Source organism: Medicago sativa, chromosome 2 (genome assembly GCF_051527215.1).
Source record: "Medicago sativa cultivar Bolivia chromosome 2, Bolivia_mono, whole genome shotgun sequence".
Lineage (NCBI taxonomy): Eukaryota > Viridiplantae > Streptophyta > Magnoliopsida > Fabales > Fabaceae > Medicago > Medicago sativa.
In genome coordinates, this window is record NC_140750.1 from 14057543 (window position 1) to 14129631 (window position 72089).

General features: G+C 31.8%; 3 protein-coding genes, 2 long non-coding RNA genes and 3 pseudogenes across 26 annotated transcripts; 3 read left to right on the plus strand and 5 right to left on the minus strand.

Moving 5' to 3' along the window:
- Positions 1-5442: 5442 nt before the first annotated feature.
- Positions 5443-9168, plus strand: MAP70-5 (microtubule-associated proteins 70-5). The gene is made up of 10 exons (XM_085743127.1): positions 5443-5858; positions 6444-6529; positions 6680-6745; positions 6813-6983; positions 7092-7262; positions 7356-7511; positions 7627-7845; positions 7929-8468; positions 8697-8845; positions 8933-9168. Exons 1-10 carry the CDS (start codon positions 5777-5779, stop codon positions 8949-8951), a joined length of 1659 nt encoding a protein of 552 aa, XP_085599253.1. The 5' UTR covers positions 5443-5776; the 3' UTR covers positions 8952-9168.
- Positions 9169-11509: 2341 nt separating this feature from the next.
- Positions 11510-14844, minus strand: LOC146944784 (pentatricopeptide repeat-containing protein At4g16390, chloroplastic pseudogene; annotated as a pseudogene). Its single transcript, XR_015026064.1, has one exon. The product of XR_015026064.1 is annotated as a pentatricopeptide repeat-containing protein At4g16390, chloroplastic pseudogene (transcript).
- Positions 14845-16255: 1411 nt separating this feature from the next.
- On the minus strand, positions 16256-18658 carry LOC146944785 (pentatricopeptide repeat-containing protein At4g16390, chloroplastic pseudogene; annotated as a pseudogene). The gene has a single exon (XR_015026065.1). The product of XR_015026065.1 is annotated as a pentatricopeptide repeat-containing protein At4g16390, chloroplastic pseudogene (transcript).
- Positions 18659-23003: 4345 nt separating this feature from the next.
- Positions 23004-25411, minus strand: LOC146944786 (pentatricopeptide repeat-containing protein At4g16390, chloroplastic pseudogene; annotated as a pseudogene). Its single transcript, XR_015026066.1, has one exon. The product of XR_015026066.1 is annotated as a pentatricopeptide repeat-containing protein At4g16390, chloroplastic pseudogene (transcript).
- Positions 25412-29522: 4111 nt separating this feature from the next.
- Positions 29523-31048, plus strand: LOC146944787 (uncharacterized). The gene is made up of 3 exons (XR_015028148.1): positions 29523-30153; positions 30309-30426; positions 30604-31048. It is a non-coding gene; the product is annotated as an uncharacterized LOC146944787 (long non-coding RNA).
- Positions 31049-45211: 14163 nt separating this feature from the next.
- LOC146944788 (uncharacterized) lies at positions 45212-46924 on the minus strand. Its single transcript, XM_085743128.1, has 3 exons — positions 46578-46924; positions 46275-46356; positions 45212-46085 (listed from the first exon to the last, which is right to left on the minus strand). The coding sequence occupies exons 1-3, from the start codon at positions 46587-46589 to the stop codon at positions 45424-45426; spliced, it is 756 nt and encodes a 251-aa protein (XP_085599254.1). The 5' UTR covers positions 46590-46924; the 3' UTR covers positions 45212-45423.
- Positions 46925-48514: 1590 nt separating this feature from the next.
- LOC146944789 (uncharacterized) lies at positions 48515-53943 on the minus strand. Of its 18 annotated transcripts, none has more exons than XR_015026075.1 (7): positions 53612-53941; positions 53092-53224; positions 51997-52044; positions 51740-51892; positions 50449-51621; positions 49900-49959; positions 48515-49558 (listed from the first exon to the last, which is right to left on the minus strand). It is a non-coding gene; the product is annotated as an uncharacterized LOC146944789 (long non-coding RNA). The 18 variants fall into 18 exon arrangements; XR_015026081.1 differs by having other exon boundaries at positions 48515-49959; positions 50449-50479; positions 50675-51621; positions 53612-53940; XR_015026082.1 differs by having other exon boundaries at positions 48515-49959; positions 50449-50495; positions 50675-51621; positions 53612-53940.
- A 12216-nt stretch (positions 53944-66159) lies between these two features.
- On the plus strand, positions 66160-70594 carry LOC146944790 (heavy metal-associated isoprenylated plant protein 7-like). 2 transcript variants are annotated; one of them, XM_085743130.1, is made up of 5 exons: positions 66160-66257; positions 66382-66550; positions 67375-67577; positions 69122-69212; positions 69946-70594. In XM_085743130.1, exons 1-5 carry the CDS (start codon positions 66249-66251, stop codon positions 70287-70289), a joined length of 816 nt encoding a protein of 271 aa, XP_085599256.1. In that variant the 5' UTR covers positions 66160-66248; the 3' UTR covers positions 70290-70594. The 2 variants fall into 2 exon arrangements, with proteins under 2 accessions (XP_085599256.1, XP_085599257.1); XM_085743131.1 differs by having other exon boundaries at positions 66385-66550.
- The last annotated feature ends 1495 nt before the right edge of the window (positions 70595-72089 follow it).

Below are 72089 nucleotides of genomic sequence, written 5' to 3' on the forward strand. Positions count from 1 at the left end.
TTTTATCCCAAAATATAAGAAAAAATAAACAAATTTAACCAATAACATGGTGTTTCAAAAATACCCTTAAACATTTATGGAGCATGAATATTGCATCTACAAATAACTAAGCATGAAGTATTGGAATTGGAATGTCAACATTTAAGTACTACAATATGCAATACGACACGGTGGATTTATACAAAGAATAATACAAGGATTTATTTTTTTAGGGAAAAGGATAATACAAGGATTGTTTTGATTTTCCTTCAAAAAAAAAAGGATTATTTTGATTTGGTGGTGGGGAATAACTATAACTATTTTCATTAAGACGAGTGGGATAGACACTATGGAATATTACAAAGATGTGTTTAATGTGCTGGCAATATTAAATTGTTTTGGGTTTCAACATGTGCAAGAATAAGTTAGGAACATTATAATTTTATTTGATGAAGGTTAGAGGAATAAATGAAGAATGATTGATTTTTTTATTAAGTGTGTTTTTTCTTTTCTTTTTTCTTATATTTTAGGATGGAGGTAGTACGTTATTTCGAATTAAATTGTATCCCGTAATTTCTATTTTTTTGGGTTGTATACAAATTATTTTAAATAAATCTAACCTATACTCCAAATTTTCAAATCCTAAAACTCTTCTTAGAAATAAACGATCTATATTAAAAGGAATGTTTTTTTTTTTGTTAAAACAGGAAAATTATTAACCTTAACTCTTCAGGGACAAATTCATTTAATTTTATTTAACCTGTAAAAAAATTCTATACTTGGAAAATTCAACCTACAAATAGTTCATTGTTCGTTATGAGGGAGATATAAAATAGTGCAAAAAACAAACCTAATTTTTTGGAAGGAGAATAACTTGTTTGTTATGTTTGAACAAAAAAAAAATTCATTTGGTGGACTAAAATTAGGATATAATTGAAAGAAAGAAAAAAATAAAAAAAATTCCACTTCAATTTCAAAAAAACACTTAAAGAGAAAATGATGGAGTATATTATGTTTTAATAATTAAAAAAATCAATGTCAACTATCCAAATTTAACAAACAACAATCTTTTATTAATTCATTAGCCCATATATTTCCGTATCCTAAAAAAAATTCTGGTCCCTCAAAGATTTCAACATATACGGCATTGTAAAGGCTACCAAAAGGAAATAGTTCAGTACATCCAAGACTATCTAAATATGGTTCTTCAACTTCTTGGACGGGTTCTCATTATTCGATCTCATGCGTTCAAATATTTTACCATGTTAATTTTACCATGTTAATTTTTCCATCCTATGGTATTTTCGCACGTTCTATCTTTTTTCTCCAAAATACTATATGTTTGGACTATATAATTTGAAACAGGTTGTTGTATATTCTATCACTTTTTCATCGACCAACTTAATTGGAAGAGTGCAGTTCAGTCGGATGAAGCCCAGGAAAGACGACGATGTGAGAACCATTCAAGTTGGACGCTTATTTGGTGAGATCTGTTGAAGAAATTCAAAAAAGATTGATCTAGCCTAGAAACTTCGAAGAGATCAGGGCCCTGTTGAAGGAATCAAACGAAGAAATTAGTTTAGTTGATTCATGATCTGTTATGTTTTATTTTATTACGTATTTTAGGTTGTTGAATTATGTGTTTGATGTATTTGAAATTGTTATAATTAATGTGCGTCACTGAAATTAAATTCCCTATGTTAAAACTCTTGTTTTGTAGGGTGCACGTGAGGTTCATATTATATAATCCGAACTGGTTGAGCACAAGTTTTTTATGTAGTCCACATTGCACGAACATTTTATGTGGTCCACGACGCACAAAAAATTTCTACTAATTAGTGTGCTCAATTCATTTGTTGTAGAACACAGCAAAAATTATGAAAAATTATCCGAAAAATATGAACACTAAGAGGTTGCTATAAGCTAAATCTTGTTGTATTGGCAATAGAAATATGTCAATTGGCAAGGCAACATGATCTAACTCAAAACAATCCTCTTAAAACACATTGTCTTTCATCATTATGCTGCAGATCTGATTACTAAGAGGTTGTTGTGAACTTGATCCAGTTGACATGCTGATCGAAATATGTTAGTTGGCATGCCAGCTAGATCAAGTACAAAAGCACCTCTTCGAACACCTTTTCAGAAATTTCATTACTTATGTTATTATGTTGTTTTACGCCGTTGAATTATGTTTTGTACCTTTTTCTTTTTCCTATGTGATCCACCATGAAAATACTCCAAAAATCAATCTTAAATACAATATGAGACTGTTCAGATTATTCAATCTAAAAAGTTTTAGACAATTTTAGATTATATAATTCGAACCTTTCCAGTCTATGTAGAATGTGGCGTTACACCCAAGGTTTGAACGGTTTGTGGTGTGTTTAATGCATTTTTGGTCGGTTTATGCATTGTAAATGTTTCCTTTGACTATAGTTACAGTCTACGATATGTTTATGGCTATAAATAGTCTTGCATGCTTCAACATATTCATTCATTCTTCATTTTTCATTTTTATTATTTTTCCTTCTTTTTAATTTAGTTAAGAGTGTTGATGATATTGTGGTCACTGTTGATCGCTGATACAATCCCTAAAATTACTTTGCAGTTTATGCGGAGATTGTACGATGATCGACATAGATCTTTGATATCAATTACGACACGCTTTCTATCTATTTTGTTATGTTTCAGATTATACAATATCCAAAAATACTTAAAAATCTGTCTCAGATTATATAATCAAAGCATGAGATATTTTAGGAAGAAAAAAAAATAGAGCGCATAAGAAATTTATAGCATGAAAAAAGTAATAGTCATATTTTACCAATAAATCAATGGGATAAATTAAATGGGTCCAAGTTGGAGCCAAAGTTTTAAGGGTTAAATAAGTAAATGATCCCCCTAAATATACCAACATTTGATTTTAGTCCCTCTAAAATATTCTTTAGGCTTTTGGTCCCTCTAAAATTTTTCATCTATGAAATTAGTCCCTGCTCTACATTGAGTATTACACTAGAGCATGGATTAATTTCATAAATGAAAAATTTTAGAGGGACCAAAAATCTAAAGAATATTTTAAGGGGACTAAAATCAACTGTTGGTATATTTAGGGGAACTATTTGCTATTTTAACCCAAATTTTAATGGTGCAAATTAAAAGAAACCATGAATAGAAGCTTAATATTATCCCTCATTCATCATATCACTATCAAACTATACAGAGTAATGCTGCTACTATTTTTATGGTATTTAATTTTCAGAGTTTTCATGTGTCTAAATAATTGGTTGTTTGCTCAAAAAAAAAATAATTGGTTGTTGGTAAAGCCTTCCTTTTGCTGCAACTTTCCAAAACAAAGTAGAACAAGATAAATCAATAAATAGTAAATAAATAACACCTTATATTTGGCTTTGACTTTGTGTTCAGAAACCGTAAGTTTTAATTTTTTTTCTTCTTCTTTTTACTATATTGAATTATTATTATACTTTTAAGCAAAGATGACAAGTATTCACAATATTAATCCAAATTTTATTGATTCTTTGAAGCCACTTTTGTTGGTCGTTTTCTAATTGAAGTCACATGAGTAGTCTTTTTTGAATGAGTTTCACAAAGAAAAATAAGAGAATTAAATGATATCAAACGTTTTTAGCGCTTAAGCAATTCAATAGTCCTAAGTGATATCCTTCCATTGATAATGATAGAGTGTGACAAGTTAAGAGAGTTAAATTTGATATAAAAAATTGTACATCAAGCCAATAAACTAATATGATAATGCCAATAATAGAGATTTTATTTGAGATTGAAGCAAAATGTGTCAGCAGAAATAAATATTGGAGGAAAAAATGCCACCAACTAATGCACTATAATTTGTTACTATGCTCTTGAAACATGAACTTAGCTGATAGAAATGGAAGTATTATCTCACAAGCCAAAGTAATTAGAAGTGACTAGAAACTAAAAGAGTTAACTATTCAGGAGTGGAGCAAGACGTTCACCCCTATAAAAAAAAAGTTAGCTATTTGCAAAGTTATTAGATATTTAAAGGTAATTAAGAGCATCAACGATGGTAGATGTTTTTTTCTATTTAGCATTAAGGTAAATTAGACACCCAATTGTGGAGTAAAATTTGTTGGTGCTTATAGAAAAAAAACTGTTTATAGAAGGACCGTCTATCTATTTGTGTTGGAGATTTCTTTTAATAAATAGTATTAAAATAAGTAAATGCTGTTAAAATCTAATGATATAAAATTATTGAAGCGACATGTAATATTTTTTTTTTGATGTGTTTGATCAATTGGAGATATTTGGTGGTTATTATGTCATAAGAATAACAAATTATAAAATGGGGATGTGTACATGGATCCACTTATACACCTAAAAAGGGTAGATGGATGCTCTAAGTTATAAACATTTCTTTAAAAAATCATTAAGTCTACTAGATTCTATCATAAAATGAGTTTCATTTATTGAAGTATCATTGTTAATAGTAGTTAGTGGAATGAAGATGTGAATTGACATACAATTAAAAATGGTATATTAGTGAAAATATAATACACGGTTTGTCAATATAGGACAAATAATATGGAACTAGGATTGCCGCTGGTTGGAAATTTAACGCATTCTACAATTAGCATATCAAACATGCAGGGAGTACTTACAAATAATATAAAACTAAGATTGCCTCTGGTTGAAAATTTAACGCAGTTATTGGATCGAGATCAGACAATCTAAAATACAGCGATCATACATGCATTAACTGCGCCAAATAGTCAAATTTCTAGCCACAAGCAATCCGATTTCAATAGTATGAGGCGATCAAATATTTCAAATGTGACACATAATATCAAACATGCATTGGAGTACTTATTTATAAATTATTTTTCAATAATTGAAGGTGAACAATGATTAAGCTATTTTCATATAAGTTAGTTCATAAACAATCTTAGAGAATTTATTGAAAGAAACTGAATATTAACTTATGATAATAAGTCGTAAGCAATATTTATAGTTCATCCAAATATTTAGGCAACTATTTATGATAGAAAATAAGCTTACATAACTTACCACTATATTGGTGAGAAAATGTTTGGTTGTTGTATCATTTTGATATAAATGTGAAAGAAGCCTTAAACCTTATGATATGAGTAAAAGTCTATGAAGTAAAAAATAAATTAGGAGTAAAAATGGAAAGTAAGTAGAAGTTAATGTCACCGTTAGAATTAATCAACAAAATTAACTAGACATTTCATGCATATGTTAAGTTTGCTTCACTGCTGGGAAATGTTTCCCTATCTTTAAGGTCAATTCCTTATATGAATGAACTTTCTTATTTTCTTCCATAAACCTCTCTTTCATCATCATATATATACATATATATATATATATATATATATATATATATATATATATATATATATATATATATATATATATATATATATTGCATTATGACTTGTAAAAGCCATCATTTGTTGTTGGTGCTTTTGTACTTAGCCTCAACAGTACACTTACCATCACCAAAATTGGATACCAAAGGACAAACACTATAGTATTTATTAGTTAGCATACTCCATTTGTTGTTGGTATTTTTGTCCTTAGCCTCAACAGTACACTTACGATAACCAAAATAGAAGACCAAAGGAAAAATACTTTATATAGTAGTGATCATTAGTATTTTTGTACTTAGCCTCAATAGTGCACTTTCCATCACAAAAGTAGAACACCTATGGAATAATACTATATATACCAGTGATCATACTTCATTTGTTGTTGAGAAAATTTACCAAGAAAGAAGAAAATGGTTGTCAATGAAGAGGTTCCTCTTGTCAAACCAGATGTTGTTGTGTTGGAGATTGATCATTTGCAAAACAAACTCATAGGTAGTTCATATAATATATGTTACATTATTTTATTTACTTCATCATTTCATTAGGTTCATGCACCAATGGAAAATGGAAAATTAGATGGACTCATTGTGTCAAGGATCAAGATTTTCAAACTATTTTTACTCCTTATTTTTGGTCTTGTGTTGGTATTAATTTCAGTGGTAAGGAAACTGAAAAAAATGCATGCTCTTTTTTTTTTGTATCATAAGGTATGAATAATTTTAAGTGAACTCTTTTCCAAGGTAACAAAAGGTATTTAAAAAAAATAAAGGATATTAATTTGTTTCTCCACAATTGTTAATGTGCAAAAGAAATTTTTTTTTAGCTTGTTATTAAATTTGTTTCATAACATCATGACTAAAAAGTGATAGTGGAAACTAGTGACAATTTATTCATGGAAATAAAAAAAAATTAAACTTATAACTAAGTTAAAAAAATCAATAGATCAAGGGAGGCAAAAATTACTCATAGATTTTCATTTTGAGTAAATCACAGTTTTCTTTGAATATGGATACTCTCATATGTTACTAGCAAAAATGTCACAAAAAATAATTATGAACAAGTTTTAATCTGTTGCAGAAAAGGTTAATGAACTTGCTACATGCCATGGTGAAATCAAGGCCATAAGGGCAACTGAAGCTAAGAAAGATAAGGCCATAGAAGAGGTATTTGTTTTTTTCAAACATAAAATGTGAACTATTTCATATTAGCTTTGTTTTACCAAAGTTAGAACATTATTTGTTTGTAAATAATAACAAGATATATAAATTTCTCAGTTGTTAACAATAGCAATAACTATCTTTCTCTAATTTCAGCTGAGAAATGAAGTCAGTAAGATGGATGCGAGACTAAGACTTAAAGAGGATCATCTTAAAAACAAGGTACTATTGTATCCAAAACAATGATAAATTCTATGATGAATGTTATTCAAAATATTTTCATTTGCAGAACCTAGAAATCAAGAAACTGACAGACGAAAAGAAAGATGCGTTGGCCGCACAATATGCTGCAGAATCAGCACTTAGAAGATTACACACAGATCAAAAGGAAGAAGATTTTTATCCATTTGAAAGTGTCATCACGCCTCTTGAAGACGAGATTAAGATGTATAGAACTGAGGTAATGATACTCCAATTTCCATTAATGATGCGTTTACAATGAAATCATAAAATATAAATATGTTTAGTCCTTTAAAGATGATAACACTAACATCAATTCCATCTACAGATTACAGCACTTCAGGAAGATAAGAAAGCTTTGGAACGGCTCACAAAGTCGAAAGAGTTGGCATTGCTTGAAGCAGAGAGGATTTTACGAAGTGCACTAGAGAGAGCTTTGATAGTCGAAGAAGTTCAGAATGAAAACTTTGACCTGAAGAGACGGATCGAGATCTGCCAGGCATATATCTTCTTATGTTTCCATTTTCGTGTATAGTTTCTATATCGAACGGCAATCAGTTTCAGCAAAATTTATACAACTTTTCATGAACAGGAGGAGAACAAAATCTTGGAGAAAAGCCACCGGCAAAAGATTGTGGAAGTTGAGAAACTTAGCCAAACAATTCATGAACTTGAGGAGCTCATCTTATCAAATGGAGCCACCGCTAATCTCATTCGTGATTATAAGCGACAGATTTCTGAGTTGCAAGTAGGCATATGTTAATAATGTTATGACGACTTGCATTTTGGACTAACTTTTGCATAGGAATTTTGTATCTACTGGTTTATCTATACAGTAACATGGTTTTAGCATAAAATTTCAGGAGGAGAAGAGGACACTAGAGAGGGAATTAGCAAGGGTAAAAGTTTCTGCCAACAGAATTGCAACTGTTGCGGCTAATGAATGGAAAGATGAAAGTGATAAGGTCATGCCTGTTAGGCAATGGTTAGAAGAAAGAAAGATTATGCAGGCAGAGATGCAAAGGTTGAAAGAAAAGCTTGCCATATCAGAGAGAACAGCAAAAGCAGAATCACAATTGAAGGTAATTTATTTTTTTCTATGTAGGCATATAATAAGTCGATTTTTTAGTAATAAATAATTTTATACGGTATTTATTTTTCGCAGGATAAACTGAAGCTGAGGCTAAAAACGCTTGAAGAAGGCTTAAAGCAATTCTCGGTCAATTCCAATGCATTTTCAGTATCTCCAAAAGCTGATAAATCGAATATCTTAAGTTTCGTAACGAACAATGGTGGATTGAGAAACAGGTCTACATCACAACCAAGAGGATCTACCGTTGGAAACACTTTGTTCCAAAAGCCAAACATAAAAGGCAACATAGACAGTGTGGCTGGGAACCGAAAACCGGGTAGCATAACCAAAATGAAATATGGTTCTACCGAAAATGTGTTGAAAAAAGGTTTATGGGCGTCAAGAAACAAATTTTCTGATGGTGGTGAAAAAGAAAATGAGATACAGGTGAACACAGGCAGTGTTAAAACCAATGCTGATGAAGACTCTAAAAGTAATAGCAGCAATGATTTAGAAAGCACTGATGTGGTCTCTGGATTTTTATATGATAAGCTTCAAAAAGAAGTCATCAATTTGAGGAAGACTTGTGAAACAAAAGACAATACTCTGCACACCAAAGATGAAGAAATTAAGGTACTGGTAACAACTATCCTCATATCAGAGTTGTCAATCGTAGAAAATAGTGGTTTGTTCATATTTTTCAATGCAATAGTGCAATATCACTGCTATAACCGTTATCTGACTTCTTTTTTTACTAAATAGTGTATCGCAAAGCAATAGCGATTTGTTGAAATCTTAACATTGTTTCGTCATATCTCCCTTTTGTTACATAGAACTAAAGATAAGAGATATTCTTTTCAGATGCTCACAAAGAAAGTTGATGCATTGACAAAGGCTATGGAAGTAGAATGGAAAAAAATGAAAAGAGAAATAGCTGCAAGAGAGAAAGAAGTTGCATCAATAAAATCCGATGATAGGAGGAAAAGCAGAAGTTCAAACTTCTCTAAAAGGTTATCTTCTGTCACTTTTTCTTTTGAAAGATTGATACCTTTTACTTCTATAGTTAACCTGAACAATGCTATAAAAAATTACTGCAGGGTGATGAAAGAACATTGAAGATTCTTTATGAAGAGAAAATTGGAGGCAATTTATGCATTAATGCATCTTATGATTTTTCTTTGTATACACAACATAATTCAGTGTGCAGTTTGTTTAAATAAAGTTCCACTAACTTACAGAGTCTGAGATCCAACTCTGTACATACAGAGAAGTATTGCATGTTTTTCTCTATATTTATTTTAATGATATCTTTCATATTCTGTGATTGTGAGAATTACACACCGGCTAAGTTTGTCTAATGCGTTATGCAACATGAGAAAGATTGATTATAAAGGAATAACACATAAAAAACAATTGAATCACAGAGAAGGAATTTTGAGAAGATCTCGGGTTCAAACCTAGAAAACTTACTTACCAATCAAATCACTAACTTACTAACATTTGCCTAAAAAAAAATTGTTGACCAATTGAATCACAAGTTAGATAGAACTATTGTTACTTCAAGTCACAATAGTTCTGAATCTTAGTGCTATGATGACTGTAAGTTCACTTATAATTAAGCATTGAGGATATCTATCTACCTGTAATGAGTTATGGAATACTACAAGCTTTTGAAGAATATAATCATACGTCGAAAAATAATTCATGGCAGAAGAAATTTCATAGAACTATCTCACAGTAGACAAATATCATATGCTCATTGTTCAATTAAAATTATGAACAAAAGCCAGCATTCACTACTCCTACAGTATGAAAAAAACTCTTGAGCCTAAAGAAAACAAAAGAGGATGGATGTACACATTAAGCTTTGATTTTCTCTTTTTAGAATCTTTCAGAAATCTTAGTAAGCTATAGATAAATTTCCTGCACCATTCAAAAGTTCTGCACCTCTTGAATAGTTGGTAAAGAAGGAAGCCATTTTGTACACCTTCTCAACACAGAACTTTTCCTAACAGGAGTAACTCTGCTTTTGATTTGAAATTTCATTGATCCACTTAACAGCATTTCCAACTGTTCCATAGTCACCACAATTTTCACAATCCTTTTCTTCATCTTTCCATCATCAGTTGTCATACAAGGCTTACCAGATTGCCTTATAAATGGTGCAAGATGGTAAGCCTCTCCGTGCTGCACTTTCCTACGAACCGCGATATATTGTTTACTAGAAGCAGTGTTCATCTTTTCAACTGGCACCGAGGCATTATTAACCTCTATTTCTCTTCCTTCAGTTGGAGCAAATCTAGTTTTATTCTTTGGTTGAGAATGACAGGCCACACAATTTCCCATTTTGCTTGATCAAAAGAAAAAAGACTCTCACCATTATATAGAGAGAGGTCTGTTTGGTTGGGTCAATTCCATGTTTTGGAGGATATTTTATTATCCAAACGTGCAAGCCATGAAACTGATCATAGAACTTTGGTTCTGATTTTGACTTCTTTAATAAAATATACAGAAAACACTCAAAAAAAGACAAATTAGGCGGTAGTAGTGGCATGAAGGTGCTCATCTCTTTTAAAATATTGCTCCTAACAAAAGTCAGAATCACTTTCTTCTTTCATTTTACCAATCACTATAAATAATCAATAAAACTATAAACTTTAAGTCAACCCCAGATAATAAAAGTGACTAAATAAGATCAACCATTATGCTCAGCATGCAAGTCAACCTTAACAGTACCGGCACTTTTTTTAGAGTTTTTTGGAATAAATAAAAGAAAATAAAAAGCAGATGAATCAGTTGACTTTTTCTCAGTTGTTTACATGCCCTGGGCAATTGGAACAGTTAAAAAGGAATATGACAATTTACAACAACAACCAAGCCTTATCTCATTAAATGGGGTCGGCTGTATGAATCAAACGATGTCATAATGTTCCATCATATACTATTTTCATCAAACTCATTAATCTCTAAATCTTTAGTACTCCGTTTCTCTTTTAGTTTTTATAGGTATTCATCTACCTCTAGTGGTTTTGACTACCCTCCATCTGACCTACTCTTCATACTAGAGAATCTACAGGTCTTCTTTCTACATGTCCAAACCACCTAAAGCTAAGTTTCCACCATCTTTTCTATTATAGGTGCTACCCCAACTCTCTCTATAATGTTGACATTTCTAATCTTATTACATTTAGTCTTACCACACATCCAACGCAACATCCTCATCTCTGCTACATTTAATTTATTTGTGTTGGTTCTTGACACTTTAATTGTTATTTTTCATTATAACATGAGGGTAACAAGACCTGCTGGTATTCAATCTTTGCCTCTATATGCCTATATCAGATATTTGTATAAAACACATCAAATAAATCTAAAGACCAATATCAGACAAAACCAAATAAGTAAGAGTATCATTTGTATACAAGTTAACAGTGGATTATTAGTATTGTAGGCAACCACTCTTTAAGATAAAAGGTTATGTTTGATTATTTTAATTAAATAGATTACTCAGGCCTGCAATCAAAATATAAGACATCCACACAATATATATATATATATATATATATATATATATATATATATATATATATATATATATATATTCTCGAGTCAACTTATATCAAAATTTCCTCATACGGTAAAGGAAAATGGAACACTATCAATGAGAAAGAGCCTGATACGAACCAAAATGAATAAAACAGTAAAGAAGCAAATAGAGAGGAAAGTTTTGTGTTATTGATTCAGACTATCATCTGTTACAGATGAACCTCTAGACTGCAGCCACAACTTGACAGCTCCATTCGTTGTCGAAAACCAGCCAGCCATATCAGCATCCTTTTGGAATGGAGCATTATGTTCTTTCATATATGATTCAACTACTCTAGGTGCAGACTTGTTTTTTTGAGTCCCGGTGTAAATTCCAAGTACTGGTGGAAGCTCCTTCCCTGATTCCAAAGCCGTAGTTAAATCATTTACCCAAACATGTAAGGCTGTTAGAGCAGCTCCAGTTGAGAGACTCTTTAAATTCAAAGACCACTTAGTTTGAGATCTGTTTTGTATATCTGTATATATCTCAAGACTAAGTCCCAAGTCAAGAAGGTCGTGAGCTCTATCCTGAACTTCCATATTGACACAAAGATCAATTAGGCTGTTGCACAAAGACTTCTTTATAACATAGTCATCAATTGAATTCAAAAGTTCTAATGCCTCCTTCCTAAAATCTGCACCTTCCCTCTTTTCCATCAAATATCTTACCACAAAACCAAGCTTTGGATTAGCCTTCTCAATGCAATCTGTTATTTTACCAAGTTCTTGTTTTGGTATTCGTGTCATTACATGCAGAAGACGACCGCACAAGCGATCATCAGAACTAATGCCTAAATCCAAAAGTTTATCAAATATCCTCACAACATCATCAGTTCGTTTGGCATTTCCATAGCAACCAATGAGAGGTATCAGAATGGAAATATTAGGCTCAAATCCACCACCAATCATTTCATTCAACATGTCTTCTGCCTCAGAAAAGTTTCCAGTGCAGGAGTACATGTTAACCATTGATGAGTATGTAAAACTGTCTGGATGGCAAGTTTCAGAATGTTTCATATCTTTAAATATTTCAACAGCTTCATCTACATAACCAACATCAACACACATTTTAAGAAGCATATTATACAGAACTCTATCGATATCCTTTCCCTTTTCTTTCATTTCCTTATACACTCTCAAAGCATCATCTTTATACCTTCCTCTACAATATGCTTGCAAGACAGCTCTGTAGGTTGACTGATTTGGTGAAATTCCATTGTTTAACATCTCCTCATATATAGCCTTAGCTTTCCATGCCCTCTTAGCTTTTCCATACAACATATTATTGTATGCTGCCAAGCTTGCCTTAACACCTAAAACCCTAGAGTTCAAAGCGTCGTCTGTTACAGATAAACCTCTAGACTGCAGCCACGACTTGACTGCTCCGTTTGTTGTCAAAAACCAGCCAGCCATATCAGCATCCTTTTGGAATGGAGCATTATGTTCTTTCATATATGATTCAACTACTCTAGGTGCAGACTTGTTTTTTTGAGTCCCGGTGTAAATTCCAAGTACTGGTGGAAGCTCCTTCCCTGATTCCAAAGCCTTAGTTAAATCATTTACCCAAACATGTAAGGCTGTTAGAGCAGCTCCAGTTGAGAGACTCTTTAAATGCAAAGACCACTTAGTTTGAGATCTGTTTTGTATATCTGTATATATCTCAAGACTAAGTCCCAAGTCAAAAAGGTCGTGAGCTCTATCCTGAACTTCCATATTGACACAAAGATCAATTAGGTTGTTGCACAAAGACTTCTTTATAACATAGTCATCAATTGAATTAAAAAGTTCTAATGCCTCCTTCCTAAAATCTGCACCCTCCCTCTCTTCCATCAACTTTCTAACCACAAAACCAAGCTTTGGATTAGCCTTCTCAATGCAATCTGTTATTTTACCATGTTCTTGTTTTGCTATTCCTGTCATTACATGCAGAAAACAACCACACAAGCGATCATCAAAACTAATGCCTAAATCCAATAGTTTATCAAATATCCTCACAACATCATCAGTTCCTTTGGCATTTCCATAGCAACCAATGAGAGATGTCAGAATGGAAATATTAGGCTCAAATCCACCACCAATCATTTCATTCAACATGTCTTCTGCCTCAGAAAAGTTTCCGGTGCAGGAGTACATGTTAACCATTGATGAATATGTAAAACTGTCTGGATGGCAAGTTTCAGAATGTTTCATATCTTTAAATATTTCAACAGCTTCATCTACATAACCAACATCAACACACATTTTAAGAAGCATATTATACAGAAATCTATCGATATCCTTTCCCTTTTCTTTCATTTCCTTATACACTCTCAAAGCATCATCTTTATACCTTCCTGTACAATACGCTTCCAAGACAGCTCTGTAGGTTGACCCGTCTGGTGAAAATCCATTGTTTAACATCTCCTCATATATAGCCTTAGCTTTCCATGCCCTCTTAGCTTTTCCCATGGCATACAACATATTATTGTATGTTGTGAAGTTTGCCTTAACACCAAGAACCTTCATATCATTGTAAATACTCTCGCATCCATCATAATTCCCCAAATTCCCATACATCTTAATCAACGCCATGAACACTCTCTTATCAACTTTACATTTCTCCTTCTTTGCACGATCATACAATCTCAAAGCTGTATCAACATCACCAACGCATGCATAAGAACCAATTATAGAGGCTGACAGATCATCACTCGGTTCACATTCAAACGAGCCCATCATCTCAAACCACTCCACAGCCTTATGATGCATCGAACACAGCGCAGCACAAATAATCATCGTCGAAAACGTAATAACATTAGGCTTCACCCCTCTTTGAAGCATTTCATCAAACAGTTTCTCTGCATTTTCAAAATTCTTAATTTCCCGAAACTTTTTCATCATCACAGTATAAAGAACGACACACTTATCAGATTCAATCTTGTCTACAAAATATCTAAAAACAAACACAGCATTATCAAGTTTCATCATGTTATTAAGAATAAACCCGGCAGTGCGTTCGGTTACATTACCCTCAAAACCATTCAAGATTTCATACACTTGTTGCTCATCACATGAGTCAAGAGATTTGGCAAGTTTCAAAAACAATGAAGTGTCAGTATAATCAGAATTCTTCAAAATTGATTTGATTTTGGGGTTTTTGGGATTGACCCAGATGTGGGATTTTGATGAAGGTGAAGAAGACTTTGCATCTGGGTTTTGAATGGAGAAGAGTTTGCGATTGGGGTGTAAAGTAGAGAAGGGTGTGAGGGTGGAAGGAAAGGGAGAGCAAAGAGTGTGAGTGTGAAGCATTTTCCTCTGTGAAACAGTGACAGTGAGTGAGAAAAGAAAAGAGGGTTAGTGGTTAATTATCAGTAACCAACTTATGGTGAGTGCGATCTAAATGGTTTGAATAAATGGAAAGAGAAGCTACTCTGACCGTCTCCGTGAACATAAGTTATTTGGTAGAGATATTGCATTACATATGTATGACCGATGTTCGAACCTGCAACACATAGGTAGGAATATTGCATGACATATCTGAAGGTCGATGTTTGAACCCCAAACATCCACTTATTATTCATTAAGAGTTGCATTTTTAGCCACTAAACTATTTTAACTAATAATCTTAGTTTAAAAGAAAAATATATTATTTCCCTGGAGACATGATCAAACTACTATGGGTATGTTTGGAATCACGCTAGATTCTACAACACCATTGCTTTGTTGAAGTTTTAAAGTGTAAACTTTTAAAAAATAACACTAATTGTTTGAAATGATAGTGAAACCATGCATTACATGCTAGTTTTTTTTTTTTTTTATAATATGTTTATTTTAGATTTTAAAAGACTAAATTTTTAGTTTCAATTGGTATGGACATTGTCTCCGTGATCTTAGCTCAGTTGGCAAGTACAAATGCATAATATATGCAAGGTCCGCGGTTCGAACGCTGGACACCACAAAAAAAATTGGTATGGACATTACTTTATATATGTAAGATTGCGGTTCGAACTTCAGACATCACACTTATCAATTTAAAAAAGTGAATTTTTAGTCATTAGACTACTTGACAAATTAAAAAGTGAATTTTTAGTCATTAGACTACTTGACAAAAATAATTAGTTTAAATAATAGTACCTTGAATTGTTTTTGGTTAGCAATGTTATAAAAGCGAATCAAAGATTGCACATATAACTAAATATTTTTTGTATTTTGACTATGCTGATTTCTTTTTTTTACACCACACCCTAATATAGTAATATCCCACCAAAACCTACCCATTTCCATATACCCTACCAGGGACGGGATCGCATGCAATGGTGATTCCACACAATTTCACGTTGTAAATAATCTCAATTGTTAATTTTAGAATAGATGACTCAAATTATACAGTAACAAACTATGTTGTAAAAGATTTCGGCCATTCATTTGAGATTTAAAAGTTGAGATGCAAAAATGTGTAGCAATAAATGCATCAAATCCAATTCTTCAAACATTATTCATTGTCATCCGTTCCTACATACAGCTCAAGGAAAAAGAAAGTTGTACACACAAACTACTCTTTATAAAATAAAATAAAAACTTGAGGCTCCATTTATTCTATTCTTCTCACAGAAGCTCAACTTTATTGTGTAAAAAAAAGAAAGTCCTATTTTTTAAACTATTTTCATATAAAACATGTAAATACTATCAGTAATGAGAAAACATGGAGTCTATTCTTTCTGTCTAAGAAAGGTATGGAGTTTGTTGTAGGTTACACAAATGTTTCTGTAGTTTACTCTAGTTATCAATGTGACAAATACTCCTTAATATAAAAGAATAACCCCTTTAAAAAAATTATAAAAGAATATAAGATAATGTTTAATGGAATATACCAGCATCAGGCTTTCATTCACAGTTCACGACATCCAAAATACACAAATATTATCTTTTGAATCTAATACCAAAATTTCCTTACAAGGTCAAGAAAAATGGATAGAAACTACAAGGCACATGGCTAAACCTATAACAATAATATCAATGGGGAAGAGCCTCAGCAGGAACATCTAAAACCGTGTTGTTCAAAGAAGCAACTGTTTCAGTTGAACCTCTAGACTGCAGCCATGACTTGGCTTCTTGGCTTGTAGTAAAAAACCAGCCAGACATATTCGTAGCCTTATGGAAAGGAGAATTAAGCTCCTTCAAATATGATTCAAATACACTAGCCAAGTCTTTATCCGAACGCTTGTGTCTCCAAGGGACGGTAGAAATTCCAAGTACTTGTGGAAGTTCTTCATCTGATTCAAAAGCTTTGGACAAGTCATCTATCCAAACATGAAAGGCAGTCATCGCAGCTCCAACTGAGATTTTTTTCAGGTTCAAACACCACTGAGTTTCGGATCTCAATTGTATATCGCTGTATATCTCAAGCGTCAATCCCAAGTCAAGAAGGTTGCGAGCTTTCTGTTGCAAGCCAAACTTGACACAAAGATCAATTAGACTATTGCATAAGGACTTCTTCACATCATCATCAGCTGAACTTAAAAGTTCTGATGTTTCCTTCATAAAATCTCGATCATCATCACCCTCACTCTCTTCCATCAAATATGTCACAATATAACCAAGCCTTGGGTTAGCTTTCTGAATGCAATATGTTATCTTACCATGTTCTTCTTTCGGTATTTGGGTCATGACATACAAAAGACAATCACACAAACGATCGTCAGGGGTGATTCCAGTATCCATAAATTGATTAAATATATTCACAACATCATTAGTTCGTTTGGCTTTTCCATAGCAATGTACAAACATTGTGAGAACCAAAATATTAGGCTCTAATCCACAACTGATCATTTCCTTCAACATTGCTTCCGCCTCCGGAATTTTTCCATTGCACGAATACATGTTAATCAAGGACGTGTATATGCAATTGTCAGGCTGGCAAGTCACGGAACGCTTCATATCTTCAAATATTTCAACAGCTTCATCTACAAACCCAACATCAGCACACATGTCAAGAAGCATACTATAAAGAACTTTATTCATACTCATTCCCTTTTCCTTCATTTCCTTATACACACTCAACGCTTCTTTACTCAACCGTCCTCTCGAATAAGCTTCCAAAAGAGCTGCATACGTTCCCCAGTTCGGTACAAATCCATTCTTTTTCATCTCCTGGTACACACCCTTAGCATCCCTAGCCCTCTTAGCTCTCCCCATAGCATACAACAAAGCATTATACAAAACCATATTCGGCCTAACACCAAGAACTTTCATATCATTATAAACACTTAAACACCCATCATAATTCCCCAATATCCCATACATCTTAATCAAAGCCGAAAACGCAACTGGCCTAATAACCCATTTCTCATTTTTCGCACTATCATACAATTTCAAAGCCATATCAACATTACCTGTTCTCGCATAAACATAAATCATCGAAGACGACACATTAAAATCCGGTTCACACCCAAAAGCCGGCATCCTCTCAAACAACTCCACAGCCTTATGTGGCAAAGAACAAACAGCAGCACATCTAATCAAAGTCGAAAACGTAACTACATCAGGCTTCACTCCTATTTGAAGCATTTCATCAAACAGTTTCTCTGCTTGTTCAAAATCCTTAATTTCCCTAAACAACTTAAACAACACGTTATACAAAACAACATGTCTTTCAAATTTAATCTTCTGCTTGAAGAATTCAAGCACAAAAATTGCAGTTTCAGGGTCTGCAATGTTATGCAGAATGTGTTCGGCGTCGCGTTCCGTAACATTGTCTCCTAAACCATTCAAGATTTCAGAAACTTGTTGCTCGTTAAGATTTTTGGGTAATTTGGCCAAAGATGAAACGGTTTTGTCGGATTTGTTCCAAATGCGTTTGGGTTTGGGGGTTTTAGGATTGACCCAGATTCTGGTTTTGGATAAAGATGCGGAATTTGAATCTGGGTTGTTGGATAAAGAGAAGAAGGTTTTGAATTTATAGGGAAGTTTGAAAGAATAAGGGGATGAAATTGAAACACGAGTTGTTAAATCATGAAAGGTTGATGAAGAAGGGGAAGAACAGAGAGGGTAAGCTTGAGCCATTTTCACAAGATTGAATTGAATTGTATGTTTTGGAAGAAGAGAAGAAGATGGAAAATTGATGGGTCAAGTACATTTCAGTTTGAGTCTTCTATATGTTATGTGTGAAATTTGGATAACATTTGGTATTGAGGTGTGAGAGAGAGACTGATCTAATGGGAGGCAGAAAAACTTAGTGGAAGAAGTGCTTATTATTAACTTTGAATCAATCCAAAATAATTAACTTTCTCTTATAATAAATACCAAAGAAAAATCGTCATGAGCTTAGCTCAGTTGGTAGAGATATTGCATATTATATGCAGGGGCCGGGGTTCGAACCCCGGACACTTCACTTCTCCACAATTAAATTGTGTGAGCTCTAGCCATTAGGCTACTTGACAAAAAAAAAAAAAACCAAAAAAACGACTTACCAAAAAAAAAACCTAGATAAAATACAATTTTTCAATTTTTATAGCTTTTTTTTCTTTCCCTTTTATTGGTTAGACATTACACACGTTTGAATTGTATTTTGTAAGGTATTATCGAATAAGAAGTTAGATTTTTGTGTCTAAATAACACTTTTTTTTTTGTCAAGTAGTCTAGTGGTTCAAAATTCACTTTTAAGGTGTATGAGTATTAGGGCTGGCAATGAACCGAACCAACTCGAAAATAGTTCGAAACTCGATTCGACAATTAACTCGTTGAACTTGGTTCATGAACCAAATGAGCTGAACTTGAGTTCAAAATGAAGTTCGTTAACTAAACGAGCTGAACTTGAACTATATATAGTTCGACTCGTTTGGTTCATGAGCTGACTCGATAATATATATCCTTTTTTTTTTTTAGGAAATATATATCCTCTTAAATATACATATATATTGGAAGTAGAAAAGTATTTTGAGAATATTCTCATTGCTTATTTATGTTGATTTTATTTGTGCTAGTTCTTGTGTAGTTTTAAGTTTCTCCAATATCCTTATTTTCCTTACTCATAACATCCTTAATTAAAACCAATTTTGCATGAGAATTGATATAAATTTGGTAATAGGATGAGCCAAATTAGTTTGGCGATGGATTAATGATTTTATATTCACATCATAATTATGTTTTCTTTTTACTATTCCAATAACTTTGTTATAAAAAATCATATTCCTGCAAAACAATTAAAAAACTAAACTGAAAGTAAAAGGAACTGAATATAGTCTAGTCTTCACTATGAGGTTTGCAAATGTAATATACATAACTGATGTCCCACATCGAAAGTTTAGTAAGTAAAGGAATGAATATTGGCTATAAATAAAAGCAAAAGAAGAGAGTGCAGCGCATTGGTAGAGTATTTGGTCTTATAATGACCAACTTCCCACAATCAAATGCAGTTAATATTTTTTTTGGGATTTGTAGTAAATTATGTTACTATTTGGCCTTTAAATTGTGAGGCTCTATGTTAAAAGGCTTTTAAATTTAAATGAACCTAACGAGCCGAGCCGAGTTGTTCGTGAACTACAAACGAGTCGAACTCGAGCTAAAAAAAAGGTTCGTTTTGAACTCGAGTCGAGTTTTGAGCTGAACCAATTCTTAGGCTCTATGTTAAAAGGCTTTTAAATTTAAATGAACCTAACGAGCCGAGACGAGTTGTTCGTGAACTACAAACGAGTCGAACTCGAGCTAAAAAAAAGGTTCGTTTTGAACTCGAGTCGAGTTTTGAGCTGAACCAATTCTTATCGAGTCGAGTCGAGCTCAGATGAGTTCGGTTCGACTCGACTCATTTCCAGCCCTAATGAGTATCAAGCCTCAGTCCTGCATATATTATACATTGTCTATATCAAAGCTAAGCTCACGGTGAAATATAACACTTTTATTATTAAACACCAAAATAACAACACTAAATGTTTTTTTTTTAAAGAAGAAGAAGCTAAATTAGCTTATTCAAATTTGCATTGGGACGGACTAAATGTTGTGATATTTGATGACTTGTCTATTAAAAATACGATTAGATGTTCTAGTTAGACGTCTGGATAAGTAAAGTGGTCTTTGTCTTTTTAAGACATTCTCAAATTAGTAATTGAGATAATAAAAATTAAAAAGACTAAATGTTGTGTTAGTTGATAACTTGTCCGTTAAATATATTATTGGATGTTTTAGTTAGATGTCTTGGTAACTAGAATGGTCTTTGACATCGTAAGATATTCTTAAATAAGTAATTGAGATTATGTAAATTTAAAAGAAAAACTCCTTAAATATGTAAAAAATTTACTCAATTTATTCCTTTTGCAAAGATCTATCTCAGTCGTTGATATGACATGAAAGTGTAAATAATGCTTACATACACCTAATCAGAATGACTAAAATGAATGTCAAACACTAAAAGTAAAATCCTTAATTTTTGTGTATAAAGATCATCTCTTCTCATGTCTCATCTTCTTCCATGAACGTCCACATGGAGTCCAATTAGATGTTTAACGGTCATGTTATCCCTTGGGAAGGCCTTAACTCATGAAACTTAAGTAACATTTTAAAAACTTAGTGTTTTTTCTTTTCAATTGATTGAGATTATTTTTTTAATTTTCATAATCTGAACGACTAATTTGAGGCTGGCTTAAGTAACATTTTACAAATTTTGTGGTTTGTTTCTTTTGTATTCTTTTCTAATGACTGACTTCCAACTAAAACTTGAATGGTACATGATCAATAGACTCGTCATCATGTAACACAATGTTTTTTAGTCACGGACATTTGCAGAAGACTGAGAATGAGGAATATTTTACATTGTCATGGACCAATTTAAAATTTGAAACATTGATAGTCTTTTAAACTAAATTGAGAGCGCATCAGAAAGTCAAAGACTATTTTAATAGTTTACTCGTATCATATATATATAATAACATTCACTTTTTTTTTCAACTTCAGTGTCTAGTAGGGTTCAAGAGATCACTTAGGGAGGACCTTGAGCTAGATAAAATGGTACACCATAAATAGCAAACAAACCACCTACAAAGAATTACTCATGCCACTACAACACAGACCACACCAATTAGGCTAACTCATAGCAACCAAGCTAAGATTAATAATCAAGGTTCTCCTCATATATACATACTCAAAAGGTTAACGGGTACCAAATTAGTATTCTCACATTGATACTCACGGAGACATGGCTCTAGTATTATCTACTGTGGTGGCCTAAGTTTATGAGTAAAACACTACAAAATGTCTCTACTAAATGGCATTGCGGTAAACATTAAAAAAAGTACATTATTTATCTTGAAGAGACCAACATGCTACATGCGACTCTCTCTTTTTTTTAGAGGAAAATATAAGTGGTTTTTTCTCTACCTTTTGTCTTCCCCCTTCTTTGGGGTGTCCTCCTATTTTTTAAACACTTACACATCACAGATGTCTAAAGAAGCTATGTGCAATGGATATACATTGTCTCCTCCAAAATGTGTGCAAGCTAAACTGGACAAATAGGTCAAAAGGCAGTTCCAATTGTTTGTCACAGAAGTAATATCTACCCTTATTAACCAGAAAATTCAGCTTCTAATGATTTTTTTTTTTTTTTTTTTTATAGATAGTACTTCATTAATTCACACAACATCATTAGAACACACTCTCCCCACCTTCTAGGAAGAGTTTGAGAGGTAACCCAGTCATGTGCCACCGCTACATGAATAAAAAATATACACCAAAGTTCCTCATGGTACAAAGAGAAAGATCTCTACTTTTATCAAAATAAATAAATAAAGAGCTCTACTTACAAGCCAGTAGACCACTATGCCATGAATATGCCTAATAAGATTACAAAGTCATGATCAATATACACCTGATCAACATACACCTCTATCATTTCCTCTATCTAGACCAAACCAGGACCATATTCTGGTAGTGTTAGCAGGCAACATAAGTCACATAAAAGCTACAGAGACCATCTAATTTGAGCATCCATTTGGCATGCATCCCTTTGCTAGATTTCTGGTTTAAGGTTCCTGATGCAATTTCAACACGAAAGTAATTTAGCATCACTTGCCCAAAGCAGAGGTAACATCATCTCGAATAACATCTGCCCTACACAAGGTTATATGCAAATTTTGGACCTAAGGACTAGTTTTATCTATTGGAACTATATGCTTAAGATTAAGTTTAGATCGACTATCAGATAGCAAGACCTTTTGTTTTAGCAACAAAATCAGAATTAACTTTTTGCTGCTTCTGTTTATCTTCAATCTTCTTATGGTGTTTTCAATTCCTTTTCTTCAATCCTAGTTCTCTTGGCTTGGATTGCATTGTAAGAGAGAGGAGTAGATGCATCAAGACTAGTACTATTGGCTTTGGTTCAGAACTCTCAAAATCACCAATCGATAGGAACAATTCCTATTAAATGATTGTCAATAAAAAAGGAGTATTGGCCTACATAACTAGAATATTAGTCTTAATAGCTTCGTTTCTATAAAAACAGTGAAAATTGAGCTTCAATGTAAACAAGAGATAGAGAGGAGGGAATGTGATTCCTCCAAACTTACTAAAGCATGAATAATTTAATTATTTTTTCATCAAATCCTCTCTGTTTGGGTATAAGGGAAACCAAAAATGCATAAAAATTGAATATTTGAAATTTTAATTGCAATGCGGATACCTCACAAGTTATTAATCTTCTCAAGGTTTTCTTCCTTCCTCTGATGGAGCAAAATTTTGGAGTCAGAAGCAGAACTCAATAACACTGTGTAAGAACACCTTATACACAATTTAAAGTATGAAAATGCATGAAAGAAATACAACAAAATCATTCCCTCGGACATTTTCAATAGGTAAGGGTCATTGATGGAGCACTTAAAACCAGAGAATCCAAAGTAGCAATGGATTTGGTTGAACCCCTCGACTCCAGCCATGATTTGGCTGCTTCTTTTGTAACCAAAAACCAGCCAACCTCATTTTGAGCTTCACAGAACGGAGCATTGAGTTCCTTCAAATGTGATTGAAGTGCACTACCTAAACCCTTGCTTGAATTCTTTAGTTTTCCTCGACCGGTATTAATTCCAAGTAGTGGTGGAAACTTCTCCCCTGATTCCAAAGCCTTAGACAAGTCATTTATCCAAATATGTAATGCAGTCATAGCAGCGCCAATCGAGAGGTTCTTTAAATGTAGAGACCACTTTGTTTGAGATCTTGATTGTATATTCCTATATATTCCGTGCTTCAACCCGATCCCGAGAAGGTCATGCGCTTTGTCAGGTAGATTCAGATTGACACAAAGATCAATCAGACAGTTACATATTGGCCTCTTTGCTTCAGTATCAATTGAATTTAAAAGTTCTGATGCTTCCTTTTTGAAATCTACATCACCATCCTGCTCTTCCACCAAATATCTTACCACAAAACCAAGCTTTTTATTAGCCTTCTCAAGACAACCTATTAGTTTACCAAGCTCTTCATTTGCTGTTTGTGTCATAACATTCAGCAGACAACCGCAGAATCGATCATCTGGAACGATGCCCAGATTCAAGAATCGATTAAATACCTTCACAACATCATCAATTCGCTTAGCTTTTCCATAGCACTGGACAAGCGATACCATAACAAAAATATTAGGCTCGAATCCAGATTTGATCATTTCATCCAACATTGCTTCGGCCTCGAAAACTTTCCCAGTGTTGGAATATACATTAATCAAGGCTGAAAATGTCCAACTGTCAGGTGTGCAAGTCCGCGAATTTTTTATGTCTTGAAAAATCTCAAGAGCTTCATCATTGCATCCAACGTCAGCACACATAGCTAAAAGTACATTATAGAGATCTATACTCACATTCATTCCTTTCCCCTTCATTTCCTTATAAACACTAATAGCATCTTGACCAAATTGCGCTCTAGTATAGATTCTCAAAAGAGTTGAATACGTTGTAAAATCCGGCAAAACTCCATTACTTTTCATCTCTTGATATATAGTTTTAGCTTGCCAATGCCTCTTGCCTCTCAACATAGCAACCAACAAAATATTATACGTTTCCACATTAGCCTTCACACCAAGAGCCTTCATTTCTAAGTGCATATTCAAGCACCCATCATAGTTTCCATTCAAATCATACATCTTAATCAATGCCGAGAATGTCACTACATCAACCGGCCATTTCTCTATTTTCGCACGATCATACAATCTCAAAGCCATATCAACATGATTAGTACGCGCATAAGCACACACCATAGCCGAGCAAGTAATAGCATCCGGCTCACACCCAAAACCCGGCATCTTCTCATACCACTCAACCGCCTTATCCGGCAAAGCTGACATCCTCGCACAATTAATCATAGTAGTAAAAGTAATATTATCCGGCTTAACCCCTCTTTGAAGCATTTCATCAAACACCTTCTGTGCACCATCAAAATCATTACATTTTCTAAAAACTTTCAATGTCACATTGTAAAGAACAACCCCATTATCTCTAACATGTTCAATCCTATCCCTAATGCATCCCATCACAATGTGGGCAGTTTTGGGATTTGTCATCTTATCAAGAATAAACACAGCATCACGTTCCGAAACGCCGTCGCTTATGAAAGCATTAAGAATTGCATTAACTTGTTGGTTAGTGGGATCACATGAATCTAGAGAATCAACAAGTTTAAGGAGAAAACGGTTACGAGAATTCGAAGGTTTGCTTTTGTTATTGTTTTTGTTTTGGAGAGGTTTGGATTTGGAGTTATTGGGATTGACCCAAATTTTGGGTTTGGATAAAGATGAAGAATTTGTAACTGGGTTGTGAGAATGTGGTTGGTTTACGTGGGAAAAGGTTTTGAATTTGAAATTGGGGTTGCAAGAAAATGAAAGAAAAAGAGGGATATTTGAGAGTGAAGCCATGTTAATTAGGTTCTTTGTATTTGTATTGGCATCTCAATGAAATTGTAGAGATCAAACAAATTGAAGTAAAACGATACAAGGACACAGTATATCTTGATAGTTGGAAGCTTCTTTCATCTACTCCCTCCGATCTCAAAGGTAAAAAACAAAAAAAATAAAAGTGTTGGTCTAAAATATAAGAAAAAGTACAGTAAAATGAACCTATTAAATATCACAATTCTAAGTTTACCCTTATTAAACTCACCTCATTAATGTCTTTACTACTCCAAGACAATGGTAAAATTAGAAAAATATCACTTTTTATAATGACTTAAATGTGGTCAATCGACTTTCTTAACATGTGTGCATTTTTTTTCTTCTTACATTTGAGATCGGAGGGAGTACTTATTTTCATTCAACACCATTTACTCGTTCTTCTGATTTTGAAGTTAGAACTTTATCTTTATTTTTAATTTTTTTTTTAATAAAGATATTTATTGTTTAAATTGATAAAGTATATCAAACACTATCAAGTATTCAACATCACTAAAATCGTTCAGGACGAAATTAACTCACATCACCTAAGTTAATAGCATTTAACGGTAAAATACATGTAAATAATATGATAGAATCAAAATGATGCATAAATCATTGATTGAATCTGTAATTGACTGAAATCGATCTTTCAATAAGAACAAAACAAACACTGCAATGAGAAGATAAATCTAACAATATTGAACAAGACGACGAACAACACAATGATGTATTTGGATGACAAAATCATGAGAAATAACCTAAATATATGTGAAAATCACTTATTTATATTAAGAGAGATGTAAATTAGTGCCACGATACACTAGTTAAGAAAGTTAAAAATAAAAAAAATAGAAAGAAAAAGATCTTAACAGATGCACTAGTTAGCATAACCCTTATATTAACATCTATTCTATATATAAAAGTTGCCCCAAGCAATAATTGTCGCCTTAATTTCACTGTTGCCCTAATGATGATAATTACTAATTTACCCTAACTAAAACTTTAATTATTAAATTATTAAAAACAATAAAGAAAAATAATCGTTTGCATCTATTTGAGTTGTTTCCGCTAAACCGTTTCCCTCTGTTTCCGCTACCAAATAAGTTGTTTCCCCGAAACCCTAACAAGAAAAATAAGTTGTTGCTAAACCGTTTCCCTCTGTTTCCGCTACCAAATAAGATGTTTCCCCCAAACCCTAACAAGAAAAATAAGTTGTTTCCCCGAAACCCTAACAAGAATATGCCGCACAGATAAACATGACAACAAAAAAAAACGCAAAAATCTCAAATTGTTGTTTTTGCTCAAAGTTGTTTCCTAATTTATTTCCAAACAACAACAACCTAACTATCTGCTACTATCACAAATAAAAACGCAGATCAAAAGAAAAGAGTTGCTGACAAAATTCTTTCCAACCCAAAAATCCTTTTTCCTTTTCTTGACTTATGGCTGGAACAAACATGGAAACTCTCCTCTCCTATCACTGCCTAACTGGTAATTACCTCACAACACATATTTTTGTAATTGTTTTTTGCTGATGTTTGTATTATTTTTGTTTCCTTGCAGTTTATCATAACCAACATTCCACTTACCTTCATTCACAGGTCCTCTATTAACAAACCCAGTTTCAGAGTACGACAAGGCAATCAACAAGCTACAACTCAAATTCAGAACATACATCGTTGACTATGACGTCGAAACTGTGAGTATCCTTTCCTTTTCGTTCAGCTATCCTTTTCCTTGAATTGTATGACATTCTTTCATTATAACCTGTTGCACTTCTATATTTTTGGTCTCTTATTTAATTTTTGGTGTGCACTTCTATATAATGATAATTTGTGTGCACTGTCCCTGTTGCTTATATAATATACTTTGACATATCGTTTTGCTTTTCTGTGAGTATTTCCTTGCATATAATCTTCCAAGAGATAGGGCTAACAAGGCAATCAACAAGGCAATCAACAAGCTACAACTCAAATAAAGAACATACATCGTCGACTATGACCTCGAAACTGTGAGACTGCTTTCCTTTTCGTTCAGCTATCCTTTTCCTTGAATTGTATAATATTCTTTGCTTATAACCTATTGCACTTCTATATTTTTGGTCTCTTATTTAATTTTTGGTGTGCACTTCTATATAATGATAATTTGTGTGCACTATCCCTGTTGCTTATATAATGTACTTTGACATATCCTTTTCCTTTTCTGTGAGTATTTGCTTGCATATAATCTTCCTTGAGTTTTGGTGAATATACTCCAAGAGATACGGTTAACAAGGACAAAATATATTAATTAGTGCATAATTTTGAATAACTTAATTAACCTGTTATAAATTATGAGAATCAGACTCTTTCCATGCTTCATTTTAATATATATGAGCATATATAACTCTAATTGTACTCACCCCAAATACACTATTTTCTGTTTCTGTTTTAATTGGTACCTATATAAGAACTTTTTTTTTTCATGGCTGATGTAGAACATTAGGTTTTTAGACTTTTTTTCTGATTTTGCTTATTATTTTTGTTCTTCCTTACACATATAATTTTTATGTTGTTTGCTTCTTATACCCACTGCAATCAAAATGATATATTCTTTGCTTATTATTAAAGTGCCGAATGCATAGTGTTATTTGCTTATTATTTTTTTGTTGAATTGATTCGGTCTCTTCTTTGATTTCAACATGTTGTTTATGGAAATCATAGTGCTATATATTTGTCTTCTTTGACCCTAAAGCTTAATTCCGATTTGTTTAACCCTATTTTTTTTGTTGAAACAGATCAGACCTAATCTCCTATTTCCCTATTAACCCTTTCTTTTTTTGCTGAAACAAATCGGCCACATCACACCTAATCTCCTATTTTTTTGAACAAAACAAATCGCTTTCTTTCAGATAATCTTTATTTCAACACTTTATTTCTTGCTCCAGTTTTTGTAAGTTCTTCCATACCGAATCTATCCATCGCAGGTGCTTCAGGTTAGGTTTCTATGCTTTGTTACGTATTGATATTTTTTTTGTTTTTTTTCTATGCTATGTTGTTGCTATTTGTGTTTCATTTTAATGGGGTTCCTTTGTTATTGCTATTTTTCATCCATTTTGTTTCTATGCTTCAATCTCTATTGCTCAACTAACTCTAATTCTATTTAAGAAAACATGGTCGGCAGAAACATAGAAACTCTTATGTCGTATCACTGCCTAACTGGTCAACATTTGAACACATATTCCTTTAATGTAATTATTTTTTTGTTGCCGTTTATACATAACAGAAATTTCACTTTCGTTCTTTGATAGGTCCTCTGCTAAAAAAACCAGTTTCAGAATATGACAAGGCAATAAACAATCTACAAGTGAAGTACAGAACATACATCGTCGAGTACGACTTCGAAACTGTGAGTATACTTTCCTTTTCGTTGTACTGTATAATATTCATAGTTTTGTTTCTAAAATTATAAACAGATAGTTGCTGTGTAAGTTTGTTCTTTGCTGTATATATCAATTTTGCATATTTTCAATTGGTTGAATTGCTTTGTTTGAATTTCATACATATCAATTTTGCAGATTTTGAATTTTCAAGTGGTTGGTTGCTTTGGTGCATGAATTCTACCCTAATTGTTTAAAATAGTGCTATTTTTTGCTTCAATCTATATATCATTATAAAAATAAATAGTGACATTGAAAATACCAACAATTTTGCATATTTCATTGGAATGTATTGTGCTCTCAAGTTGAATTGCTGGATTTTCTACTACTTTATGTTATGTCACCTTACATGTGTTTTTGTTCTCTATCTTTTAAGAAACTTACAAGCTATGTCAGTCAAGAAATTATGTTTGAAATCACTTGATTTTAACAATTATTTTCTCTCTGTTGGAATTCCTAATTCAATTCAAAGACTCTCTCCATTTACATGTAACATTCCCCTTTCAAATTAGTAATGTGTCTGCAATTTGCTTATTTTTTTTGGTATGCACTTCTACATTAAAATTTTATATGTCCATAACTTAGTAATTTTTGAAGAGTAATTTGCTTCGTAATCTTTCAGACATGAATATTCCCTATTATCCTCTTAAAACTGCTATTTTTTTTTTCACAATCTTAAAACTGTTATTTAGAAAGTTGTTGTAGCATTGGTTGATTTAAGCATGATTTTTGTGTACTCTGCAACTTACTGTGGTTTAACAAGTCTTGACAAGAAACAATTATAAAAAGGCATCCTTTGGTCAAAGAGAAAAAGAGAAATGCATCCTTAAAAAACAATCTTTGAATCTCTGCATCAAATGGTTTGGAAATCAGAAGCTTCTTGCTACTGTTACTAGAAATAATCTCAACTATAATCTATCAAATAGCAGTTCTCCCATTTACTATAGACATTCTTTCTCTAGCCTAATTTTAATAATGAATATCTTCTGCCAAAAATAGTGATGTTTGCTATATTTTTTGAATTTTCAAGTGGTTGGTTGCTTTGGTGCATGGATTCTACCCTAATTGTTTAAAATAGTGCTGTTTTTTGCTTCAATCTATATATCAGTTTGAAAATAAATAGTGGCATTGAAAATACCAACAATTTTGCATATTTCATTGGAATGTATTGTGCTCTCAATTTGAATTGCTGGATTTTCTACCGCTTTATGTTTTTATCACCAATTTTAAAGTGGTTGAATGGTGCTGTTTGTTATATGTATAGTGCTATTTTTATCACCAATTTTTCTCGAGGTTCGTTCCCATTAAACCTTTCTCTCTTCCTTCTTTGTTTTTTCTTCACCGCTTTCCATATAAATTCACAATCACTCCTTTTTCATTTCAGGATCTTTGGCAATTACTGCTTCAATACCTCCTTCAAAAAACTCGCTTCTACTCTGGTAATACTTTTTTTTATATATGCATTTCTCTGTTTTTTATTTTTTCTTCTGAATCCCTAATTTCAATTCAATTTCGCACGCACTTTTCCAAATTCTATTCGATTTTATAGAACACGAATCGTTCATGACTCAAAGAATCGATTTTTTTTCTTCAGCTTCCATTCTTTTCAATGACATCAACTATCACATCTCTGCTCTTTCTCCTAACGATGTCGCCCAAATCGACCACGTAAGAAGAAGAGGAGACGACGACGCTTACCATCACCGACAAAGGTAATGACAACCTCAACCTATATGTTTTCCCATTTATTCTTAATTTTCTTAAGTCGATTACATGATTGCTGACATGATATGAAAAAATTCAAATCCTTTTCTCATTCTATTGATTTGATTTCTACTATGTTGTAATTTCCATCTCATTTGAAACCTGACTTCACATTTGTTGCAAAGGTTGAAAGGAAATGTTGAAGAATGAAGGAATACGAGGGCTTCATTGAGATTTACTAAAAAGAAGTCCAGCGACTCAGACTATGAAAGTGGTCATTGGTAAGATATTTGAAAAACAATCCCCTCCTTCTCTTAAAAGTGAGTTATTTATTTTGATATTGATTCTTTACTTCTAATGTTTCTAACAATTCTTCTTTTGTTATAGGCTCACTCACTGAAAATTGATTCAAAGATTGTTTGTGTACACTTCTTTATTCATGCCAATCACTCTTTTGATTCTTCAATACTTTACAAGTTTTTTTAATCTATTTTTGTTCTTATTTCATTCTCTCCTTTTCCATGTTTGACAACCAAATGCAGTGATGTTGTTGACTTTGGGATAAAACAAGTTTGTTACATAATATTGATAACATGTTTGGACTTTGGTTTACGGGAAGGGTATACAAGAGCAACAAGTGGGTACTCCTAGAGAAACATAGGATCAACAAGTTAATTATGCACCTTTTCCTTTTCTTCAATTCACAAGTTCATTATTTTCATTTATACCTAAAAAGCTTTTGCATTAATTGAGCTATTTGTTGTGCACTTTTTCCATTTCCACCTCTGTACTCTCTAAATTATATCTTGAAAATAATGTTATAGAAAATGAATGTAATGCGAATGAAAACGATGGAGTATATTATTTATTCTCTTTATTGTGAAAAATTTCAATTGTTAAAGTTGTGATAGGGAAAGGACAAGAAAATAATGTTATTGCTTATTTTCTACGAGCATATGGTTGTTTTAATTGGTATTCAAAAAATTAAGTTTGCTTTGATTTAACATAATCTTTTCAGTTTTCAATTGAATTTGATGTGATGTGAGTTAATTTGTGGTAGTTGAAGATATATTATGCATCACCCATTTCAGGTTTCATGTGTGCCGGTATGACTAGAAATATGCATTGTTGAATGTTGATCATGCCATTGGTGCAAGATGATTTTCTCTTGATAGGTTCATGTTGGTTGTATCATGACTACAAATCTGTGTGCATCTGAACCTTCCTTATGTATTTGACAGTGGCTTTGTTGCAGATTGGAGATTAAAAAATTTCCTCTATTATATCTTAAAAAGTGCAAGGATGTGTGCTTTTGTTTTGATTTGTTCTATGTACAAATATAACTTGGTATGATTATCACTCCAGTTTTAAAAGTTTCAGTGTAGATGTGTAGTTGTGCTCATTGATTCCAACTTATAATTCTTGACAACACTAAATGGTGGTACCTTAATTCCATATTTGTAACTCTCCAGATGATCATGTTTTCAAAAGAATACTATTTAAAAAAACAATACTAATAATAAATAACATGAATGGTAAGCGCTAAATGATAAAACCATAGTTAAACTCTGATTTAAATTTGATTGTAGGTCCAACAATTTAAGCGACATAAAATTTAGAAACTTTTTTTTAAATGGTCGAATTTTGAACCTATACTATCATTTCTTTGCATGCAGTGGTACTTGGCTAAAAAGAAATCAAGTAAGAAGGTCTAATTTAAGTTCGGTACATACTAACCCATTATTGATTTGCTAACACTTTTTTAAATGTAACAAATATTCAATATACATAGTTCTCAATAATATTTTATTTGGATTTCAATGCAAATATATATTTCTTTCGGTCTTAACTATAAACAAAAGTTAAATTTCACCATTTTTTCAAAAAAAAAAGTTAAAAATTTACTTATTTTACTGTTTTGTTGTAAATATGAAAATAAGTTTGATAAAGTTTGTTTTCAGATCTACAAAACTTTTAATTTACATTATAGGACATCTTGGGACAATCTTAACTTCAATATTATTTCTCTATTAAATTTTCTGTTTTGTAGTGAATCTGTGAGACCCGTGCGACAGCACGGGTGAAAAGTCTAGTAGGGAGAAAAAGATGAACATGGTGATTTTGGATAAAAAATATGATCCAAAACCACCATCAACAAAGAAAATGAAAAAGTGAACCTAGAAATAGAAAACTAAGGTCAGTCAAGTTTGTAATAGCTTATTACTAATTGTCATATGTGAACCTATCATAATACCTAAACTCAGGATTGTGGAATCATACTTCTTAGCCATAGTGTAATAAACAATATCTTAAACATAAGGTAATCTTAATGAAACTTTGCTTATAATAGCTGATAAACATGTTACATTCTTATTTTACACCAAATGGTATAGCGTCGTAGAACATTTTATGACACCTCCGTAGTTACAAGGGATACATGTCCTAAATGTTTTGCATCACTTCAGATCCAAGTCTTTGAGCTATTAATATTTGTTTAAGTTCATCCTACTATATGTTAACATGTTTAAACGAAACAATGCATTGCTTTTCTTTGCTCCCTAAACTAAATTGACCGATTAAGTGAATGAATTATAGGAAATGATATTTCCTAATTATTTTAGTACTTATTTAAGTGTGTATACTTGCAAATATTGTAGCAAACCAGTAGTCTTGGATTTTCAGATCTCATTAGACTGGTTCTTACACTCTAGATTTTGATATTTTTTAACAAAATACTTGCTTGGAGTATATCATCAGCATAATTTTCGTATAAAGTTGATTCATACACAACTTCGAGATATTTAAACATATAAGGTACTAGAATTAAAATGTTTTCTTCAGTAAGTGGCTTGACCTCAGAATCTGTTGTATCAAGTATCTTTAAAAGTGAAAACTCATTATCGAAAGAAGTCTGTTGTCGAATCTCATCAACTATTTGTTCCTCTATGACATTAAAAATTGTCATAAAAAGGCCACCCATCTCTCATTCATGTAAGAGCAAAATTCAGTTGTCATTTTCTTTAAAGCCAAAGTCTAGAGACAAGCATCATTCTCTAAACTAACAACACTAACTTCTTTAAAAACTTTGAACAGAGAGACTAAATTAATTGAGAAATTCTAGTAATATTCTTTAACTTTCAACTTGGTACCGAATGAATTTACAATCCTAATGATGTGAAACTGCATATTAAAATCTATTTCAGGACTTAGGCATTAACAAAACATGAAGTTTAAAAGAGGTCAATCCATGTTAGAGAAAAACATCAAACAACATATATAATCTCTTTAGAATATGTAGGAAGGCTAACAAAATGAATATACGTGGGTTTTCATACATAGGAGTGGGATGCAGGTTTATCTCCAAGTTACATCAGCAATGCAGGAAACTCTCACACCATGCAATTATAGCGTATACATAGAGTTATATCCCCATTAAAAAATTACTCACGAAAAGTTTAGTTAAAAAAAAATGATAAACAATTGAGTTCTATCAGAGATTTTCCGTTTGTCATTAGTAGTTTCTAGAATTCTATGAGACAAAGTTTATCTTAAATAAAATAGAATCCTTTTTTTTTTTTGACAAAAAATAAAATAGAATCCTAAAAACGTTAAAATAAAAATATTTTGACATCTCTTTTAAAAGTATAAATTTTAATCATACACTAGTACAACATTACGCTCAAAGTACAATGTCAAAGTTTTGATTATAGTTTCCAAAATATGTTAGTTTGAAGAATCATATATAGTTTAGGACAATTATGTTATATCTTTTTTTTTTTGTTACAACAATTATGTTATATCTAAAATACCTTACATATAACTTTTCTTACATCAAATATGTATTACAGTCAATAAATAAAAATACATAGATAATAAATAAACGGTACAGTCCTTAAATTTTTGGGATAAATATGTTTTTGGTCCCTATAAATATATCAACTTTTCGTTTTAGTCCCTCTAAAAAATTTCTTCAACTATTAGTCCTCCTTTAAAGTAAACTCATATGTAGAATTCATATTTTTAAATAAAATTTTGCAGAAAAATGTATAATATATAAGGATCTCTCCAAATAAAAATTAGAATTTTTTACCAAAATATGAATTTTTATATTTTTTGCAGTAAAAAATTCATATTTAATTCATGTTTGTTAAAAAATTCTATTTTTTTTAAGTGAGTTTTACAATATTCTATACATTTCTGCACAATTTCATTAAAAAAAATAAAAAAAGTTGGTATATTTATAGAGACCAAAAAGTAGTGATTGAAAATTTTATAGGAACTAAAAGTTGAAGGAAAATTCTTAAGGGACTAAAACGAAAAGTTGGTATATTTATATAGGGACGAAAAACATATTTAACCATATATATATATATATATATATATATATATATATATATATATATATATATATATCACTATATAACCCACAAGTGCGGGTTGTGGGATATTTAAAAAAAATTTAAAAATAAAATAAAAAGTATCCCAGAAAGGGGTTGTGGGATATAATAAGTCAAAAAAAAAAAGGATATCCTACAAAGGGGGTTGTGGGATGATAAGAAATAAAAAAGTATGGCATATTTGAAATTTTTTAAAAAGGAGGGTAGAAAAATAATTTTTGATTATTTTAAGGGCAGAAAAAAATTCCAACAAGTGAACTCTGATGAGGAGAGAGAAGATATATTGAGGAATCATATTTGTCGGTGATCAAATTTGTTAGTAGCAGTTGTTATTATTATTATTATTACTATTATTTTTCTTTCATATTTGTTGTTATTCTTTTTTTTCGTTCGTATTTGCTACTAATAGAGTTTTTCTTTTTGGTGGTGGTTGGGGTTTGAACCTTGAATCTTGCATATATTGTGCATTATCATTCTTTTTTTTTGTTCGTTTGTTCGTATTTTGGTGGTGGTCCCCTGGACCTTGCATATATTGTGCATTATCATTCTTTTTTTTTGTTCGTTTGTTCGTATTTGTTAATAATAGAGTTTTTCTTTTTGGTGGTGGTCGGGGTTTGAACCCTGGACCTTGCATATATTGTGCATTATCTATATCAACTGAGTTAAGCTCAACATCAACATATTTTTTTCCTCAAAAAATAAAACATCAACATATTTTTCTGTTTTAGTAAAAAAAAAAATACATGACTTTTTTTTTGAAGGAAAAAAAAAATTACATGACCTCAAAGAGACATCTTTGGTATATGAAGAATGGGGAGGGATTTTAAAAAATCTTTTACACATGAATGAAGTATGGATTGAATTTAAATAATAAAGCAGCCGCTCAAAAAATAATATAATATTCAAAATTGAATTTAAGTTTAATCATTTTTTTGACAAGCAGTTTAATCTTTTCTTTATTTAATTTAAAATTTAAGTTTAAAATTGAATTCTTTAAAATATATTAAATTGTGCATTCCTTGTGCTTGTTAGGATTCTTTGCGTTTTGAATAAACCTCATTTTAGCTTCTTCAAAAAAAAAAATATCTTGTTTATTTAAAATTTGTAACATTGACTTGACCAATATATATATATATATATATATATATATATATATATATATATATATTGTAATATCGAAACTTCAAAATTTAAGGTAAAGCTCAAATCAGTACACGAAGAATGGGGGAAGGGATTGTAAAAAATCTTGATGAAGTATGGATTCAATTTAAATAATAAAGCAGAGACTACAAAAGAATTATATAACAATTAAAATTAAACTTTTTAAAATTTAAGTTTATTCATATATTTCAAAGTTACACTTCAATACTTTGCTGATACAATCTTGGACGTTGCCGCAAACCCTACGGAGGAGAATCTGACTTCGCAGAGAAGAGATGGCCAAGTTGGTCTACTTAATTCACTGTGTTTTCTAACTTATTGTTGCTATCATCATCGACAGTAAAGAGGAACTGATCAATCATAATGAAACTATCAGCTAGTAGTTATGCTACGTTATAAGACTGAGGTCTTCTTACTCTCAACTGGACAATTCATCAAATCCATCATCTTTCTTGCCCTCACAACGTTACAATGGGTATGGATCTTCCGGTCCAGGGATTATAATACTTTCAGACATTAAATTGGTATCTTCAAGGGAACATAATCTTTGAGCCAAGTTTTTCCAATTGGGTCTGATTGGAGACGATTATTGCTGGCATATACTATGAAGCAACAAAAAGCATCTTTTATTTTATCTGATATATCATCATTTGATGGTGTAATTTTAAATGTGGCTAAGAGTTGTGTAATGTAACAGAAAATGTAATGAAATATTAAGTTATTAACCATTTGTAGATGTTCAGTTTCGTAGTGTATATGTGCATGGGTTTGAAACTTAACCTTAGGATATATAGTGGCTTTGAAACTATAATATTTTATATATTTTTTTTTTTTTTGCAGAAAAACTGTATTTTGTATTTGTTTGTTTTTTAAGTTTGCACCGGCAATTATTGTTGTCACGATCACTACTTAAAAACAACAAACTTCTAAATTTAAGGTAAAGCTCAAAGTTTTAGATAAAATTCAAAGTTAAATTATTGATATCTATGCTATATATAAAGAAAATAGACTCTTTTGGCCTGACTTTTTATCTTTTCAATTATATCTTTAAACAAATTTTACTATAAGAATGTTATTTTGTTGGTGTCATTTCAAAAAGATAAAAATGTATATTATATTTGTTATATTTTTTTTGAAGATATTATATTTGTTATATTGTTGGTATCATTGAAAAGATAAGTATAGTTTGTTACAATATGAAAGTGCAAAATATTTATTATCTATCCCTATAATTTTAATCAAAATTTCGTAAAAACTATTGTTTGTAATTTATATGTATTAGCGCAATAAGAAGATGGGACAGACGGACACGTGCTCGCAGGGGCGGATCTTCTTAGGGACCTGCAGGTGCCATGGTACCCCCAACTTTTCTATATATACTAGATTAGGCATAATCTTACCACAACTACTCAGTTGGCGCAGTGGAAATGATCTTTGTTTTTCTTACTTAGGTCGCGGGTTCGACCCTTCCATCCTCTATTTCTGTTATATTTTTACTAGTTTGTAGAGATTTGAACCCGCATCCCTACTCTGCAATCAAGTGAAATAAACCACTGGACCATTTAACAGTTATGATATCTCCTTCACACAGTTTAATATATAGTTCATATAATTCTGGCACCCCCCAAAAAATATTCCAAGATCCGCCACTACGTGCTCGTCTAAACGCTAGTATAGATAATAAATAAACTTTTTTTTTTAAGGAAATAAATAAATAAACGTCTTATGGGTTAAAATTTAAAATCAATTAGTATTTTTAACATGGTGGATTCTAGGATGAGGGTTCAATTAAGTCCCTCATCGGTGAACCACCATGAACAATTATTGAGAGTCATTAAATTAATCAAGAGCACACACCTTATTATACACTCTCTACACTATATCACACCATTAAAATTTAAAGTAAGAGCAACTACACATTCCTAATTCTCTCCATTAGAGTTCTTTCTGGCTCGCCAAAAATCTAGTAAAGATGATTTTCTTCTTTTCATAAGGCAAAGATGATTTTTTTTTCTCACTGAACGCAAAGATGCTTGTTGACATCTTAAAATTGTGACAAAACAACGTTTGCAAAAATCAAACTGCAAACCAAAATCCTTGATAAAAACATGCAAACCTAAATAGATTTAAACACATGTAGAATGTCATTTTAATAAAGTCAAGTGGTTTCTTGTTTAACGCGATCTTTTTTTGTTCCGATCTTTTATTTCATTCTCAACTTAATAAATGAATCAAATATGGAGGTTGTTTTTTAGTGTTTCAGAGATTAACATTGCAAAGTCATTTTTTATGATTTAGTTTGTTGAAACACGGCTTGTAGTGGTCAGAATCCAAGCCAGGTGGTTGCATTCCTTGAAGGAGAGAAAAGGGGTAGCACTTTGGTGTCATTAATGGCACCGTGCCATTAAATCTGGACCACACAAACACATTGTCATTGCATCTGGGCCACACAACACATCTATCTTGGTGCCATTAATGGCACCAAAGTGCTGCCCAGAGAAAAGAGATTAAAACCGTTGAAGATATACAGTAAATTGAAGAGTGGTGGTGGGAGGATAGAGAAAAATTGGTGAGGTGTGATAAAGTGTAGAGAGTGTATAATAAAGTGTGTGCTCTTGATTAATCTAATGACTCTTAATAACAGTTCATGATGGTCCACCGGTGAGGGACTTAATTGAGCCCTCACCTTAGAATCCACCTTTTAACATATATAATACTAATTTTCACATAATATGCATGACTTCAAGAGTCATCTTTGGTATATGAAGAATGGGTAAGAAATAATTTCATGCTATACATCAAATCAAAGTGGTTGTGGGAAAATCTTTTACATGTGTATGAAGTATGGACTGAATTAAAATAATATAAAACACACAATTATTTCAAATGGTTTGGTAAAAACTCAGCCATCTTATTTTATCCAAATTACACTTAATAGAATCTTTTCAAATGGTTTGTAGTCGTGTTAGAGCTTTGTTGAAATATTCATGAGCAATGATTCAAATTTACGAACTTAAAACAATAAGTCATTCATCTCTAATGTAATATATAATAAATGTACAATCAGTGGCAGAACTACATGTACCTTTGTGTGGGCATGTGCCTCCACTACTTATTAATTTTAGTATATAACATTATTTTTAAGTCAGCTTCATACCCCATTATTTAGTAAAAAAATAAAAAAATTATTTTACTAAAGTAAAGTTAGTCCAACTAATTAATATTTTATTTATTGATAAATTGATTCATTGATCATAACATATGTTTCTTTTGTGCTGTAAGTGATTCATTTGTAGTAAAAATTTGTTTCAAAATTAAATCATCATTTTAATTTTCAATGCAATCATAAACACTTTTTTTCTATTATACACTAATAGTTGCATTATTTGCAAGTACATGTGAGAACGGGTTATGCTGGCCTTTAACCTAGCCTATATTAGGTTAGACCTTTTTTTTTTTGTTTAACAGGGAATACCAATATTTTTTTAGAAGTCTATTTAGCTAAAAAGTCATGCCATAAACTATAGATAAAGTCTTTTAGGCCTACAAGGTTGGCATATTAAGTACATACAAATAATTTGCAAAACCTAACTCGAGTCAGCCTATTCCCGCTCCAATTCTCAAGTCAATGACTTCCACTTGGTATTTATTGAAATGTAAATAAATTAATATTTGATAAGAGTAATTTTGTAAAAGTGTTATAGTGTGTTGGAAAGTGTGTGTTAGAATGTGTGTTGCTAACATTTCTCAAGTACTATTATTTCACTTCCATTTATATACTACTGGAAGGTGATTATTTTACTTTCATCTTGCACTATCTCCAATAATATATAGTTTTTTTTTGGTAAAATAACATTTTTAGTATTATAGTATATGGATATTGCCCCCGTCCTCGTGAACTTAGCTCAGTTGGTATGAACAATGCATAAAATATACAAGGTCTGATGTTCAAACCCTCATCACCACCAAAAAAAAATATGAATATTGTCCCCACAATCTAAAATTTCTAGCTCCCACTGTGTACAATTGAATGTTATTCATCTTTAATTGTAGAACAAAAGTTGTGGCTAGTATAAATGACTACAATACAACATGATCATAACTTTTTTTGAGTAACATGATCATAACTTAAAAGTTAACAATGCAAACAAAATATAATATAAAGGACAATCTTGAGAGAGAAAAATAATACTTAAAAGACCAATTCAAAAAATATAAACTTAAAAGACCGTACACATAATGTTTCCAAAAACTAATATATAATTTTTCTTTTTTCGTTTTGCTATATTTTCTCTTTGTTTCTCTTAACTTTGTATCGAAAAATCAATTATACTAATTAATATTTGGAGCATCTAATAACCCAAAAATAAATGAACAAGTGTTTTGATAATGCTTTATGTGAACAACACGACGGTGCTACCGACACAATTTTTTGCTCTGTTAGTTCCCGTTAATGACGCTTGAGCACAAGTAGATTCCTTAAACACCAGCTAATTTCTTTGTTTAACAATGTATCCAACCAACGCATGTGGTCAAGAAGGAAGAAGGAGATTACATGACAAAATTTTCCCGTTAATGGAATCGTAAGTTCTAAAGAATCTTGAAAATTATTATACTTATTATAGATTGGGATGACACTATTATTGAGTTTTGGTTCCTTGTGGTGGCTGGCTACACCTATATTTGTTTATCAATTTTGGATGATTATATTACCTCATCACATATAATTGATTTATAAAGGTCATGATAACAAAGTCGTAAAGACACTCATTAAGACCACCAAAAGACTATCTCACAACCTTCTTTTAGATGCAAAATCACATTTTGTTTAAATATCGATCACCAAACATATTTTCTTGAGGATATGCTAATCCAAGCACGCACACACACAAATCACCCCCCCCCCCCCCCCCCCCCCATATTTTCGTTAAGACCAACTAATTGAGCTTACCTCACAAGGACATATGTGAGAATTTTAACTCTATGAGACATCCACTACTTATTACTTCAAATTCAATTCCATTTTTTAGAATATATGTCTATTTTATTTTGTTAATAAGAAGATGTGAGAATTTTTTGGTAGTGACCGATGTTTGAACCCCGGACCTTGCATATTTTATGCATTATCCCAACTAATTGAGCTTACCTCACAAGGACATATGTGAGAATTTTAACGCTATGAGACATCCACTACTTATTACTTCAAATTCAATATATAGAAACTGATCTACTATACATTATTAGCTTATTATTTGCTACTATTTCTATCAAATGTTTGGATGAAGATATTGAAAAATTTAAAAAAATTATAATTTTAAGCAATTCAAATACTTCAATTAGATTCTCTTTATTTCTATCTTTTTTCTTATAATAAAATTATTCATTCTTAAATTTTTTTCAGGCCATTGTTACAAAATTTAAAACTTTGGGATAAAAATATAAATCCACAAAGTTTTAAATTTCAAATTCCCAAAGTTCAAAATTAAAATTAAGTCAAGATTAAAATTTCAAAATGTAAGGACTAATTTATAAATATGAAGAAAAAAAAATCCACAAATTCTCTCTTCATTTATTGTTCTTTATTTATCGACATTATGATGCTTTATCGACATTATGTTGCGTTCTCGTTTTGTTGATAGATACAGAACAATAAAGCATCGTAAATTGGCTATTACTTGCATTTTATTTATTAAAAATAAAAAAAAATTGAGTCTAGGTATGTCCATGGGTACCATAAGGGCAGAGTACTATAGTACCCCTCTTCATACCCGCATTTGTAAAATAATGTCCGTACCCGAGTTTATATTCTTGTGGGCAACAACTTTAGTGTCATTCGTCATATTCTACGGGACGTGAGTGCGCATACTTGCACTTTAACACTTTAACTATGAAAAGACAAATCCTTCACAAAAAAAAAAAAAAACTATGAAAAGACAAAAAAATATCACAATTGAAATAAAACTATGATCTAAAAAAATTCAAATCAACTCATAAAATAATACGAATCTTAGTATATTTAAACAAATAAAAAACTTTCAAAATATCCCTAAAAAATTGTACACCAGCAAGAGTAGCAGATATTATATTAAGCATAGGTTTAAATAACTAAATAAGTTAATTAATTATACACCAAAAATAAATAAATTATTAATCATAGTATATAAATATGTATATGCGGATTTTAGGAATGAGCAGGATAGTGCTCTTACCCGCACTCATACCCATTTAAATTTGCAGACAATTATGCGAACCCATGAATTCATGGTTTTACCCTACCTATTAAGGGTGGTCATCCGACCTAGGCCTAATGGTCATACCTGCCTTTGACATCATTTTTTTTTTTGAAGGGCCCTTTGACATCACTTAGTATTTAAAAGTCCTTAAATTTAGCTTTGCAAGCATAAAATCCCATTAGTTTTAAAATTTTCCAAATTTATCACTAAAACAATAAATTCTACATTAAAGAATTTAAATCACCCTCTAAAATTACATTATCTTAAAAAAAAATCTTATCTAACCTCACCATCAATAGAATTTCAAGTTCTTATTAATTCATATTCTTTTTAGGTTCATGGATCTATAATGTAGGCAAGGCCGAAAGGATAATACTTGTGCGACATTGTGGTTGGTGACATTGCCCAACCACAATGTCGCACGCATACAAAGGAACAAAAAAATATTGTGAAAGAGAAAGAAGAAAGACACTTGTGACATTTTTGTTGGCCAATGTCACAATGTCATCAACCACAATGTCACCCAAGTGCTACTCAGGCCGAAACGGCTGCTATGGCAAAAAGATAATGATTGAATCATGGTTGTCAATTTGTCATTGTCCACTGAGGTCATTTATCCACTAAAGTGTGACTATGCAACACTATCTGTTGGAGAATATGTGATATGGTCAATTTGGTGGCTGCCTCCTAACACAAAATTCTTATTTCTCACACCAAAACCATGGAGTAAAAGCTAAATAACTAACAACTGATCTTACCCTAAATGCCAATTTACAGTTGTCCAAACTATTACCTCTTATAAAAGCTTGGCTATACATTATTTTAGTACCTCTATTATAGTTAATTTGTGATTTTGACCTCCATTAAATTTTTAAACAACTTTAGTTCCCAAATGTTTGTATGGCAAATGTTAATCCCTCAATCCTTAACCACTTATACTTTATTTAAGACTCCCAAAGTATAATTTTTTTTTAACTAAAGAGAATGACTCAACCACTTAGCCCTCGTAGACCATAATTGTTTTCTCTCAAAATCTGACCACATAAACATGATAAGAGGATCCAAAAGACAAAATAAGAAGAGAAATGATGTTTTTAAAATCATTTTAAGACGACTCTCTCATGTTTTTATTGTGCTTTTACTCTCTACACTAGTTAGCATGATCATTATTATTCAAATAACATACTTCAAATACAAAAACAAAAAGCAAACGACACTTAAACTTTTATATTCCAAAAAAAATAAAGTTACACCAAATCAAGACAAAATACATAAGCATCGTGAAACTTAAACACCTAGGGAACTGAATGCACCGTGGGATTTTAAGTCATGTCCACGATAGAAGCTTGATGCTCTCAATAATCACATGAATAGTGTTAGTAAAACTTTCTTTTTAACTTTTTTTTCCTTCTAATATTTAAGTATTTTTTATTGGGTTAAATCAAAGTGAATCTTTCACTTTAAAAATAAATCTCATATAAAATTGTGAGATTTATATTAATTTCATTCAATGTACCAATAAGTTTTAAAGAAAGTGTTAGAAAGTATGTTCTTAGCATTCTCATGAATCACATTTATTTTATGATTACAAAAGATGACACTATTCATATATTTCCAAATAGACGATATGATAACCAACCATATCAATTTCAACATCACACACAAAACTCTCCCACAATCAAACAAACCATGAAATCGTAAAACATGATCCACACCTTAATTTCTCAAAGCACAAGAAATCCATAACCATCTCAAAACATCATACTAAATTTGCCAAGAAAAAGGACATTAAAAAAAAAAAGGTTGTACATATTCCTCACCACCATAAGCCATCATGCTAAATTAGCGTCTTTTAACCCAATAACGCTTAGATGAGAAGATACAAGTCTCTTTTAACTTAACCAAAGTCCTGGAATGGAATTCAGTTTTGGGCATCCGGCAGCGTTAAAACTCTTACGGAGAGTTTGCCGCTCATTTGGATCTCACCAGGGCCGGACCTTGGGGAGTGCAAGAAGCGATACCGAACCGAATCTCTAAAAACTATGGGCCTCAAAAAAAATTATAATACCCACCCCCATTGAAAGAATCACAACAATTATTTCTTTTTCGCATAAACCATTTGTTTTCCCCTTTCCTACGACGTAGGAGTGACATTCCAAACGACACCGTTAGGTAAATTTCATCTCTCTTTCACTTAAATTTTATTTTGTTTTGTTTTGTTTCGTGTTTAAAAGTTCTTCTGATTCTGATTTTTTTAATGAAACTTAGCTACACAAAAAGAATTGTGTTTTGATTTTACTGGGGCCTATTTTACAAATAGAACCGAGCCTCTTATTTCATAGGAACGGACCTGGGTCTCACAAGGTTCTGAGAGATTGATCTCCGCAGTTGCGCACGCGGAAGATATTCGGTTGGCACCAAAAAAATTAGCATCTTTTACATAATAAAAATTATTATATTATTAGGTTTAAATATGATATTAATCCTACAATTATAGTATTTTTCAGTTTTCTTCCTTGTAATTTTTCCTTTTAATTTGCAATCAGTCATTAAAAATTCAAAAAAAAAAGTTGCTTTTAGTTTTTGCCTTCAGTTTTTTTTTTGTCAGGTATTTTTGCCTTCAGTTTATTGAGTCACATTACGTGATTTTTTTAGAAAACATTATTTGTCGAAGAGTAAAAACAATACAAGGACTTAATCTAAACAAAAGAAATTACAAAGACTCAAATTATAAAAATACTTTAATCTGTATAAACTAAAATCATATTTAAACATTTTTTTTTAATGAAAAAACATTGTTCTTCTTGTTGTTGTTATTACTACCACTACAAAGATACTATCGGTCCTTGTCGTTAAATCTTATTACGTCATAGGACGTTTTAGATAACTTATTCATGAATTATTCCTCGTGTTGAGAATCCTCCTTATTACGACAATGACCTAAAAAGTGTCGGTGGGTGATTGTGGTTAGAAAGTTCAATGCTTTCAACAAAAAGAAAATATTCCAGTGTACAAATCAGATTGCAAGTTTATTATTCAAAAGTTGTTGAACTAAAAACGTGATAGTATACATTATTTGCATTTCAAGCCACCAAATAAACGTTCATTTTCCACCCGCCTCATTTTTTTCTCTCTATGAAACGTATGAATTTTAATAACTTTAGTTATAAAAACAAAGAAACGATTCTAAAAGAAGTTATGTGAATGTGAAGAATCACATAATTGTGCACCCTGTTGCGTTTTCTTCGCTGAGATATTGATCGCATCGGCCCACATAACACGGCCCACCTCCACCATAGCTATCGTATACTGGTCTTGCATAGTATCCGTCATAACATTGTGGTCCACCATACTGATTAGGGTATGGGCCGTATGGCCCAACAGGTCTACCCTCGTAGCATGGTGGAACATAACACATCCCAACTGGAACTGCCATAGGTGGTGGCATTTGTGGGATCATCATAGGCATAGCAGTTGGTGCAGGCTTGTCTTTGGGCTTTTCAGCTTCAGGCTTTGGCTTGGACTTTTCCGCATCTTTAGGTTTATCTGAATCTTTGACTACAGAAACAAAAGTAACTTTCTTTTCTGGGTCAGCTGTCTTGGGCTTCTCGGCTTCTTTAGCGGGCTTGGGCTTCTCGCCTTCTTTTTTCTTCTCTGGTTCCTTTTTCTTCTCGGGCTCAGCGGACTTGGGCTTCTCGCCTTCCTTTTTCTTCTCGGACTCAGCTGGTTTGGGCTTTGGCGGATCCACTATTTCAATACTCTTGATAGAACCTCCACCTTTGTAACAAAGCTTGTCCCTAATCTTCTCAGGACTACAACATACCACCGTGATTGTCACAATGTTTGCTTTGACATCATACTTTTGGTCTCGAATTTCTGATATTGTTCACAAAAATTTCAACACCCAAAAATTAGCTCAATTTTATATCCTTTTACATTTTTTTGGAAAATCCAAATGCATACAAGTGTTTTTAATTTTCAATGCCACAAATTCTAATAAAACAATAAATAACTTATATGTATGTGTAAAATAGTTAGAAATGAAAGTAGAGGTGATGAACTCACGAGGGTACTTGTTGAGAAGCTTCCTAACCTTCTTGTAGCATTTCTCACACTCAAGATCAACCTTGAGCCTCATAATGGTCACCTGAATAAAAATCAACAATTAAAATTATACATAGGACCATGGTGAAACAAATTTATGATATTAATAAAAGAATAGCATAACATGGCTATGATACAAATTCAAGTATAAAAGCACCAATTAAAATGAATTGAAGATCACAATTTAATTTGTGTGACAATTATGTGTTTGTTTTGGAGATAGGAAAGATTGATAATTTTGATGGAAATTGAAATATACTTTACCTTTTCAGCCATAGATCTGATCTGAGGCACAAAAGAAAATGATAGAGAATGTAGACCAAAGTGAGCAGAGCAACAACACAAAATGGACAGCAAAGAAAAATCAAGAAGCTATTATAACTTATAAGCTTAATACATAAACATGTAGGCCCTATAAAGTTGAATTTCTTGCTAAGATTGTTGATAGACAGTGTTGGTTTTTGCTAGAACTGAAAGGGTGTATATATGTTTACGTTGTTAATACAATATAGTATATGTAATATTCATAGAATTTGATGACTTTGCAATTCAACTTTGCTCTCTCAGCACATAGCATGTGCCGTCTTTTGATTTACACGCCTAACCTTATTGACTCTATGCAACTTCATGAACCCCTCTATTAATAGTACTTGATTCAATACCAAATTTGGTTAAAAATTATTTACTATCATTATACTTATGAGTAGGACAGAATCAAATTTTAATTTTTTATTATTATTGTTTTATAGGTTTGGTTATGTGCAATAATGCCCATGCACTACCACATGCCAACCGTACACTTGTCACTAATGCCAGATCCTATAATATGTGTAGCACATGAGTAGTAGTAATGAAATATAGACCAAAGTTGAGATTTTAAATTAAATTAATTAATTAATAAGGAGGGTGAAATTGCGTAATGGTAACACTACCTAATACTATTTTTTTAGACAAACTAGTTACAAACCCGTGCTTCGCACGGGGGTTAGCTACTTTTTTGACAAAATATTATATCGGACGGATAGATTGCAAAATAACAGATAATTATAAACCATAACACAATATTTAGAGTACTCCTGCATCACGGGTTAAAAAATGAAATGTTCAAAACGGCTTATCACGATTAACAAATGAAAACGTTAAGGACCTTTTTTGTAGAGAGAGATGCAAAGCAAGTTGCAGCGAAGACAACAATTGAGAAGGCTAAACGTGCATTGGAAAAGTAGTGGCTTTCCACAACTCAATAACTGTAAAGTTAATTTAGTAGAATAATTGTGAACTGTGTACTTGATCCGATCCACCACCCCTGCATTATGCAGAGTCAATCTAACCTCGTGGGTACCCACTATACGGGTACTCGTGGGTATTCAGGTATCTATGAGTATCCATGAAGTTTTGAATTTATTTATTTTTTGGTACAAATAAAAACTTTTTTAATTACCAAAAAACCTCAACTTTTAAACATCCATACATAATTCGTTCAAAATTTCATAAATCATACATAATCCATATGAAATTCATGATTCTTAGATAATCTATATATTTTATGATGTGAATGAAGTGGAAACGGTAAACCTAATAAGATTGAATTAAAAAAATTTAAAATAAAAATAGGTTATTATTGAGGATTTTTAGGTGGGCGGTAAAATTTTCTTCAATAATGTTAAAACTTTAAGTAATAAGATATGATATATAAAGATATTTTAATAATTTACTTAATTTATTATCGGGTATGGGTACCCGTGGTTATAGATACAATCAAATCCGTGTCTGTGTTCATATTAAAATGGGTAGTCAAATACCCGTTTATTATACCCGTGGATGCTCGTTTAGCTACCCGCTCCATGTCCGTGACGGATTTTACCCACGGGTACCCGTGGGCAATTAGAATACTATGGTTTTGAAATTCTTTATTATATGTTTGAATAAGTTATAATTTGGAAAATCTGTTTATTACTAAAACCGATTCGTATTTGCGCTCAGGTTTCTACTCTTTTTAATAATGTTGATAAATTTATCTAAGAACATATATGTAAATGTTGCAGATTAATAACTCTAAAATGATAAACAGTCAAAGACGTTGCACATTTATAAACTAAAAAGGATCATTACATCTACTAATGCGGGTGCGGTTCCAGAAGTGGACCTCGATCCAACCGAAAAACTTTTTTGCTATAAACTTTTTAAAGTAATGAAGGAAATTTGTTCTAATGGAAAATATTATTATTCCAAAACATGGAAAATGTATTATACTTGGTATCCTTCCTTAGTATGATAGCAATTCCAATCCACATGGTATTATTCTTATAAGGTGTGGGAAGCTAGAAACTATCTACAATCTTCCACATGACTACCATGTCACATGAATGAGTATGTTCAGTAACAACAAATAATTCAATTTGCCAAACACTTTCTACTCAGCTAATAATGGACAAAGTAAACTCTCTTTTGAAATATTGAATAACCAAAAGCATGGATAAAGAGAACTCATAACTTCCATGAACAATTCATAAGTTCATGTGAACCCCTCTGTGAAAAAGTATCAATCCACAAAGGTTCTTCAACTCCTTCTTCCAAAGAATATAAGCTTACGAAATCCTCTCACCACTTTTGAAGAGTTCTCCTCATCATTTATCCATTTCTTCCTGTTGTGGATTGATTCTTGCATTGCTTCGTTACTCGGCGGAGGAGTAGAGATTTGAATCTCTGAGACTTTAGATGAGGTAACATTACTTTCTTCTATTTTCTGATTCACCTTAGAATTCACAGCAGTAAATATTAATGGTTTGTTAGGTAATGCAGCTGTAGAAGTTGTGATCATGTTAGTATTATTTCGAAGTTGGTTATTATCACCACGAAGTGAAGTTGTCATTGAAATATTATACAAAATATACATGCCAGAATACAATTTCCAAAAGATTAGAATATGAGTGAAAATGCAAACTTCATATTCATAAAAAAGAATAAAAAAATAGAACATTTACATGAGATTGGAGCATTTTCTTTTGACATTGTTTTCAACCTTCTTGTTTTCTTAACTTGGAGAACATTTTTTCTAAGAAGTCTAGCCTTTGCTGCTTTATTTTTTCTCACCCCATCTTTAAAAATCAAGTGTTCCTTTGACTTCTGATGATCCATCTTAAACGAACTTTGTCAAGAATTTTGATTCCAAAATCTTTCCCAAACCATTTTAATATATGCAAAGATACCATAACCACAACCACTCATTGTTGAGCAACAATTGACTATAATTAATGAAAAAGCAAGCATCAACAATATAGTGACACCTAAATTTTGATTGAAACTACTTATAGTTGAAAAAATAGAACTCCAAGGAAAGCAAGAAATCAGATATGATGCACAAAAATCAAACGAAAAAGCAAGTCCCTGTTGCGATAATTGATAACTAATTATTTATGTTAATACCTGCCTTGGTTATTCTTGAACCCGTCACAAATTCCTTGTGTACGTAGAAGTTACATTCAACTAAACATTATTCATTCTAATTGTGTCATCACAAATCAAAGGCAAAATCACTTCTCATATTGTTCAGTAGGTAGATAGATACCAAAGAAGGTGATCATACCTAAGGTATCATATAAAGGAACACAACAAAGTCCATGAGCATTGCAGGCTTGAAATTATCCTAAAATATGTAAGAACATGTTGAGTTAAAAGGATAATAGAAGCTAGCTTAGCAACACTGAAATTGATCACCACTATTGGTGACAAAGGATGTCCAAGAGAGAACAATCACATTCAAAACAACATTTCATATTCCCTCCAAACAAAGGTTAGTTTCAAGGCGGCTGCCTAGCACTTCCACCTTATTTCATCTTCAATTGATCCACCAAGGTTGAAAACACTCATATTCAAGTATGATTTGTGCAAAATAGTGCAGAAAATTTTTCCATGCTAGAGGAGACAAAATGTGAGAGTTTAGGATCTTAAAATTATAAGTTATCTAGCATCATGGCCTACGGTTTTGTTAACTAATTATCCATATACTTGTATAATGACCTAAACCACTTGTCACTTTTGAAGTGACTCATTTTTTAGACTTATTATCAGAGCATAAATAGCTTTGTTAATACGCTTTTTTACAGCAAAAAGTGATAAAAGGTCATTTATTTACCTGCATTGTGATCCCTCTTTTTCATGCCGGCCTGAAAATTTAAGGCACTAAAATATATAATTTTGATAAAGTTGTATAGTCCATCACCAAGGATTAATGCAATGGAAATAAAAACATGCATCATGAAAATAAAGAAAAGTTAAGACTTAAAATGGAAGAGAAAAAACACAACTCAAATCAAAGAAGTTCTAATAGAGTGTTCCTAAGTTTTTGTTTATTCAATGACCTTATAACCATTAAGACTCTTCATGATGTTTCTTTGTCTCTGCAACATAACATACACATTGATGAGAAGATAGACATAAACTTGGAAAAACAGCTTCTCAAGCCGATTCATATAACTCAAGTTTTGGATTACCTAAAGTCAACCATGTACCTTAAAATTCTGTGACAGAACAGCTGTGTTTAAATAGCAACTGGGACATTTAGGCAAATTATAAAATTATGAAATTAAACATGAAGAAACTACTGTATGTCCTCTTTCAAACGCAACTGGTCCCACTTGAAAAGGAGTTTCCAAGCTTAAGATGTTAACTTTCTAAGCTGACTGATGCAACATAACTTGTAAAATCGAACAGCTCAATTCATAAAATCACTATAAATCACATAACCAATATAAAAATATAAGACTTGACAGTATTAAAGTAGTAAAAGTAAGCTTTCCAATCTAATTGGTTTCGCAACCAACAAATTCATATTTATGTAGGCATATATCAAATGTGTGTACAATTATAGGACATAGCAAATTTTAGAGAATAGAGATACATTTGAACTTATACTCTTTGAAAAATGAAAGCATGAATTATATCACATGTATGTTACAATCATAATTTGCACTTTTATATTATCTAGTACTAATCATAATTAAGCATGCTCAACTGTTTTGCATACAAACAAAACATCATCAATTTTATCACAATCATAATTAAGCATGCTCAATAATCAAACCCTTTAAGAAAAAACAAATGCCAAATGTGTAAATGTGTAAATAATAGTAAACCTCATGTGTAAATGTTCTGACAGGTATGCCAAATGCCCTAGCCAATCCAAAATCTGCAAGCCTTACTGAATTAGTGCGCCAAATATCAACAAATTCTGTGGTTTCAAGTCTCAATGAAGAACTCTATGTGAATGACAATAAGCAACTCCACAGAGCATTTGATAAAGGAACATCTGCAAAAGGATTAAAGAATTCAAACTCCAAATTAACTGGCCAAGTTCACAAAAATTAGCAGCTCTATTTTTAGAAGCTCCCACAAAAATTCGCATAACTTTTTAAAAAAAATATTACAGCAATCCAGATCCAACTACGCTCCAAACATTTGAACCGCTACCATGAAAAATCTCAAAATCACCGATGGATGCACTTCGTTGCTTCTGTACCGCATGAGCTATATGATTTATGTCTACCTTTATCTGGCTGAAGTTCAAAACACTCAAGTATCTGATAAGAAACATTCGTCAGTAGCCAAATACAACAATAAATGATAATGCAGATAGGCACCTGAGTTTATTGGGAAAATAGACACCTGAAGAGATCCAACTTACAATATCAAAAACCCGGTTCGGATCCAAATCAAAATGACCAATCAATGACTGCATAAGTAAGGTAAACCAAAATTATGATCATTATCGTTATAAAACAAAAACAGAAAATTATGGAATAGTCATAATACTTCAAATTGTTAAGATCTTAATAATGCCCATTGTTGATGCAGATCCTTTTTTAGTCAATGATGCTTCAAAAAAAATTGTATGGAACACATAGTTAAATTCATTTTGGTTAAGAATGATTAATTAAAGCAGTATTTAGACAATATGCATACAGTGGAATACACAATAAAATTGCTATGATATAATAACAAAACCAAAATGATCAAAAAAAGAAAGAATAAAACTAATTTACTTCAACTCTTCAAGCAGTGACCTTTGACATGTCCAAAATCCACGGCTTGAAAATTTGTTCCACACATTATGAAGCCAATAATACCTAACTTCCCAGGAATCAAGTCTAATGGAACTTCTCAAGTTAAAATCTGATAGAATCATCGCTATTTAAATAATATGAAAATGTCTATTGCAGCTTAAAATCATTAAAATAATGTGATAAGATAAACTCATACAATTCTCAACAGGACACAAATCATTGATTTGAATTGAATCAACTTATACAATGCTTCTAAATTTCTCACAATGCACAATCAATGAACCACACAACACCAATTTGGGATTAACCAATTAAAATCAAAGTAATTTTGGGGCTTCAACTATCAAGATGAGAAAAAAGCTCAATTATTTTAAAAGAATGAACAAAACCCATGTTAATTAAACGATAAAGATCGAAAATTGGAAGCAGAAAAACACACTAACACAACAAATTGAAGCCAAAACTGAAATTGCAAACACAAAATTAGGGCACAAAACTAATTCCAAATCAAATTAAATTCAAATCAAACATAAACCTGATGAAATTCAACAACAATTTCACACCACAAGTGAAATATATATAAGTATATGAATTCAAATTCAACAATTCAAAATGAAACACCATAAGCCGGATCAAACAATAAACATCATAATTCATAAACATAAAATATGACCAAAAACTTGCAATAATTGAACTGTTGTGCCAGTAAAATATACCTTCAACCAAGATGGTGCTTTGAAGATCACAATATCAGACACATCCCGCTTTCTAAAGAAGAATGAAAACTGTTACACAAGATTGAAAAGGGTCTTCAGCTACAGTCACAAATTGTCCTGCTTCCTCCCTTTTCTGCGTTCACCAAACAAATACAAAACCCTCATTAAGATACCAACTCACCAAAATACACATGAAAGCATGAAAAAAAGCCACAAACAGAAACCCAGAAAACGAAAATCATCCAAGAACAATAAAATTCTGAAAAACCTTTTTCTGAACCTAAAACAAACCAAAACCACAAAATCAAACCCTTAAAATCACAAAAACAACTTTCTGGAGACTTGCATGCAATTAGATTGATTGAATAAAAATTAAAAAGTTGAAAAATTCAATTCTCTAAAATTATTGTTTGAATTTGAATAAAAATGAAAACCCAAGGTGAAAATTGAGGGAGAGGGGTAGAGGAGAAGAGGATTGAGGCTTGATCTGTGACATGCATGCTGATGAAAGATGGAGAACCGTGGATCAGTGTGTTCGACGGCGGCGACGGCAAGATCAACGGCGAGGTTGACGGCGGTGGTGTGTTTTATTTTAGAGAGAAGGCGTTTTTTTTAGCATGCTGAAGAAGGAAATGGAAATGAAGCAGTAGTGAGAAAGCGCCGCCGTTTTTCGCGACGGAAGAGAATGGTTCTCCTCCCATTCCCGTTCCCCCTTTCTTCTCCCGTTCCCGTTTCTCTCTCCCTTTTCTTTTCTTTTGTTTTTTTTTCCTTTTCACATATATATATGGGGGGAGATGGATATTTACCAATTTACGAAAATACCCTCAGAGGGGCAAAATAGTAAAACGTACGGACATTCATTTTTCTATCTAGTTTAGTAGATCGTTATACTAATTAATTAGTTGCAGATGGGGTGGTTGTGGGAGAGTGGTCCAAATTTGTGGGCTCCATAGTGTTTACATACTATTTCTTTGTGGAGTATGAATTATGAAATGAAAGATTAGCCATCATAGGATTTAACCGACACCAAAATTTATGTGAGGGGTAGGAAACCTTAATAGGGTTTAACCAAATGCCAAGGTTGCAACCATGTAAAGTGTAAACGCGGTTTCAACTCAATAATGAAGAGATGTACGATTTTTAGCATAAGGTTGTTTTCATAATTGAACACTTTCCTTATCTCTTTTCATTGTCTTTTGTTTCTAGTGAGAAATAATGACTAAAGAATCTTTTTGGTACTTAACTATCTAACATGCTAATATATCAAAATTACAAAAATATCTAACTATAGCTCAAAAATATATCAAAATTACAACAATTCTTATGGAATCGTGGTATATAATTTCATTTTGTTTTGGTAAAAAAAGGATAATTTTAGCTTTCAATTGCTTTGATGATAACACATATTTAAAGTGGGCAATATTTTTTTTTTATTTAATAGTTATTTAAGTGTAGAAACCGATAATATAAAGGTACAAATAATTCAAAAGAACCAGCTATGTTTAAGCATTGATCAACTCAGCATAATCAAAATGAAGAGTCAATTCAAAGCATTTCTCAAACTCATTGAAGAAACTTCTAGAACTGAAAATAGGATTGATTCATTGAATGAATAGACAAAGTACAGCGTTTGTGCTTATATACACTTAAGAATGTGTCATTTCGTCATAACTTTTTTTTCGGTGGTGGCCGGAGTTTGAACCCCGGACCTTGCATATATTATGCGTTGTCCGTACCAACTGAGCTAAACTAACGAGGACGTCATTTCGTCATAACTACTCTAACTGGATACATGAGCGTGAAGTAAAACTAAAATGTCAAATAAAATGTAAATGCAACTAAACTTTTGGTGCAAGCTAACTGATTTAAGTACTTGTTTCACTTAATTCTAATACCCCTTCACAAGATGGAGGTTAGTAGATGTCTACCATCCGAAACTTGAGAATACAATCATAAATGAACAACGCTTGGTAACTTTGGTGAACATATCTACAATTTGATTTTGAGAGGAAACATGCAACAAACACATGACTCCGAGTTGAACTTTCTCAAAAATGAGATTAATCTCAATGTCTAGATGTTTGGTTGGCTCATGAAACACAACATTGGAAAAGATGTTAAATGCACTTTAATTATTGCAATAGAGAACATATAATCCTGAAGGATATTGTTTTAAGTCATGAAGCAAGAAACGATTCCATTGTGGTTTCCTAGTTGTTGAGGTCAAGGCTCTATATTCTGCTTCCACAAATGAGCATGAATTTTTTGTTGATTCTTAGATTTCCAAGCTACTAATGAATTGCCAATATTTAAAGGTAACCACAAATGGATCTTCTATTTTCAATACCACCCCCCCCCCCCCCAAATCGGCACCGTTGAATCCAAATATTTATTTGTTAATCAAAAGACTATGAAAAGAAGAAACCATGACCTAATAACTTCTTGAGATACCTTAGTACTCTTAAAGCTGCACAATGGTGAGTTTATGTGTGCGCGCGCATGTGTTGCCATGAATTAGATCAATTGTTGAGCAACAAAAGTTATATTCGGTCCTGTACTTATGAGATAAAGCAGGTGACAAACCAATCATCTGTAAGCAGTGACATCAATGCATGCAGATCCTCCATCTTGATGCAACCGAAAAGAAGGATCAAGAGGTGTATTGACTGGCTTGCAACCTGTTAGGCCCGAATCTTGACGCAATTATAAAAAATATTTCCTCTGACACAAAGACACGCCTTTGAAAGATCGTGTTCCTTCAAGTCCTAGAAAGAACTTCAGTTTGCCTATAAATCTTTGATATGGAAAGTTTTGTCAAGAGCTACATTGAATTCATCAAACACTGTGAGTGAAGTTTCGGTTAGAATTATGTCATATACATAGAATAGAATGTCGATAAATGATTTGGAAGTTGACTTGGTAAATAGGGTATAATCAGAATGTGCTTGCATACAACCATAGAAAAGTTGTCAACATCTCAAAACACCGGAAACTTTTTTGCTTAAGACCACATAAGGACTCGAGCAATGTGTATACTTAACATGGTTTAGGAGAGGAAACTCCCTGAGGTATCCTCATATAAACTAACTCATGTAAATCTCCATGAAGGAATGCATTATTTACATATAATTGATGTAAATGCCGAACATGTATATAGGATAGAGCCAAGAGAACTCTAACAATATACAAATTTGGAACATGTGACGAAGTCTCGAAGCAATCCAATCCATTTGTCTGAGTAAAGCCTTGTATCAACAATCTTGTTATGTGACAATATGCATGTCTTCTAATTATGTATACCCATTTACTGCCAATCGGTATTGCATCTAAGGGTAAATCTGTTAGAACAACGTATGCTCAAAGAACAATATATATATATATATATATATGAGGACATATCAAGTGAGAGGGCTTTCTATTGTGAGAGGGTGAGAGGAGCTTTTATCATCCGTTAGATCAAAGTCAATGGCTTATATTAAACCTCTTATTTTAGGAACTCGTGTACTAGATCTTTTCCCTAATTTCATTCCTTACGCTGAATTACTCATCTTCATCATCTAGACTCATTCACTCCCATGGATACAAGACAATTAGTAAAACCCTTTCTAATACCCACAAAACAAACGAGATTTTCCGTTATCAACGAGCAACGTTCGAAACGGAAAGAACGAAATGGCTGAGACAACGGACCTTGGTGCTGCGAATCTCTTTGTCGAGAAGAGGAGTAGATCTGGCGACTATTCATATTCGGTAACCAGTTATATTCGAAGATTGCATCTTGTTGGCCATATGGGTTACAATCTGCAACCTTTCTTCAAACTAACATAACACAAATATATTGAATTTAATACAAATAAGATTGTTAATCCATGAATATTGTGCTTGGTTTTGTGGTTACTATGAGAAAAGCCACACACATAATGATGGAAAAGCCACATGTGAGAAGAGAGTGAGTCTCGCATAATATTTTTTTTTTTTTGGGAAAAGATGATTTCATTCTACTTAATTTTGGATCTGAGCTTGATGTTTTTGAATGTTTTAACATTACTCTTAAAATTCGATTTTCATAGTAATTTTTGGTTATAATAGTAATCAAAGAGAAACTAGAAATAAAAAGTGATTAACCAACTGCAGACTGTAGAGTAAACCATTGCGAAGGAGATGAGGAGAATTGGAAACGATGATACAGTGGGAAACTGAGAAAAAATTAAAGTGTTTGAGTTCTTAAAATAAGAGGTTTAATATAAGCCATTGATTTTGATCTAACGGATGATAAAAGCTCCTCTCACCCTCTCACAATAAAAAGCCTCTCACTTGATATGCCCTATATATATATATATATATATATATATATATATATATATATATATATATATATATATATATATATATATATATATATATATATATATATATATATGGGTTAGGATCAAATGACACCAAGGTGTCAAACTAAATATGACACCAAATCTTATCCATTCAATTTGTTTAATCCAAAGGCTTAAAACAATCACTAGAACAATTAAAGTGATCAAATATTTCTTGATTTGTCTTGCTATATCTTTCCTTTAATAGTTTATTTTGCACTCAAGTTTGAATTTATTTTCTTATGTATGCCCTTCATTTCAATTTCAAAAAATTTATGTTCTCTTCCGTCCATCACTTATGGATTTCTTGTCAATTTTTTCGTATCGTATGATTTTCTCAATTCCTGTATAGTTGTAAAGGTCTGAAACTTAGTCCACTTTTTATGTGAATGCAAACCGACGGATAGTAATAGTTCAAGAAAAAAATGTCAACAAATTTATCCGAAAAAAACTTTCGTTATTCAAAAAGAACATTAGCATTGTTGCAAATAAAGTTTGCACAAAATATCAATTTAAAAAAGAGCAATACTATAGTTCACAAAAATTGACATATTTTAGCACGACATTGCACGACTATGTAAGTGTCATCACTGAATTTATTTATATTAAATTTTAATTAAAATCAAATTTAAAAACTGTAATAGTGTTTTGTGGAATACACAGGTCATGTACATTTGACGACGTCAAGTGTCGTGCCACTAAGCATTAGTTTTTAAAAAATTAATAATAGTGGTAGCAATAGAGAAGTGATCTGGAAAGAGAAATACATGAGTATTTTGAAATTGAAATGAAGGGCATACATGAGAAAATATATTCAGAATTGAGTGCAAAATCAACTATTAAAATATTTAATCACTTTAATTGTTTTAGTGATTGTTTTAAGCCTTTAGATTAAACAAATTGAATGGATGAGATTTTGTGTCATATTTAGTTTGACACCTTGGTGTTATTTGATCCTAACCCATATATATGTGTGTGTGTGTGTGTGTGTGTGTGTGTTATGTTTATATGATAACAAGACTATTGATGAAGGAACAATTTTTATACTAAACTAGTTACAAACCCGTGCTTCGCACGGGGGTTCAGTAACGTATTTGACAAAATATTATATTGGAAGGATAGATTGTGAAATGACAGATAATTATAAACCATAATACAATATTTAGAGTACTCTTACATTACGGATTACAAAATTAAATCTTTAAAATGGTTTGATCACAAGTAACAAATGAAAACATATTTTGTCAGCTGTAGAAACACTTTTCCAGTAATAATTGATATCTATCTATAAACCAATGAAAACCCTATTACCAAAGCTGCCTGATTTATATCATTTTGACTTTCAGCTTCAACATATATAAATCATTTCACATGATCTACAGCAAAGACAGATATTAACTGCAATTTAGTATCTAGTTCTTTCAGGCGAACAAACTTCTGCATCAGATAGATAGCTGAAAGCCTCTCTACCTAATTTATATCATTTTGTGTTTTTAGCTTCAACGTATATAAATTTTTTCACATTATCTACAGCAAAGGCTAGGGATGTCAATGGATACCCATGGGTACGGATAATATGATACCCGTCCCCGCCCCGTTGGATAAGTATGATACCCGTGCCCGCCCCGTATCCTCGTGGGTACTCACTATACGGGTACCCGTGGGTATTGAGGTATCCATGGGTACCCATGGAGTTTTGAATTTATTTATTTTTTGGTACAAATAATAACTTTTTTTAATTACCAAAAAACTTCAACTTTTAAACATCCATACATAATCCACTCAAAATTTCATAAATCATACATAATTCATAGAAAATTCATGATTCTTATATAATCTATATGTTTTATGATGTGAATGAAGTGGAAACGGTGAACTTAATAAGATGAATTAAAAAAATTTAAAATAAAAATAGGTTATTATTGAGGATTTTTAGGTGGGGGGTAAAATTTTCTTCAATAAGGTACCAACTTTAAGCAATAAGATATGATATATAAAGATATATTAGTAATTTACTTAATTTATTATCGGGTATGGGTACCCATAGGTATGGATACAATCCAATCCGTGTCTGTGTCCAGATAATAATGGGTAGTCAAATACCCGTTTATTATACCCGTGGATACCAGTTTAGCTACCCGCTCCATACCCGTGACGGATTTTACCCACGGGTACCCGTGGGCATGGGTATTTTTGCCACCCCTAGCAAAGGCAGATATTAAATGCAATTTAGTACCACGTATATAAATCCTTTCACATGATCTACAACAAAGGTAGATAGTAACTGTAATTTAGTATCCATTCCTTTCAGGTGAACAAACTTCTGAATCAGATAGATAGTTGAATGCCTCTCTACTTGATTTATATCATTTTGCCTTTCAGTTTCAACGTATATAAATCATTTCACATGATCTACAGCAAAGGCAGATATTAACTGCAATTTAGTATCGAGTCCTTTCATGTGAATTATACGCACTTTTAAAAACTTGTTTTAAAGGAGAGATGTTCAAATTACGGAATATTACCATTCTTAGTAAATTTGAGAATGAAGTTCGCATAATCCAAATATTTGTGATGCATGGTTTAAGGCATGGGGGTTCAGTAACGTATTTTGTAAAAAAATTGTTCCGAAGGAAAAATGAACAAATTAATGAATATTGCACAAAAATTAAGAAACTTTATCAAAATATTTATGAAAGCTTTATCAAGAGCAGGAAAACATCATAAATTACATAATAGTTAAAATTATAAAAGTGAGCGCTACTGTCATAGAGTTACCAAAAAGGGATTAACACCAATATTTATATGACACAAAATGAACGAAAGAAACACATTAAACTCTTTAGCGTCTTGTGTAGGAACTTGTTATTAATATTTTGACCGTTAAAAAATAAAAAATCTCTTTGACGTCAAAAAAGTAATATCAACAGAGCAATATTCAGTCTCTTCACATATGCTTAGTAATATTCAGTCTGGAAGATTACATTTGAAAGGATAGATGGTAAAATGACGGATAATTGTGAATCATTGTAATATGTCAAAATATAAACCTTAAAAACCATGAACCATCAACTTAGTTTTAAATAGTTAAAAATAAAAAAATTGTAAAATAGTTAAAAGTTTTTAAAAATATAAAAATTGGAAAATATTTAAAAAAATTGGTGAGGTAGCACTCAACCAAGCAACACTAAAAAAATTATATGCATTAGCGTAACAAAAAAACAGACAGACGGACATAAAATATTACTCTAAACGTTAATGTGTGTATATATTCGCGAGGTTGAAGAAAGGAGATAAAAATATTTGGGATCATTAAATGACAGCGTGAATAAAAATATTTGTGACATTGTGATGATTAAACGATATTGAAATTAAATATATAAGTGATAAAAAGATAATAAAATTCCTTTGAAAAAAAGTAATAAAATTAAATGGAATCTCCTTAAAAAATTAATGGAACGGTTAAAAAAAAATAAAGTTAAATGGAAGAAAAAAACATATTGAAATATAATATTGAAAAATAAAGAAAAAGTTTCCGGCGTGAGTTGAAAAGAGGTGCTTGTGAAATAAATTGTCGAGAAGTAGTTTTTTAAAGTAACATTCAACAGCTTTTGGTCAAAGCTCATTCCATTCAATTTTATGCGTTCAAAAAAAGTACTTTTTTTAGTAAGTACTTAATTGATATTGTATTCGGCCTAACTTCTCCTTAAAAATGTAGAGAAGTTTGAAAAAAAGTCGGGTCAAACGATACCTTAATCTCCCACAACGGCAATGTAGAAGCAATTGAATTTGGGAGGAAAAAATGAAAAAATAGTTAAAAATATAAAAATTGGAAAATAATTAAATGTTATTAAAAATATAAAAATAAGAAAATAATTAAAAAAATTGGTTAGGGGCAAAAATGGAAATTCATAGGTCAAACCTTAAAAAAAAAACCCTCCAATAATTGAATTACCAAAATGCCCCTCATAGGGGCAAATTGGTAAATTCAATGGACATTTCCTTTCTTATATATATAAGTAGATGTGTCTTCAAGCATGCATGGTAGTATAAGACAAATAGATGAATGAAGTCAATGTGTTGGTCTTAATACAATAGTTTATCCTCCAAATAAAGAAGACATACAACCATATTTGAGGAAATGACAAGTGATCATCAAGAACAAGACAAGTTGATCAAGCTCGCACTAAGAAAGCAAATCTTTTGGTCAACGCATTATCAACAAACGCATCATCGGTGCCAAATAAGTCCAAGTCATCATTTGGATGTGATGATCATCTGCATGGTTAACTGCATTCTTTCCAAGTCAAAAATCTAACCAAGAAATCATATATATGATTGATATAATAAAATATCAAAACAGTCGTCTAGATTCAGTACTGAAGACCATGCGCCTAGCAATGACTTAGTTCAATAGCTATTAGATCTTCAAGTACAAAAGGAGTGGTTCTCTCAACGCTCTTGTTGGTAGATGTTGTTGTCGTTGTTGTTAATTCTATCAAATCCTTTCTTGTGAAGATAAAAAACTATTGTAGGTGTTATTTCTATATAAATTGGATTGTTGCAGTTGCTAGCTCTAAAGGTTGACCAATATGTATCAACTAGATGTAAAGTCAGATTTTTTTAAATGGTGACATAGAAGAATTATATGTGACTCAACCATCATGTGTTGATGAAAAAGGCAAGGAAAGTTGTTTATACAAATTGAAGAAAGCTCTTTATGGTTCATATCAGACACCAAGAGCATGGAACAAGAAGATCAATGGGTTCCTTCTTCAACAAGGCTTTGTAAAATGTGTACATAAGCATATCATATACTACAAAAACTCAACAAATAAGCTCAAACTAATTTTAAGCTAATATGTTGGTGACATGATTGTCACCGACAACAATGAATCATAAATGGCACATTTTAAGAAAAATATGATGCAACAATTTGAGATGTCTGATCTTAGGATCTTATCTTATTTCATAGAAATGGAATTTTAGAAAAAATCACATGGATTGCTAGTTCATCAGGGAAAGTATGCTCGAGACATATTGAAAAGGTTTCAGCATGCAACACTACAAAACAGTTGCAACATTAGTGGAAAAAAGCATCAAACTAATTGCAGATAGTGATGAAAGTCTAGTTGATCCAACATTGTACAAGCAAATAGTTGGTTTCGTGAGATACTTATGCCATACCATGTCTGATATAACATATGAAGTAGGGCTAATAAGCATATTCATGGAGAAACCTACAACATCTCGCCTAATTTTAGCAACGAAAATCCTTAGGTATTTTAAAGAAACTTGTAATCTAGGGATCTTATATGTCAGAAACCAGAAAACACATGAATATGAGTTGTTTGGATACTATGACTTAGATTGGTGTAAAGATAAAAGTGATAGAAAGAGCATTGTTGCATATGTGTTCATTTATGGGAATGAAACAATATCATGGTGCTCAAATAAGGAAGATGTAGCAGCTTTATCCTCTTGTGAGGTAGAGTACATTGGAGCTTCAATGGTTAAGCATGTTGATGCAATAGAGAGATGAATTTGAATAAAGATAAGAAGATGAGAATGCCGGTGAGCAATAAATCGGCTATCGATCTTACAAAGCATCCAATTGCATATGGAAGGATCAAACACATAGAAACACAATTCCATTTTCTGAGAGATCAAGTGAATAAGGAGAAGCTGGATTTGCAACATTGCAATACAAAATGCAATTTGTAGAATTTTGACAAAGCCATTGAAGGATAGCTTATTCAAAGAACTCGAAGGAAAATTTGGAATTTTGGACAATACTAACGTGAATTAGGTAGCTGTATTAGCTGTAGTATTCAAAGTTAGTTAGCTTCTTATGAAATGAGGTAGTTAGGAAGGTTACTTGAGTTGCAAGCGACGTAGTAGTTAGTAGATACAACCAATACTTTGTGTATAGATAGAACACTCATCATGTTGTGAAGAAGTAGTTGTTCAATCATTAATATAGTTTTTGATTATCATCTTACTCACTCTATCAATTTCTCCTAAAAATCTTAATTTCCAACACTGTCGGTTTATCAATTTCACGAAATTGTACTATCACCATTGTAGCGCTCGTTTAGGATCTTAGTAGAGTCTAAACTAAGAGGTTACCTTGAGACACTTTTTTTTTTTTTAAAAAAGATCATGAGACACTTAATATTTTATTTGACAAAGTTGGATGAGCTTTTCAATTATGATATTTGGATAAATTTGGTTTTCTAATTTAATTTTTTTTTTTTTGAAAAACAAAACTGCTGGACTATAATGTTTTCATATTTTGGTTTTGTATATTTTTTTTTGTTCAAGGGTTTTGTATACGTAATTGAAGTAAAATTGAGTTTGGAGTGAAGTTATTCATTCTCCAACATTTTACTCTGAAAACAAGTACTAGCATGATTTTATATTTGAAGTAAATTTTTGGATAACACAAATTATTTTTAGGCAACACTTCATTATTGTAGAATTTTGTTGAATATATATCTATCATCTAATTGTATAATGTTATGTAATTTTTTTATATTTAATTATTTTAAAATTAATTAATTTTGCTTAAAGGATAAAGAAACACAACAAAACTTGAGAACTAAATTACTTTTCTTAGTTTTATAACTTCTTGTTCAATCGATTAAAAGCCTAAAGTATTTGCTAGCTGCAAAGGCTGGCCAATGTATCAACTCTAGCTGCAAATGATTGTGCGGGTTGTTTACCACCATTCATAGACAGCGAGTAGAGTAGAGTTTTCTCACAACGACTAAAATTCAAAATTAAAAAAAAAAAAAAAAAGAATTGGAAGAAGAATTGATGAGGTTTGGTATCATGATCTTTGCACTTAGTTTTATATTAACTAATACAGGTTGTTGTATTCTATTTGCCCTCTTTCATTGTCTCTCAAACCTTGATGAAATAAGAAAGAATTCCGATAATAATTCCTTACTCAATTGTTCTAGTTTACAAATTAATCTACCAGAAAATTTTGATATGAGTATTCTGAAAATTGGAGTATTAAATCTCGGAAATGTTTTCCTGGCCAAAATTTTATGTGGGATGAAGTGAAATGATAAATGGGTAAAATTGGCATTTTCAACAATTTGTAGGGGCAAAATATTAAATATAGGGGTATCAGGTATAACTTCCAAGCCTAAAAACTAGGCCTAATGCAGGCTTTAAACATCATAAACTTGGCCCATTATTATGTTGGGTTTAATTCTTTATTTTTTGGATAGAGTTTAATAATTTAAGACAATTGCTTTTGTCACATACACAATTGATCTCTCACACTAGTAAAATACTATTATACTCCCAACATAAGTTAACCGTCGATGGAGATATAATGATCTTTTACTAGTGTTGGAGAGCAATTGGGTATGTAAGAAAAACATTTTTCATATTTTAAAGTGGCCAAAGATTTGAAGTAGGCAAAATGAAAAATCATCCTTCCCACCCCTCAAACTATACATATACCCTCAAACCATTTGAAGTTCCTAATTACCCTTTATCCTTATAAATAAATACTCCCTCTGTTTCAAAATGAGTGTCACTTTAACCAAAAAAAATTGTTTCAAAATGAATGTCGCTTTACATTTCCAATGCAACTTTAATTATTTTCTTCCAACTTTACCCTCTCCAACTTTTCTCTCACACAATTTTTAAATGCAACTTTAAGTTTGTCTTTTTCTTATAAAGTAAGGGCAGTTTAGTAAAAGAGTTATGTCGAATGATTATCTGATTCCATTCCTTAATATGTGTGCAATTGGCTAAAACGACACTCATTTTGAAACAGAGAGAGTAATATTTTGTGTACCGGCAAAGTCAAAATTTCACTTTACCGATACACATTTGTGTTCTCGTAAATTCATAAGCAACATATGTTATAGCATTTCTTAATACTTAGTAGTAGATGGTCAATATGAGTTGATATCGTCTCTAGCGTATCTCAATGAGTATTAAGAGATAGATATAAGAAGATAATAGTGTATTGAACTTTTTGACATTAAAATTTATGTGTTTATTTAAATTCAAATCCACCGACTTGACCATGCAACTGACTATAAACCGTTAGATGAAGAGAAAAAATTTATCTCTCTTGATCTAACATATCACTTCTTGTTACATCTTAAAGCAGATCGGAGAAGATCGACTTTGCAATATTTTATACTCCCTCCGTTTCAAAATGAGTGTCGTTTTAAGGGTTTACACACATATTAAGAAATGCAATGATTAAAAGAAAGAGAATGATTATTTTACCAAATTATCCTTATTAACTATTGGTTAGTTTTAAAAGTAATACTTTGGAAGTAGTGTGCAGAGTATTAATTGGAGGGTACAATTGAAAAGAAAAAGTTATTATTGCATTAGAAACTGAAAGTGACATTCATTTTGAAATAATTTTTTTTGACTAAAACGACACTCATTTTGAAACGGAAGGAGTACTATAGTACCACAATACCACCTATTAAATAATTATAAAAATTCCTAAATATATGTCACCACCGTCTATTCTTGGTACAACATGATGGCAATTAGGAACAAGAGTACTGGTGTCTTTACTACGGCCCAAAATTAGAGGTCATGCTTTGGACATGCTGACTCAGCCATGGTCCTTCCTATGTCTATTCTGCATAAATGGTCCACCTCATATTTTCAAAATCTCCATATTAATTTAATCTCACACTGAGGTTGCTCCATAACTATTAGTACATATAGTTCCAATATTTTGCACTCATCTGTTGCCATCAAAATTTCTCAAGTATAAGCCATTGTTCTATCATAGAAATGGGTGAAGTAAGAGTTATATATATCTTACACAAATTATTGTATTTATTTGTTCTTGTCTAATGTTAAATGAAGCATTTATAGTTGATATTTTCTACTTGGATTTAAATGCTTTTTTTTTTTTGTGTGAAAGGAGAACAAGGAAGAAGGAAAGAAAGAAGAAACCAAAAAGGAGAAGAAGGAAGAAGAGAAAAAGGAGGAAAAGAAAGATGAAGAACAACCTCCAGAAATAGTACTCAAGGTTGATATGCATTGTGAAGCTTGTGCAAGGAAAGTTGCAAAAGCATTGAAAGGATTTGAAGGTATTAATTAATTAATTAATTAATTTTCATCTTCAAATTCTTGTTCTAAGCATGAGACATTTTTCTGACATGAATTTAACCAAGACAATAATCTAATAAATCAAACATGTTTTCTGCTGCAAATGTTTTGAATAGAGTGTACGTTTAGAAATTAGAATTACACAATATTTGACAATTAAAATAACACCAAAATTTTATTAAAGTTTTAAAATGTAATTTTTGTCAAAATCATAATGACACAAATTTAGCGTAAATTTGACAAATCAATTTAATTAGCCAACCATAATGTAGTACATATTACTTTCCTCAAAAAAATAATGTACATATTACTGCCAATTTGTATGATCCATTGTCAGCTAGTACTTTTGTTCTCTTTATATTTCCCTCCTTTTTTCCTTGTTAGAGGGATCTACACAATCCATGATTGCTTTTGAATTTCACATCATACTTGATTAAATAATAATTTGTCAGTATATAAAATTCTAACTTTTAGAGGTAAATTTTATACACGATAGGACAAAAGTTATCATTGCATTTATGTTAAGTAAATATGAATAAAGTTTTGTTAACGAGTGTCTTAAGGATATTATTTAAATATTTTAAATTAAAAAAATATTTATTAAAAATATTAAATACTTCGACTTCTAATACATTAAATATATAAATTTTCATAAAATTTTAATATTTAAGGTATTTAAAAAATGCTCTTATACTACTCATTAGCATTTTTCATAAAAAAATAAAGGTCTAGGTGGGGAAAAGAGTATGGTGAAAACTATTAATTAATAATTTTTGATTTAAATTGAAAATGTTGTGTGTGAAAGGAGTGGAGGAGGTGACCGCAGATAGTAAGGGCAGCAAAGTGGTAGTGAAAGGAAAGGCAGCAGACCCCATAAAGGTGCTCAAAAGACTACAAAAGAAAAGTGGTAAGAAAGTGGAGTTAATTTCACCTTTGCCAAAACCTCAAGAGGAGAAAAAAGAAGAAGAAATTAAAGAAGAACCAAAGCCAGAGGAGAAAAAGGATGAGGTAATTAAATAATTATCATAATTAATTTCCAAAGTGTATATATATTTATAAATATATGTCATGATAATCCTTCTTATCATAACTACTTGTGACATATTGATAGTTTGATATGAGTTTAAATAACATGCAATATCGGTGTAAAATTATTTTACGTTGATATTCATTGAGAGTCTATTATTTTACCACATCGTTTCACTCTTTAAGTAAATTTTGAAATTGTTTGTATGGCGTGGTAAAATAAGGGTTCTCAATTATTGCTTGTCGTAAAATAAATGTACACCGATAGTGCATGTCCTTTTAATGTGTGCAAAATTTAAACATTAAAATTCTTTTGTTTAGTTTTTTACTTTAAAAAAAATGTATAGAGAAATAAAATGCATGCACTAAATGAATCATACACCATTAGATTAATTAGACAACTTCTATTTTGACCCTGTGTTTTGAATCCGTTTGTCAAAGATAAAATATAAGTCGTCCGATTAAGATCAAACGGTTGTGATTGTATAACTTTGTGAGTGTAGGATTACTCTGACACAAACGAATCAAGTTCCAATGAATGGGGGATTGTACAATGCACATGACCAAATAACATGTATGAAATGCATGCTTGTTAAGTGAAAATATGAAATAGTTTTGAATGGATAGAGTTTCCAATTTGCACTAACGTTACCCTTTTGGTAACTTGTTTCTATGGATTGGATGGTAGTATACATCACAAGTACTAGTACAAAGCATGAAAATAACGAAACAAAATCAAGACAATAATGTCCCTACCATAAAGGCACATGTAACGAGGGCAAAGACTGTGACAATTAAGAGAGGCTTTGACCCCACTATCCTTTTGTGCAACTTGACATGCAGCTTGCAGCAAAATGGGGTCACACTCACGGACTCACTATAAATATATAATAAACTATACAGTACATTATACAATATACATTCCACCCTGTAGTGTAATAAAATTGAGAGGTTCATAAATAAATGATAGAACAGTGTGTATATATATGTAATGTGTGTGACATGGTGTCAACATTTGACACGAATTTTCAGAGTTTTTTGAAAAGAAAAACATTATGTGACGTGGGTAAAAGTAAAATATGTGGTGTTGTGCTGTCGATAATTTATTGGATGAGGGTGAGATCAGCAAGGTAAGGTACCTCTATCCCCTTTGCTAATAATAACTGATTTTTATGGTCCATTTTGGAAACCCCACATGCATGGCTCATATCTTTAGTTTGGACCCATTAAATGGTTTGTCACATTTCACACACAAAAAAAATAAAATTAGGACATTAATAATGAATAAATTAAGGTGAAATTAGGTGCATAACTCATCATTAATGTCCTACATAACATGTCTACATAACTCCTTAATTGCATGTTTGGATTGACGATGTCTTTATACCTTTAATAAAACTACGATGCCACAGTGAGTCTATCGCTTATCCAAACGTACATTTTAGTGTATTGCTAATGCATCTATATGACCAAATAATTGATATTTTGGATTCTTATCATATGGTATATTTCAATTATTTTTGCAGCCTCCACCTGTGGTAACAATAGTTCTCAAAATTAGAATGCATTGTGATGCATGTGCTCAAGTTATACAGAAACGTATCCGTAAGATTAAAGGTACAAAGATCCTTTCCTCTTTCAATCTTGTTGCTATTATTGACTGCTTCTGTATACTGTCTCCTTACCACTTGTGGTGCACACAACAAACACATTTGAATAATTGTAAAATAATTGAACTCTTTTCTTGCACACTTTTTTTTTTTTGGTGATTTTACTTTCAATGTTTTTCATGTAACCTTTTGACCAATATAGATCATAATCATATGCTTTCTATATTTTATTTTTATCCTCAATTACAGTATCATAGAGAAAATGGTTCCATGACTAATTTATTTTCAATCAGAAGGTAACTAAAGTTTGACTACGAATTGTTTCATCATCAGAAACTAACCATCCTTTTAGATGAAGCACGTTAACCACTCGCGTCTAGCAAATCCAGATTCACTACTGTAACCACGTACGTAGTTGTACACAATAAATAATCTTGACCATGAGAACATCGACAACTTAGATTACATCTTCGCCAAATCAACCATTAAATAATCTATCTTTGATTTGCATCGGACGGTTGAGATTGATAGCCGTGGCGCTTCAAGCTCATTAACCACTTCTAACTTCATGCATGGTTGCATGCATTCTATATTGAAGTTACAAATATTAATATGATTAACCTATAAATTCTTATCTTTATAATGTTATCGTTATTACATATTCGCCACTAAACTCAATAATTTGATTATTATTGAGCATTTTATGACATGCTAATATGTGTTACTAATAATATATGCAGGAGTTGAATCAGTGGAAACAAATTTGGGAAACGATCAAGCAATAGTAAAAGGAGTGATTGATCCAACGAAGCTTGTTGATGAAGTGTTCAAGAGGACAAAAAAGCAAGCTTCAATTGTGAAAGAGGAAGAAAAGAAGGAAGAAGAGAAGAAAGAAGAAGAGAAAAAGGAAGAGATCAAAGAAGAAGAGAAAAAAGAAAGTGAAGAAGAAAACAAAGGAGAAGAAGATGATAATAAAACTGAAATCAAACGTAGTGAATATTGGCCATCAAAAGACTATGTTGACTATGCTTATGCACCTGAGATTTTCAGTGATGAGAATCCAAATGCTTGTTCTGTTATGTAGACCAGTTATTATAATTTGTACTATCTTTGTATTTTAGTAGCTTATTGGATTAAATTTATTTTCTATGCCATGTAATGTAACATAGTATAGTAGTGAATATTTTAAGAATTTTATCTTTGTATGGCATTCTATGAAGTTGTTGGATGCTTTAGTTGTTGTGTTTATGAGGTTTTAATGTATTTCTCTGCCAAAAGTTGGCAGAATCACTTATGTTGGTGTGTATGTGTTAAAAATGTAGTAGTATTACTGAATTTTGGCCTACAATTTATGTACCTATATAATGTTGAGTGTACTGTTGACAATGATATCAAGTCTTCAATGTTGACATTTAATAAATTTATTGTGAAAATGCCACTTCAACCTAAACTTTAAGTCTTCAAATGAATAATGAAAAAACAAAATTGGTTGATATGCTGACTTAAATTGAAAGAGGTGGTGAACTATTTTTGGACCATTTGCATTTTAGGTTTCTTGACCAAGTACACAAGAAATGAGGTTGAAGGTTGTCCATTATTGTATGATAGGGGTGAGGATGGGGATAAATTGCCATTAACATTGCTAAAGTTACTGAAAAAAATTGCCATCCATATTGGTTTTGATGGAATCAATCAAGGGGACAAAAATACATTTTCAAAATAAAGGGAAGAAATAACGTAAAAAGTAAAAGTCATTTCTTAGGACATTCAGTAAAAACACATTGAAAAACTAGAGATTGTTGGGGAGACCAAAGAAGCGTATGAGAAACAACAAACTACGAGACAGAGAGACGCCACATCTGCACACAAAATCTTAAAAAATTTCGTATATAAAATCAATTCTCTTATATGTTCAAAATTTAGTTGATTTATAATCGTTGTAAGACTTAACCACTCACACTTGAACCTAACCTTTGTAATCATGGTCAAGGATTTCACAATACAAATTGGGAATCTCATCCCAAAACACACCCACGAAACAACCTTTTAACAATGCCTAAATACAATCTTTGTAAACATGGTCAATGGTTTCACAATACAAATTGCACCTAGTACAAAGAGTAGTACTTGAATTCCCTCTCTTACTAAGATTTTGTCTACATGAGACCAGGTTGAGTAATGAGTATGTTAACCCAAGTCTACCCCCTAATATGATGTAGAGTCATAAAACTAAGCTCCAATTTACCCCTATTTTATTGTAGATAGTGTTACAAAATTAAGTAAGGATTATGGACCAGATACTTTTCAATTTTGCATCCGGGCATTTCGTTGGTTGATAATAAGTAATAATGGAACAAAACATGACTTCTATTTCTGATACAATTTTATAAGTCGATTTTGCACCTAAGAGGGTGGAATTTTGAACATAAGGAGATATAGATGTTGAAAACTAGAGTGGAGAAATATTAATTATAATATTATTAGAGCAACGCTATACATCAAGAAAGATTTTATCAGGAAATTGTCCCGAAATTAATGTTAGCCAATAAAATTTCAGCCTGGCTGGAAATCATGGGGTGGTGGGTGTTATGTATTTTCTTTTATGAAACTTTAATAAATAGGATTGAAATCTAAAGGTGATAATTCTGTCATGTCATTCTTGAATTCATCAAGAAAATCCATTCTTGATATCTAGCATTTTCCATATTATTATGCTAGTAATATTAAAAGAATGATATCAAATAACCACGTAATTAACCAAGTAATTGGATTCAGTTGGATCGGGATTCCATAACTTTGGTGTGGGAAATTCATGTGACTTTCGTCTAATGTCATCCACTTGATCAATTGTGTGTACCAAATCATGCCACATGTCCTATTATTT

Bases quoted from the DNA above. Each gene is read 5' to 3' on its own strand.
- MAP70-5 (XM_085743127.1), top strand. From the start codon at position 5,777: ATGGTTGTCAATGAAGAGGTTCCTCTTGTCAAACCAGATGTTGTTGTG. The intron at 5,859-6,443 runs GTAGTTCATATA...AATCTGTTGCAG, and splicing joins TTTGCAAAACAAACTCATAG to AAAAGGTTAATGAACTTGCT. The intron at 6,984-7,091 runs GTAATGATACTC...TTCCATCTACAG, and splicing joins TTAAGATGTATAGAACTGAG to ATTACAGCACTTCAGGAAGA.
- LOC146944788 (XM_085743128.1), bottom strand. The intron at 46,086-46,274 runs GTGAGTTCATCA...GAACAATATCAG, and splicing joins GCTTCTCAACAAGTACCCTC to AAATTCGAGACCAAAAGTAT.
- LOC146944790 (XM_085743130.1), top strand. The intron at 66,551-67,374 runs GTATTAATTAAT...TGTGTGTGAAAG, and splicing joins AGCATTGAAAGGATTTGAAG to GAGTGGAGGAGGTGACCGCA. The intron at 69,213-69,945 runs GTACAAAGATCC...TAATATATGCAG, and splicing joins ACGTATCCGTAAGATTAAAG to GAGTTGAATCAGTGGAAACA.